Source organism: Equus asinus, chromosome 26 (genome assembly GCF_041296235.1).
Source record: "Equus asinus isolate D_3611 breed Donkey chromosome 26, EquAss-T2T_v2, whole genome shotgun sequence".
NCBI lineage: Eukaryota > Metazoa > Chordata > Mammalia > Perissodactyla > Equidae > Equus > Equus asinus.
In genome coordinates this window covers 42,032,014-42,104,102 of record NC_091815.1, presented here as the reverse complement: position 1 = coordinate 42,104,102, position 72,089 = coordinate 42,032,014, and the positions used below count along the sequence as shown (strand labels likewise).

Here is a 72,089-nt window from a genome sequence, read left to right as displayed (position 1 = left end):
GAGGAACGGGAGCCGCAGGGGGGTGATGGGCTCAGGCCTCCCTGTACCCTTCCCTGGTCCTGGGGCCAGGTGACCTCAGGCTGCCTTGTGTTCTCTGGGCCTCAGTGTCACCCCTTACCAGCTGTGGGACCCTGAACAAAGATTCCACCTCCCAGTGCCCCACTGTCCTCAACACCTCCCTCCACGCTGTCCTTCCTGTGAACAGGCTTTGGGAAAGTGCTGAAACCCTGACGGGGACCGCGTCCCTCTCTGTGCACAGCCCTCCCGGCTCCGGGGCCCTCGGACTGAAGGAGCAGCCCCTCCCCTGCCGGTCCAGGCGGGACCCCTCCTCACACTGTTCCCTCGGATACAACGGCGCCGCCGCCCCCTCCGCCCGGGACCCTCGCCCGCAGCCCGGTCCCCGACCGCAGCCACAGGCCCCACGAGCGCCTCCCCGGCCCGGCCCCGGGGCCTGGGCTGCAGGCCCGGGAGCAGCGCCCGCCCGAGGGCTGGAGCTCGGGCTGCGCTGCGGGCGGGGCGGGCCGGAGCCGAGCGCTCACCTGAGCCGGCTCCCTCCGAGCGGCCGCCGCCATCGGCCTCGGGGGCGGAGCGGAGCCGGGAGCGGCGGGAGACGAGGCGCCGGGCGCGGCGCTCCCTGGCCCGGGCCTGGCGCGGGGCCCCGGGCGGCGTCGCCGAGCCTCAGAGCCGCCTGGGCCGCGGGGACGGCGCCTCCGCCCGCGCCTCCTCGTCGTCCCCTCAGCCCCGACCCGGCGCTCCGAAGCCGGAACAGAACAACCACCACCCGCAGATACAGCCCCTGAAGAGGACCCCGGAAGACCACTCGCAACCCTGGTGTCCAACCGGAAACTCCTTTTGTCCTGAGCCTTCATTGGCTCTGGGAGCCGTCTGTCGTCGTAGAGCATTCAGGGAAATGTAGTTCCAACAATCCAAGGAGGAGATAAGGTTCCAGGAGGACAGGCCTTGGTCCATTGTGAGTGGGCAGTGATGCTTCTCTTAACAGGGCTCCCCTCTTCTTAAAGGGGCCGTATGCGGACTTCTGGGGACTGCTTTCTGCAACTGATCAGTCAGGCATTCAAGCCGTGAATTAGGATGACAAATGTTTCCCAAGAGGCCATTGGCAGCAGTGCAAGTTGGCCCAAATCTGACGTGCCATTTTCTGCCCGAATACTGTTCCCTCAGAGGCACACAAACTTTGGGACTCCACAAAAGTCGTCATGCTTTCAGAGCCCAAATCTGTTGATAAACCACCCCATATACTGAACAGAACCCCCAAGAAAAAGAGGACTGAAAGAGTAAGGCCTTTCTTATCGTACAACCCAAATCAAAGTGTGGCAGGCAGTTCTCGGGTTGGTGACTTGGGAGCTGGAAAAACTCATCACAAGTATCATGTGAACCTAACATGTCCCTGAAAAGGTAGTCCTTCTGGCAAGGTGACAATAGAATTCGTTAGGTATCCTCTAGGTCAGAACTGGGGGAGGTCCATTCCCCAACTACTCAGAGGGAAGGGAATGCGGACCCCCTAAGGCTCAGGCTACTCCTAATTTGTTCTACCACCTGAGAGAACAGGTCGGCTTCCCTGAGCACACGGGGGTGGCGACTGGTGCACGCTGTGTGGACCTGCCAGGTGGCAGGGGTGAAATGGCTTTAACAACGGAGACTGGTAATGAGGGAAATCTGGAAAGGGCCTTGGGCAGGGCAGAAACTGCAACACAGCCACGAGTGCTTCTCACATAAATTAGACTTACGGGGAATCTCCCATGGTTGTTTGGATGTGTGAGAGTCAAATCAGTCTGATGACTAGTCCAGAGGCTTTGCTCCACTTTTGTTATATTGAAGAAAGTAATTGCACATTCCTTGCACAACTAAGGCCTTTCTCCAGTGTGAAGTCACCAGTGATCATGGAGGGTAGGGCTGCAGCTAAAAGATTTCCCATATTCTTTACACTCATAAGACCCTTCTCCAGTGTGGACACCCCGATCCTGAAAAAGTGTATGTTTGCAGCTGATGGCTTTCTGGCATGCTCCTTGTTGTAATACCATTTTAACCAAGCTCATATTCAGTGGTTTTGTTTGGCCTCTCCCCAGTATGTGTGGCCTGCTTATGGTGATAGCCTGGGGTGGCTAGGAAGTCCTTCCCAGCCTCCGCACAGGTAAAGGGCTTCCTGGACAGATGAAATTTGCAGCTCTTCACAAATGAGACTCTGTCCATGTTGTTTCTGAAGTTTTTCACCAATGTGCTGCTCCTGGTGGCATCGAAGGTTTGCACTGAAATAAAATTGTTTGGTACATGTCACTCTCTTATAAACAGTTTCTGCCCACAATGTTTTCCTTAGTGCTCAGACAAGTGTAAAATGTGTTTCAAGATGGGGCACACATCTCAGAGGGGTGGATGTATGGATGAAGGGACCTGCCTTGCGAGTCCTGACCTGAGCCTCTCCTGCAGAAACACCGTTCAGAAGGAAGCTCTTTGTTCTCTGCTCTGCACCAAACCTGAAAGCAAAGAAGTGACAGTGAAGTATATGTTGGTGATGTTGGGAGGAATGAGTCTACAATGACAAATTGAACTACATCCAGCTGAGTTACTCCATTGTATTGCATCCAGGAATGAGTCTTTGGGATGCTTTTCAAGAAGTGGGAGTGGGGTCTTCTTGTGCATTAATGGGCCTATAAGGTCACAGAATGGTAGAGGCTTCACCAGGAAAAGGACACAAGGACAGGGTGTTGCACAGGGAGACAAGTCAGATATAACTCCTTCCTCCACCAAAGGCTTTCACAGGAACTTGTGTGCTGGATACACCTAAGGCTGTGCAGAGGCCTGTCAAAGCCCAGGAAAACCCAATTGCAACAGTAGCAGGAGTTCAAGGTCAATCTAAGGATATGTTCACGGCCCGCTGAACAACATGTGAGGGCCAGTGGTGGAGAGCCCTGCAGAAGGAGTGGTGAGAGAAACGGGTCAGATGCGGAGTCCAGAGAGGTGCAGGTTACCCCTGGGCTGGAAGTCACACAGGAAATGACGAGTAGTAGAATTGACAAGTTGGCAAAGTGTCAATATGGGGAAGGAAAGGTAGAAATGGGGTGTGGCCACTGGCAGTGGCATCAAAACTCTGGTTGAACAGGACAGGCTCCTGGTATGATATGAACATGAGCCTGCTGTCATACCCTCCCCAGCTACCACTCATCAGGGCCAGGTGCCCTCTGAGCCCACCCTGCCATGGCTGGTGTCATGTCTATCCTGTGAAGCACAGAGGACTCTTCCCCTGGGCTCTAGTTTGGCAGCTACATGGGACATGGAGGACACAAGTACTGATTGAAAGACCAAACAAGTGAGTGGGCAGCACTGGCCCAGACCAACTCAGCACATAACAGACCACAGGAAAAAGGTCTACATGCTACAAAGAAAACCACGCAGGAGGTCTTCAAAAACAGCTCATGGTCCAGGAAAGTAGTGACCATGAGAATGTAGGTACTTCCTGGCACAAACCAGCAGGAGAAAATATCAGCTAAAGGAAGGGAGAAACCTGGGGTACAGAGGCGCCATGCATCTGGACACAGTCACTGGCCAGGCAGAGGCAAGCAAACTAGGCTCCATTAAGCTCACTGTAAACTTCTCATCTAGAATCTTTCCCTATGGGGCTTCAGGGCAACAGAGATGGGGCTGCAGGGGAGGGGAGAGGCCAGTGCAAGCAACCCAGCCCTATCAACCCCAGCACCTTCCGAGGGAAATGGGGAAGGAAGCAGTGCCCGTGGTCCTGATGGGAGAAGGACGGAGCACCCCCTGAGGAAAGCACGACTCGGGGAGTGGGGATGCCTAGCCTAGACCAGGTCACTGGGGAGGGTGTGAGTGCCTTGCCCCGGGAGGATACAAGGATATAGGTGACAATTCTTCAGAATCACCTCGTGGTACAAGTGTCTTTGACCCTCATCAAGGAGCCCCAGAAATACACAAGCATATCCTCACGTGTCATAGCATCCTGTCATGATGGGGACAGAGGAGATGAGGATCAGCATCTCTGAGGACCCACGTCCATACTCACCTTCCTCCAGAGCTCAGCATCTCAGAAGAGATGCCAGTCCTTGGTGCCACTGATGCCCACGCTCTCCTCGTGGTCCCATGAACACCCTGCTCAGCCCTCAGCAACAAGAGGCAGGAGGGCAGATAGACTCTGTCTAAGCAGTGGGCCTGGACTGCAGGCCCCAACCCCTCCTGCCAAGCAATAACCCTGGGGCCCCCAAGATCATGACTCCCAGACACAAGGCAACCCGGCTTCTCAGTTCCACCTCAGTCCCCAACAGGAAGGCCCTGGGGCCATCAGCTCACACTTCCTCTCGATGTGCACATCATTCTGTAGACCATCTCTCTCACATGTCCAGACACCAGAGTCACCCTCCAACAGCCACCACCACCTCCCCGCCCCACCCCATAGGCATCTTCATGGACCTGGCACATGGCATCCAGAGAGTGCTTGACAAATTCACACACGATCCAGCACAACCCCCCACCTCTTATGGATCCAAATGCCAGGGAAAGCCCTGAACGCTGCTTTGGAGGCCTCTCCACCTGGCCCTGATCCCTTCTTCAATATGTGCCACTCAGTACCACATGTGAGTTTGAGACCCCATGACCCTCTGCCACTTCTGTGCTAACTTGCTGTCCCCTCAGCAGCCACAACCTGCCACTCTCTACCAAAACTTCATTTAAATCCCAGCCCCACTGGTCCCCATGACAGGTGTAGTGACTCTCACAGATAATGACCCTTGTGCCTGACCTTATCCACCAGCAAGACTGAAACACCTCAGACCCCAACAAAGCTCACTACACAGTTCTGTTGATTCCATACAGAAGTGAATAAGCAACCCAGACTCAGTGTGATCTTGTCTCAATTACTCCTACGACTCTGCATCCATCTCATGTCCACTCATCCTGTGGGAGCATTGGTCACCTGCCAGACCATCCTCCCCACCCACCTACCCTCTTCATGACCACTAATCTCCCTCATCTGTGCTTGTGCCCCCAACCCTCAACTATGTGCCCGAGGAAGAGACCCAGTCCTCAGCACCACCCACTTCTTCTAGACCTGCTAATAGCATTACCACCGTGACATAACTCCCCCCTCCTAAATGTGATCCAGAGTTCCACCGTGGCCCGCATAATAGCCACCACTTGTGGATGTCTCCAGCCTGAATCCCTCCGCAGATTTCCAGACCTGTGTGTCCAGATCCCCACTTTATGACTTCACTCACAATTCTCTAAAACACTTCAGACTCTTCACAGGGCCAAAACAAAACTCATATTCACAGTGAAAATTAGTTTACCACCAGCTTCCCATCCCAGTTTATGCAACTTCCATCCCTTCAGCTGCTAGGACCAAAAACCCTTGGGTCATCCCTGACTCCTCCCTTTTTCTCCCTCACAGAAAACATCCAAGAATCCACTTGGTCCTTCTAAAAACATGGACGCAGAATCCAAACGCATCTCCCTCCTGCACAGCTACCACTCTGATCCATCAACACTCAGCTGGACTATTGCAACGGCCTCCTCCTGGGCTCCCTGCCTCCTCCCACAGCCCCATACAGAATCCGCTCTCCACTGTGCAGGGTGTGACTCAGACCCTGTTACTCTATCAAAGCCAGAACCTTCAACACACGTGAAGAAAAGAAAAGTGACTGTGAGAGTTTCAAAAACCCATTCTCAAAGTGGAACTTGGTTTACACTTAGACAAATTCGAGTGAAGTTTTGTATTCTAACAGACATGGGACACCGTCAGAGGCACAAAAAAATCCTCACATCATATGTGTGCTTTTGAAAAATGCAATACGTGAACAACAGATAATTTTGAGGATCTTGAGTTAGGCCAGATTCCAAAGTCAGTATTTGTGAAAACAATGAAAAGATTCAACATTTCAAAGTAATGGCATCCCATTCAGAGGCCATCTAGGTAAGCCACGGAGCACTTAGTACAGCTCGTGCCTGTAAAAACTACTAAACTATGAGATTAAATCTTCCAGGAAAACACACAGATTCTCAATTCACTATTGGAACATAGACTAATGTTGAAAGAAACAGCCCTCACTATGGGAAATAATGTTGCACTTGAGTTTATTAGAGATAAGAAATGTAACTTACATCAGCATGATTTATCATTTGTATCATCCATGTTACCTAAATATACTGCATTGAAATGCTATTTAGACAATTATGTGCTTCATATTTACTGACATTAACCCGTAATTTACATGAGTAAATATTAAAAATCAAAGAAAATTAATTTTCAAATCAGTTTTGTGTAAAGCAGACATCGCAGGACTACATTTAGCCACACATTGTACATTTAGCCACAGATAAGATGACTTTTCAACAGCCCAGTATGTTCATAAGTTAATCATGATAAAAGACACACAATTATTTAAATATGGATAATAAGGAAGAAACAAAAATTCAGCTATTTGAAAGTTGCCATTATGTGCCAATGACTGTAAAATTTTTCGAAAAATTGTTTTCATTTCATAAAAAAAATCCAAAATATACCTTTAGTACTTGAATCAGAAGTTTAATGGTGGGTTAATATAATGAGCAATAAAGCAAAGTGATTTCAAATAGAATTTTTTAAAAGAAGCCTGATCACATGACCCCCATGAAGAAACACTCAGTGACCCATCCTGCTTCCTGTGGAAAGTTTCTGTTGTTTGGTGAGTCCGTGACGAACTGGTGGAAGAAATGATCATGTCTTCTTGTGCTTTCTTTCAAACGGGCGCGTATACACACACACACACACACACACACACACACACAAACAGACACTATTCTTAAACTCCCTTCAGTTCTTTGAAGTCTTCATAAACCTCCACAATTAGGATATTCCTAGGATTTTTCTCTTCATTTGAAAGGACCTTTACCCGATATGCTTAGAAAATGCAAATAAATCTTTTGGGTGTCAGCTTACAGTTCAGATCAGCAGTGAGTTTTGTAAGGGTAAATACAAATCTGAAAAAGAAAAAAATATCCCTGAGGAAAAAGGGACAGCCACTCCACCCACCCAACACATTTCTTAGAGTATTTGCTTTAGAAAACCTGTAACTGTGAATTCTTCCTCTGCCCCTTGGAGATATATACAAATACTTTTTAAAGCTAATTAAGCCTCATACCAATTTTACAACCCAGGAAACTTTTCCTTGAAGACCTTGGATATCTCTGAAACATAATCACCGGAAAATCGCACGTCACGTCTCCCAGTCTCCATAGGACAGTAGGAGCCTAACTTCAGCAGGAGCCTGGGTCCAACTTACAAAATTCCGTCCTGCCATAAAGACATGAGACGTTTATTTTTCCTTAGGATAAAAGCAATTGGCAAACACCAAGGTCCACTCTAATTACGAGGTGAATTTAAGATGGACTGTGTGTGACAAATGGTGCTGTCAAGTCATCTCACCTGAGGTCTTGTTATTGTTAATCTTAAGAACATGTGATCCTGGGTTGTATCTGCCTGACTATGCACAAGGCTGAGAGTTCTTACTGACCTTGCGGTCTCTTTAGTGGGTTGCCCATGATGCGCATCACATCCTGGTTTCATGCTTATTCAACAAGATAACTGTTTTCTACTTGTGTGGGGCAAGTTTTGTGGGTCATCAGAGATTTTGTTTATAATTACATTTCCCCCCAGTTTCTACCTCAGAACTCCAAATCGCTGAAAATTCTTGACATGGCATTATCATGAAATTCTCAAATTTCAGTAGTGAACACCACTACCGTTTCAGAAAGTCATCTTGTAGTAATCATTATCACTTTTACATTTATTGTGGAGGTAAAATAGACAGACCATAACGTTGGCCATCTTAACCATTTTAGGTATAGAATTCCGAGGCATCAAGTACATTCACGTTGTTGTGCAACGCTCAGCACTATCCATCTCCAGAACTTTTACATCACCCCAAACTGAGCCTCCAAACTCGGGAGACAAACATCCCCATTCCCCTCTCCCCTCAGCCCCTGGCAACTAGTCCTCTACTTTGTGTCTCTACGAGTTTGACTACTCTAGATCCCTCATACAAAGAGAATCATACAATATTTGTCTTTTCTTGTCTAGCTTATTTTACTTAGGATAATAGCTTCAAAGTCCACCCATGTTGTAGCATGTGTCAGAATTTAATTCATTTTTAATGCTTAATAATATCCGACTGTACGTATATTCCATATTTTGTTTATCCATTCATCCATCCGTGGACATTGGGTTGTTTCACATTTGGCTATTGTGAATAAGGCTCCTGTGAACAGTGGGGTACAAATATCTGTTTGAGTCGCTGCTTTCCATTATTTTCGGTATAGTGGAATTGCCGGGTCATATGGTAATTCTCAGTTCAATATTTTCAGGAACTGCCATACATTTGAGTGATTATTTATACCAAGTCCATCTTTTGGCAGTCCACTAAGAATTATGAGGTCATAGTTGTTAGAATTTTTATTCAATAGTGAATCTGAGTCCTGTATATAAGCCCACAAATGTTGAGAAAAGCACTCCAATAAATGGTAGGATGTTCTGGAGGGAACTTATGGCCCAGAGATCAAGCTTGGAGCATTTGTGTTCTTTGTCCAGCAGACAAAGCAAAACTCTGAGATGCTGGTATCACTGAAAAGGAACACAAAGGGGCTGAATGTTGGGAAGCCTAAAGACACCAAGACAGAGGTGTTCATCAGCCAGGGGTGTGGGTTCTCAAGCTGGGTCATCCAAAATGACAGAATACCCACTAAAGAGTGCAAGGAGACAAACATGCTCACCAGAATCAGGATGGTGCGTGTGGCTCTGGCCTCATCGGCGGGTCTGGGGGAAAGTCTGTTGCGGTGAATGTGTTGGATTTGCAGCTTGTGCCTGGGCAGGACAAGGACCATGGAGCCACTGGTCCAGACCATGAGACCCAAACACACACCATCAGTGGAGGTGTAAATGACTGCAGATACACAGAATACCAGTCTCTCAGGAATGCGTGATGAACAGTATCTGTAAATGTTTTCCACACTCGTGTTTTTACTGTTCTTTGGGCCAATTACATTCACAGTAATCACCATATTTAACAAGAGACGTAGGATGCAGCAGATGGAACAGCAGAAGCCAATGAACATTGTGCATCTCACTCTGTGCTCCAACCACCCAGAGAAACTGGGGCAAAGCTTAATGGCCTGGAAGCCACTGAGGAGGCAGGTGGTACTGAGGGAAACGCCTCTGGCCACTCTGTGTAAATAGAAGACAAATTTACATCCAGCATCACTGAGAAAAGATTTCAATCCAAAAGCCACCGCTGTCTGAGGGATCCCTTTAGAGAAAAGAACTAAGTTGTTAGCTAAGATCAGCTGGTTGAGAATCAGCTCTGTGGGTCTCAAGACGTGTGCATTGAGCAAAGTAACATTATAAAGACAAAGGAGTGAACAATTTGCAAGGATTCCAGCACCAGTCTGAGTGAGGAAGGTAAGACCCCAACTTAAGCTAATAGAAACCCATCCGTCCATGTAGAGATGATGCAGTTTGATTTTATTTATATCAGAGGAACCTGGAGACTGAAAGAGAAAATTTGGTTATTCTCATTACACCCAGGAAGTGTCCTTTCTCAAAAAAACCATTATTCCCAGTGAATCTGAACATGAAGGATGACTTCTGGTTTCTGGTTCTGCGTATAAGGAGCTTGGAAGTAGCCACACCGACCTCACAGAAAGTAAAAGCTAACCAGACCAGAAAACCAACAACTCTTCTTGGACCCATAAGAGAGGGTAGGACACACAGCAAAACTCTGCCTCTGAGTTTGAGAGACATATGAATGAACACACAGAATCATGGACCAGTGGAGCAGAGAAACTGAAGAGCAGAAGCTGCTATGGGAACCAGTGCTGGGCTGGGAAACCTGAACTGTAATTGGTGAATTGCTGGAGGCTCAGTGCCGACAACTCTGAGAGTTAGAGACTCCAGGGGCCCAGTCATAAGGGAGCCCCCAATATTGAGAGATTTACTCCAGGCACTCGACCAGATTCACACAGTAAATACTGAAAAAAAAATCCCCTCAGTTAGTAGTCAATGTTGATTGCTAGCTCTAGGGCAACAACTAAAAAAGGTAAGGAAAGAAGTATAACTGAGAGGCCGGCCTGGTGGCGCAGTGGTTAAGTGAGCACGTTCTGCTTTGGTGGCCCAGGGTTCGCCAGTTCGGATCCCAGGTGCAGACATGGCACTGATAAGCAAGCCATGCTGTGGCAGGTGTCCCATATATAAAGTAGAAGATGGGCACACATGTTACCTCAGGGCCAGTCTTCCTCAGCAAAAAGAGGAGGATTGGCAGCAGTTAGCTCAGGGCTAATCTTGCCCCCACCCCCCAAAAAAGACATATAGCTGGAATGCTAAGAAAGGAGAGAAAATGAGATAATAAAGACTGCTCAATTAAAACCACAAAAGGGAGAAAAAGCTAGGAAGACAATAATAGGAACAAAGAATAAGGGCAACAAATGAACATGAAGAACAGGCCTTTCAGAACCACAAATCTGTTTCTTGCAGCATCATTTGTAACAACAAGGACTGGAACCCACCCAGCTTCACTCAGTGCGGGATGGAAGGAATCCCGGCGCCTCCCCCACTGGAACCCAGGCCTCTGTGGACACAGTGAGGACATTCTCTTCACTGTCGCCCTGATGGGACATACTGTGACGTGCAAAGAAACAAAAGAAAGGCTCAGGACATCCTGTGCCATTAGCTTTATTTTACTAAGAACCAGAGAGAAATATACCTTGCTATGTTTTTGTGTGCATGTCTATATTTTTATATCTAAAAAATGGAAGGATAAATTTTAAAATCTCTAAAAATGGGTACCTGGGAGGAAGAGAGGAAACTGCTGAGGAGACAGGACGAAGCCCCACTGCTATGAATCTATCTTCATTTGGTTTAGAAGTTTACACGTATTTTTCTCACATATATAAATTGTCAAAAGTATTTTCAAATATAATTCATAAACCTAAAGAGAAAATCTAAAAAAATAACGAAAAGAACGTAATTGTTCCAAACTAGGGTTTAACCAAGCAAAGAGGACTTATTTCCACTGAATTTTAAGCAGAATTATCTGAGTATATGTTCTGCACTGATAATTGAAGAAAATAAAAGTAAAATGTTTAAGTAATAAAATTGTGATTAGGTATAATGGGTAATTCATTTCCAAATTTTATGCATGCACATATATAGTATATATATATGGTCTTTAAATACCGTCTTGACTGAAAGCAACTCCAGCTTCCTGAAGAAACTGCTGGATCCACATCTAGAGCAGGCAGTGCGGGGGAGGAGCTCAGAAGCTTCCTGCACAAGAAAGCAGAGGGGCCACCAAAGACCACCAGGTTCATGGGAACAGAACAGAAAGGTTGGCATGAAGGAGTCCCACTGGCAAAGGGTGGGACATTTATGGCACCAGGTAATATTTTTAATAATTAAAACAAATGAATATATGTAAACCTATATGTTTGATACTGCTAAAAACACAACAAAATAATCCTCGCAGCTGGGGAATAGTAAAGAACCAAATCGCCACCATGAAAAATTAGAAATAAAGAGGAAGGATCAAGACCTTTCTTTTCTCTCAGAACTATTCCTCAGGAACTCTCTTCTCAGTAGATGGTTTCCACCCATCAGAGGCAAAGGGAGGACTGACCTGGGTCACCCTTACCCTGACCATACAGCCACTGAACCTCAGTGGTTGCCAAACTCCTTAGGAGGCAGTCAGTGGTGAATATCCTACTGGATGGATCTGGCTGATGATACAGGAACCTCCTGATTACACGGATCATAATGTCACAAAAATAGAGACAAGTGTATATTATATTTTCATGTGATGCAAAAAGAAGTAGACAGAAGTAGACATGAACACCTATGAATGAGTCTACTTGAATGTCAAATTAGGGAGAATAACTATCTGCTTATGGAATTATGGGTCAAAAATGTCATGTTAAAAGATACCTCAAAGAGGCAGTAGGCCACATCAGAATAACAAAAGTTCCATATGATTAATGCCCTCTTTCAGGAAACAAAATATTTCAAGATAAAAGAGGGAGGGTATCTGCAAAATATAACAAAATCAAGTTACATAGAAATATGATACAAGGATTAGAAAACTGGTTGGATGCAGATTCAAACAAAAATATTGTGAATATTTACTAAACACTCTGGTGAATTTGAATGATGACTTGATATCTGATGGTATTGAAGAATTAATATGTTTATGGAGGATAAGATCCAGTAATTAAGAAAAAGAAAAGTGTGTTTGTCTTTTAGAGAAATCAATGATGTATTCAGAGATGCAATTATATGGCTGCTAGGATTTGCTTGAACTTAAGTAATTCCTGGAGGAGAACTGGGCGCAATTTGACAGGAAATGAGTTGAGCCCTGGATTGGTCCTGGTGGAGCTGGGTGGTACATCCACATGGTCTATTATTTACCTCCCCATCCTTTGTGGATAGCTGGAAATTTCCATATTAGTGTTTAAAAATTATTATCTCAACATTTAACAAACATGGAGACCTTGTTCTCTATTTGCTGCAACATTTTCTTTCTCCTGGGTGCCACAATTGTTTACTGTGCGTCACTTGGCCTGCAATTTTCAGTGTTATGGTGAATTGAAGTCTCTTTATATTACTATATTCTATCATTTTCAGAAGCCAGGTTGAAAAATTTAAATGCCTTCCTTATTCAAATCAAAGGAAAGAGGCCAGCAACACGGGCAGAACTGTAAAATGCAGGATGCAAGGCCCAAGGAAATGGGTGGTTGTTCCCACTTCTAACTTTTTGTCAACATTTGTGTTACCATGCCATCAAATCTAGATTGTTTTAAAAAATATATCCTTAATTTTTAGATCATCCAGATAAAAAGTCAACAAGGAGATAGTGGAATTAAATGAAATACTAGACCAGATGAACTTAATAGATACATATATAGAGAGAGGACCCCATCCCAAAACAGCAGAGTATACATTCTTCTCAATTCACATGGAACATTCTCACGATAGACCATATATTGGCAAAGAAGGAAAATCTCAGTAAATTTAAAAAGATTGAAATCATATCTACTATCTTCTCTGACCATAATGCTATGAAACTAGACATCAATTACAAGAAAAAAGCTGGGAAAGGAATAAAAATGTGAAGACTAAGCAACCTGTTACTGAAAAACAAATGGGTAGTCGAAGAAATAAAAGGAGAAATCAAAAAATATATGGAGACAAATGAGACTGAAAACACACCATACCAACTCATATGGGATGCAGTAAAAGCAGTCATAAGAGGGAAATTTATAGCAATACAGGCCCACCTTGACAAACAAGAAAAAGCTCCAATAAGCAATCTTAAACTACACCTAACAGAATTAGAAAATGAACAATAAATAAAGGTCAAACTCAGCAGAAAGAAGGACATAATAAAAATTAGAGCAGAAATAAATGAAATTGAAACAAAAAAGACTGTAGAAAGGATCAATGAAACAAGGAGCTGGTTCTTTGAGAAGATAAACAAAATAGACAAACCCTTAGCTAGACTCACTAAGAAAAAAAGAGAGAAGGCTCAAGTAAATAAAATTAGAAATGAAAGAGGAGAAATTACAATGGATACCACAGAAATACAAAAGATTATAAGAGAATATTATGAAAAACTATATGCCAACAAACTGGACAATCTAGAAGAAATGGATGCATTCTTAGACTCTTACAACCTCCCAAAACTGAATGAAGAAGAAATAGAGAATGTGAATAGGCCAATCACATGAGATTGAAACAGTTATTAAAACCCTCCCCAAAAATAAAAGCTCAGGACCAGACAGCTTCTCAGGAGAATTCTACCAAACATTCAAAGAAGATTTATTACCTATTCTTCTCAAACTATTCCAAAAAATTGAGGAAGATGGGAATATTCCTAAGATATTCTACAAGGCCAACATCACCCTGATACCAAAGCCAGATAAGGACAACACAAAGAAGGAAAGTTACAGGCCAATATTGCTGATGAACATAGATGCAAAACTCCTCAACAAAATATTGGCAAACCAAATACAGCAATACCTTAAAAAGATCATACAGCATGATCAGGTGGGATTCGTACCAGGGACACATGGATGCTTCAACATGTGCAAATCAGTCAATGTGATATACCACATTAAGAAAATGAGAAACAAAAACCACATGATAATCTCCACAGATGCAGAGAAAGAATTTGACAAGATCCAACATCTGTTCATGATAAAAACTCTCAATAAAATGGGTATAGAAGGAAAGTACCTCAATATGATAAAGGTCATATATGACAAACCCACAGCCAACATCACACTCAATGGGGAAAAACTGAAAACCATCTCTCTGAGAAGAGGAACAAGACAAGGGTGCCCACTCTCACCACTCTTATTCAATATACTACTAGAGGTTTTGGCCAGAGCAATTAGGCAAGAAAAAGAAACTAAAGGAATCCAAATAGGCACAGAGGAAGTGAAACCCTCACTGTTTGCAGATGACATGATTTTATATATATAGAAATCCTAAAGAATCCATCAGAAAACTATTAGAAATAATCAACAACTAGAGCAAAGTTGCAGTGTACAAAGTCAACTTACAAAAATCAGTAGCATTTCTATACTCTAATAACGAACTAACAGAACAAGAACTCAAGAATACAATCTCATTTACAAACGCAACAAAAAGAAAAATATATAGGAACAAATCTAACCAAGGAGGTGAAAGATCTATACAAAGAAAATTATAAGACATTACTGAAAGAAATTCATAATGACATAAAGAAATGGAAAGATATTCCATGCACATGGATCCAAAGAATAAACATAGTTAAAATATCCATACTACGCAAAGCAATCTACAGATTCAACACAATCAGAATCAGAATCCCAATGACATTCTTCACAGAAATAGAACAAAGAATCTTAAAATTCATATGGAGCAACAAAAGACCCCAAATAGCCAAAGCAATCCTGAGAAACAAGAACAAAGCTGGTGGCATTGCCATCCATGACTTCCAAATATATTAAAAAGCTATAGTAATCAAAACAGCATGGTCCTGGTACAAAAACACACACAGATCAATGGGACAGAATTGAAAGCCCAGAAATAAAACCACACATTTATGGACAGTTAATCTTTGACAAAGGAGCCAAGAACATACAATGGAGAAAGGCAAGCATCTTCAATAAATGGTGCTGGGGGAGCTGGCCTGGTGGCACGTTCTGCTTTGGCGGCCTGGGGTTCGCTGGTTCGGATCCTGGGTGCGGACATGGCACCACTTGGCAAGCCATTCTGTGGTAGGCGTCCCACATATAAAGTAGAAGAAGATAGGCTTGGATGTTAGCTCAGAGCCAGTCTTCCCCAGCAAAAAGAGGAGGACTGGCAGTAGTTAGTTCAGGGCTAATCTTTCTAAAACAAAAACAAAAACAAAATGCCAGAGGCAAAAAGTCCCCCATGGGCACTTTAAAAAAAAAAAAAGTCTACCTATGTGTAAGCGCCCTGATTGAAAGTTCCCACTGAGCCCAGCCTTCCAGCCATCTATAAGAAGGCACAGCAACGTGAGTGAAGTCATCCCAGACACTCTAAACCAACCCACACAGCACCCGAGTATCGCCAAGTGATTGCCATTGATGCCACGGGGAAGAGCAGGCTCACCCAGCTGAGCCCTGTTTGATTTCCTGACCCCAAAATTATGAGAGCTAAGGCATTGTTTGATATTTTAAACCACTAATGTTTGGTGTCATGTTTTTATGCAACAATAGACAACGGCAAAAGTAATGAATTCTTTCACTCGCCTAATTCCTAGCCTCCTCCAAGGACAAGTGGACGTCCCACCCTCTCTTTGTAAGTTCTTTCACAGACTCACTTTTCCCTCTGGGGACCTGTCATGGTCCAATGAGCTCAAGAAAATGAAGAACTTACCTGACAGGTGAGGTTCTCTCCTTGAGAATTCAAGAGAAAAGAAAAATTCTAACTTGGAGAAATCAGGACATCTGAACTCTCCTGACTCTTTTCAGTGCCCCTCAGGCTTCCTTGAAGACACTCAGGGTCTCTGTCTCTCAGCCCCTGCAGAGATCAGCCTTGGGGGGCGACTCTCCTTCCGTCCCCACCGTGGCAGGCCAAGCTTATCCTCGCGATGCAAACTACTGGACAAGTCGACCAGCAGATCAGGCATTACGGTCACCTGGAGGTGAGAGTGAACCGTGCCCTGTGGCCCCTGACCCAGGACTTGTCTTTGGAGGATGTGCCCATGTTCGCTCAGGGAAGGCAGACACGGCCTTCACCTGGGAGGCAGGAGTGTGAGGGAAACCCTGCTTGGGTGTCAGGAGACCTGCATTCCAATTTGTGTGACCTTGGGCAAGTCCCTTCCCCTCTCCCACACAGAGGTAGTCCTCTCTGTGACTGTGTCCCATTTTGGACACTGAGAAGCTTAGGCTGTTGGTTCTGGTGACCATTTAAACAAGCTAAGAGTTTTCTCCCACTTCATTGAAGCACGACTTAAAAACAATAAAGTGCACCCATTTGAAGTATAGAATTCATTGAGTTTTGACAAATGTTTGCACTCGAGTAGCCACCACCGTAATCAAAACATAGAACCTTCCCGTCTCCCTCGACATTCCTCGTATCCCACTGTCAATGTCCCCCAGCCCCAGATGGCCACTGATTTGATTTCTGTCATTAGTTTCTGTTACCTTTTCAAAAATGTTATACAAATGGAATATATACCCTGTGTTTGGCTTATTTTATTTAGCATGATGTTCTTGAGACTCCTTCATCCTGTGGCATTTAGCAATAGTTAACTCCTTATTGTTGCTGAGTAGTATCTCATTCTATGGACATAACACATTTTGTTTATCCATTTATTTCAGAAGATCTGGTGTGTTTCCATATTCAACTAGTATAGAATAAAGCTGCCAGGCTTTTTCACATTTATTCAAGAAATGAATGAATGAATGATTAAACACCATGTGTTGGCCAGTTCCTAGTCATATATATCGAGGCACTAGACAACAACAGTGAGCTCTGTATACATCAGGACACAGAGCTAGTGATTGCTAATCCTGGACAGGAGTCCCCAACCCCTTGGTTCAGTGACAATTTTCACTGGCTCTGTGTTTACCAATAATGAGGATTTCCTGTGTTTTGCAGATGTTGCCTTGGGGTGACTCTGGCCAGTCCAAGTGGCATGAGCTGGGAAAGACTGATGGCTGATAAAGAATTCACTTTCAAGAGAGGGCACTGGCTTGACGGGCATTTTGGTGCCGCTGCACGGCTGGACTCTGGGGCAGTGTACTGGGCAGCGTGTCAGATGGCTCTCAGCTGAGAGCATGGGGGAGGCCAGGCCAACACCCTGAGATCCAGGGATGGGTACTGCCACGTTTCCTTTGATCCTACTGCACCCACAACAGAAATCTCACGACCCATCCAGAAGGAAAGACAGGAATGTGAGTGGGCAGGCTCAGGCCCAGGAAGGGGAGAAGCAATGTTAGCAGAAAATTTGCAGTCTCCACCACACAAATATTTTGTGATTTTATCCTGAGTATTGTGTTTGGCTAAAAGGCAAATAACATTGTTTAAAAATTTCCCTTTTGGCCTTATGATTCTCATTTGTGGAAGTGTAATTTATTTTTTGAAATAGTTGAGAAGGATGGGTAATAAATCTTCTTTGAATGGTTGGTAGAATTCTCCAGAGAAGCTGTCTGGTCCTGGAGTCTTATTTTTTGGGAAGTTTTTGATTACTGTTTCAATCTCTTTACTTGTGATCTGTCTATTCAGAGTCTCTATTTCTTCTTTTTTTTTTTTTTTTAAAGAGTTTATTTTTCCTTTTTCTCCCCAAAGCCCCCTGGTACATAGTTGTGTATTTTTCCTTTTAGTTGTGGGTCCTTCTAGTTGTGGCATGTGGGATACTACTTCAGCATGGCTTGATGAGCGGTGCCATGTCTGTGCCCAGGATCCAAACCGGCGAAACCCTGGGCCACCAAAGTGGAGTGCGTGAACTTAACCACTCGGCCATGGGGCTGGCCCCTCTACCTCTTCTTGATTCAGTTTTGGGAGGTTGTAAGAGTTTAAGAATGCATCCATTTCTTCTAGATTGTCCAGTTTGTTGGAATATAGTTTTTCATAATATCCTCTTATAGTCTTTTGTATTTTTGTGGTATCCTTTGTAATTTCTCCTTTTTCAGTTCTAATTTTATTTATTTGAGCCTTCTCTCTTTTTTTCTTAGTAAGTCTTGGTAAAGGTTTTTCAGTTTTGTTCATTTTTTCAGTGAACCAGCTCTTTGTTTCATTGATCCTTTCTACGGTCTTTTTATGTTTCAATTTTATTTATTTCTGCTCTGATTTTTATTATTTCCCTCCTTCTGCTGAGTTTGAGCTTTGTTTGTTCTTCATTTTCTAATTCTTTAGGTGTAGTTTAAGATTGCTTATTGGAGCTTTTTCTTGTTTGTTAAGGTGGGCCTGTATTGCTATAAATTTCCGTCTTAGGACTGCTTTTGCTATATCCCATATGAGTTGGTATGGTGTGTTTTCATTCACATTTGTCTCCAAATATTTTCTGATTTTCCATTTATTTCTTCGATGATCCACTCGTTGTTCAGTAGCATGTTGTTTAGTCTCCACATTTTTGTTCCTTTCCCAGCATTTTTCTTGTAGTTTATTTCTAGTTTCATAGCATTATGGTCAGAAATGATACTAGATATGATTTCAATCTTCTTAAATTTATTGAGGCTTGCCTTGTTTACCATTATATGGTCTATCCTTTGAATGTTCCATGTGCACTTGAGAAGAATATATATTCTGCTGTTTTTGGATGGAGTGTTCCAAATACATCTATTAAGTCCATCTGGTCTAGTTTTTTGTTTAATTCCACTATTTCCTTGTTGATTTTTGTCTGGATGATCTATCCATTGATGTAAAGGGGGTGTTGAGGTCCCCTACTATTATTGTGTTGTCATTAACATCTCCTTTTAGGTTTGTTAATAGTTGCTTTATGTATTTTGGTACTCCTATGTTGGGTGCATATATAAGTGTTATGTCTTCTTGGTGGAGTGTCCCTTATATACTGCCCCTCTTAGTCTCTCTTTATCTGTTTTATCTTGAAGTCTACTCTGTCTAATATAAGTATGACAACACCTGCTTACTTTTCTTTGCCATTAGCATGGAGTACTGTCTTCCATCTTTTCACTCTAAGCCTGTGTTTGTCTTTGGATCTGAGATGTGTTTCCTGGAAGCAGTATACTGTTGGGTCTTGTTCTTTAATCCATCCTGCCACTCTGTGTCTTTTGATTGGAGAATTCAATCCATTTACATTTAGAGTGATTACTGATATATGAGGGCTTAATAGTGCCATCTTATAACTCATTGTCCGGTTCTTCTGCATTTCCTTTGTTTCTTGTCCTATGTATTTCAGACTACCAATTTGGTTAGGTAGTTTTCCATGATGGTTTTCTTCATTTTCTCCTTGTTTATCATATATTTCTCTGTTCTAATTATTTTTTTAGTGATTACCATTAGGTTTGTATTAAAAAATCTTGTAAATGAGATAGTCCATTTTCTGATAGCCTCTTATTTCCTTAGACTGTGCCAATTCCATCCCTTTCCTCTTCCCCTTCTAAGTTATTTTTGTCATATCTTATTCTATCTCGCGCTGTGAGTTTGTGGTTAAAATAATGAGATTATTTTTATTTTGGCGTTTTCCTTCTCTTTATCCTTAATGTTAAAGTTAAATGTTTAATAACCTGATCTGATAGAGAGCTTTCATTTCCTGATTATTGCCTACCTATTCATCTCCTTGCTCAGGACTTTGTAGCCCCTTTCCTATTTTTTTTCCCCCAGGTAAGGGGGCCTTCTTGAGGATTTCTTGTAAGTCAGGTCTTGCGATGATGAACTCCCTTAGCTTTTGTTCATCTGGGAAAGTTTCTATGTCTCTGTCACATCTGAAGGATATTTTTGCTGGATAGAGTACTCTTGGCTGATAAAGTCTTTGCCTTTCAGAATTTGGAATATATCATTCCACTCTCTCCTAGCCTAGTAAGGGTTCTGCTCAGAAATCAGTTGAAAGCCTGATAGGTGTTCCTTTGTAAGTTATTTTCTTCTGCCTTGCTGCCCTTAGTGTTGACTTTTGCCAGCATTACAACTATATGCCTTGCAGTAGGTCTTTTTACATTGATGTAATGAGAACATCTATTGCTTTTGTTCACTTGTATTTCCAGCTCTTTCCTCAGGTTTGGGAAGTTCTCCATTATTATTTCTTTGCACAAGCTTTCTGCCCCATTCTCCTTCTCTTCACCCTCTTGAATATCTATAATCCCTATGTTGCATTTCCTAATTGAGTCAGATATTTCTCTGAGAGTTTCTTCATTTCGTTTAGGTCTTAGTTCTCTCTTCTCCATCTGAAGCATTTCTATATTTCTGTCCTCTAAGTTGCTAACTCGGTCCTCCATAATGTCAGCTCTGTTGTTTAGAGAATCCAGATTTTCCTTAATCTCATCCATTGTGCTTTTCATCTCCAACAATTCTGATTGGTTCTCCTTTATAGTTTCAATCTCTTTGTGAAGAAGTTCTTGAATTCGTTGATTTGTCTTTCTGTGCTTTCTTGTAACTTGTTGAGTATTTTTATGATAGCTACTTTGAATTCTTTGTCATTTAAGTTATGAATTTCTGTGTCTGCAGGGTTGTTTTCTGGGTAATTATCAGTTTCCTCCTGGTCTGGAGAATTAATATACATTTTTCATACTGCTTGATGGCATGGATTGTTGCCTCTGTATAGTGTTATTATCTGGTCACAGTTTCCACCTGCCACCACTGGGTGGGGATCAAGCACTGTGTATTCTGGGCCCAGCATGATCCATGGCTCCCCAGCTCCAGCCGCTGATTCCTTTTCTCTCTGTGTGATGCTCTGACAGATGACAGACCTAGAGAGTCTGGCGGGGGATGGGTGCTTTCTTTCACCTGAGCTTCCCCCAACCATTCCTTTTCTCTCTGTGCAGAGCTCTGGCTGTTCACAGGGCTGGAGTGCCTGGCTGGGGAAGGAGTGCTTTCTCTCACCACACCTCCCCCAGCTGCCGCCTCTCTCTCTGCACAGCACTCTGGGTGATGAAAAAGATGGAGTGCTGAGTGGGGAAGGGGTGCTTTCTTTCATGTGCGTGCATCCCCCAGCTGCTACTTTTCTCTCTGTGCAGTGCTCTGGGCAATAATGGAGCTGGAGTACCGGGCAGGGGAAGGGGCACTTTCTTAAATCTGTGCACCTCGTGCAGCTGCTGCTTTTCTCTCTGTGTGGTGCTCTGGGTGATCACATGGCTAAAGTGCTGGGTGGCACCTCACCTGCATGCCTCCCCCAGCCACCACCACTCTCTGTGAAGAGCTCCCACTGATCTGCCTGGCAGAGGGAGAGGCGCTCCCTTTCTCCTGTGCAATCCCAGGGTCTTCTCCCTGGGCCTTCACCAACTGCTCTCCTGGGATGCTAGTTTGATGGAGACACACCCACAACAGCTCAGTCTCCTCTATCTGTGGGGCTTTCCCGCAGGCTGTGAGGGAACTCAGAGAGCAATGGTGTTCTTGTGGAGGGCCACCCCTCCCCCCATTCCTCTCAGAGCCATCCACTGTCCCAAGGTTGCTGGCTGCCATTGGGAAGAAAAAAGTCCCCCTGACTAGCTTCCACTTCCTCTGGAGGGCCCAGCCCCACCCCTTCAGATGTATGGTTGCGTGGTTCTCTCAGATGTCTTTTGTGCTGTATGAATGTCCTCTGTCGGTGTATGAATGTCCTTTTGGTTGTATTTTAGAGGAGAGAGTTCAAGAGGAGAGCTCACTCTGCCATGATGCTGATGTCACTCCACTTGGAAGTGTAATTTATTTTTTGATACTTATTTTGTATGTGGCAAACTTGATTAACTGTCATAAATACTGCAGATACTCACGATGTTAGTTTTTGAAAGATTTCTATGTAGATAACCACACAATTTGAGAGAAATTACAGTATATAAATGGTATTCCAATTATTTTAATTCTTTTTCATCTGTGTTATAGCCCTAGCTAGAATGTCTGGTACAATATTTGATTTAAGTACAGATAATTACAGCCTTGTTTGTTTGCTAATTTAAAAGCCAAAATTTCTATTTTCTTACTAAAATTCAGGTTTATTGTAGGGTTTTCATTGATAAATGTCAACTAGTTAAAGGTGTATATTTCTATGCATGGCCTGGTGTTTTTTTCCTAACATGAATTGACTTGTATTTTACTGTATCTGCACTTATTAAGACAGTGACACGATGTTTATAATCCATTAATATGTTGAATGCTATCAATGCATTTCCCAATAATAAACCATTCTAGAACTCCTAAGACACTTTCACCTTCTATGACATTCCATAAGCATAGCTGAATTTAACTAACAAGTTTTACAACCATTTATTCTAGTACCATAAATTGAGATGGGGAACAGGAATCTCTGAAAGATTTGAGTAAGTTTGGATACATCCTTTCATTGAATGATTCATGGAACTCTCTTCCTGTAAGTCTCTCAGGGTGTAGGATTTTACTCTTGCAGATTATTTAAAAATAGAAAGTATCAAACAGATTTGATATTTGTTAGTTTGATCAAGAAAAACATGTCTGGGTTTATGACTTTATTTACATTAAAATTTTTATTTCATTTTTTAATCTAAGCTTCAAATTAAAATTGACATTTTAAGATAGTAGAGTGTACATGGTATGTTGGTGATTTTATACATGTGTATATCATGAAAGGATTCCTCTGACAAGGTAATTAACACATCCATCACCTATTTATCATTTGTGTGTGTGATAACATTTCAGTTCCATTCCCTTAGCAAATTTCCATTACGCAATATAGTGTTATCAACTATACTCACTGCATCTTACATTGGATCCTCCAACCTTGGTCCTGTTATAGCTGAAAGTTTGTGTCCTTTCACCCACTTCCCCTATTTCCCCCATCTCTCAGCCCCAGGAACCACTCTTCTACTCTCTGTTTCTATGAGTATGACTTTGACTTTTTTTTTTTTTTAAAAAAAGAATCACCATGTAAGTGATACCATGCAGTATTTTTCTTTCTCTGTGTGGCTTATTTCACTTATCACAATGTCCTCAAGATCCATCTATGTTGTAACAAATGGCAAGATTTCCTTCTTTCTCATGGCTGCATAATACTGCATTGTACACATATATACCAAATCTTTATTCATCATCCATTGATGCACACTTAGGTACTTTCCATATCTCGGATATTGCGAACAATGCTGAAATGAGCATGGGAGTGCAGACACTGCTTTGATGTCCTGTGTTCATTTCCTTTGGAATTACACCCATAATTGGAATTGCTGAGTAGTATGGAATTCTATTTTTAATTGTTTGAGGAACCTCCCTTCTCTTTTCTGTGGGCTGCACCAATTTACATTCTCACAAGCAGTGCACAGGGATTCCCTTTTCTCCACAGCCTTGCTAACACTTGCTATCTCTTGTCTTTTTGCCACCCCCCATGACCCCCCTGCGCCCGCCTGGCTCGCCCATCCCCCTATCACCTCCAGAGGCGACCTCGGGTCCCACGTGGCCTGGGTCTCGAAGCAGTGGCGCCACAGAGGAAAGGTCTGTCCAGGGTCCCGGGGGCGTGGGAGCTGCTGCCCCAGTGGGAAGGCACGAGTCCTCCCTGAGTCGGGGTGCCTGGAGAAGCGGCCCACAGCGCGGGGAACGCCTGGCAGGGGACCCCACTGGGAGGACAGAGGGAAGAAGGCCAATGGCGAGATGGACAGCAGTCCAAGGGGACCCGCTCACAAGGTCCCAGGTGGGGTTGGAGGAGCCACTGGAACCGCAGGTGTCAGCTCTGAGCCCTCGTCGCTAAGGCAAGGCCACTCAGGTCTCCGAGACCCCCAACGTTCGGGGAGGACCCTCCCCGCTGACCTGCGTGTGAGGCCTCTGCAGCCTCCCGCCTTCCCGCAGCTGCTGCCCGGCCTGGGGGAGTGTCCCGCACACGCCAAGGCTGGTTTCCCGCCAAAGCCCACAGACCCGAGTGGAATCTTCCACTCCTTCTCTGAGCACATCCTGCTTCCACGGTGGGAGCACTTACACTTGGGAAATTGGCAAACACTACGAACCAGGGCTAGATTTACTGTATTACTGAATGCCGGGATTCAAGTGATGGACAATAAGGTCATAATGCAGATGAAACTTAACCATGTAGGGTGTTTCTGGCCATGACATTATGTGTGACACAAAGTCTGAGGAAAAACAATGAGGAGACCTTCTTCCAGTATTTAGAAATGCTGACTCCATACAGAAAAATGTCACTCACGACATTTAACAGAGTAAAACTCCTTCATTTGTGTTTGTTGTTTCAGTGTCTTACTTGAAAATCAAAAGGGAAATAGCCATAACTCCTATGAAAGAAAACAGGCAAATGGGATGAACATAAATTGTACAAAAAATAAACAATTGGAAAATAAAGACACGAAAAATGCTCAAAATCATGAATCCTTTGGGCAATGCAATTAAGACACTGAGATAGCACCACACAATGGCTGAAATTAAAGGACCACATCAAGTATCAATCGGCAGGGACTTGGAGGAAATGGAACTCTCACACACTGTGGGAGGGAGAGCAAAAAGAAGAAATCATGTTAGATCATGGTCTGACAGTTTCTTCAAGAGTTAAACATCCATCTAACCACTGACTCAGACACTGTCCTCTACGTTACTGACAAAAGGTAAAAAAAAAAAACTTACACAAATGTCTGTAACACCTTTATTTTCATTAGTCAAAATCTAGAAATAACCAAAAAGCCCGCTGAATGGATAAACAGGGGTCTACGAAAATATAAGAATATTACTCAGCAAAAGAAAAGATGAGCTACTCATATAGTATCATTGGTGAATCTCTAATTATGAAACAAACGAAATCAGAAAAAACAATAGAATAAACAGTTTATGATTCTAATCATAAATTCAAGGAAATGCAAAGGTATCTACTGTAAGGAAAGTAAGTGAATGGGTAGGTGGAGAGCTGGGAAGGTCGAGGAGAGATTATGATAGGATGTGAGGTAAATATACCGAGACAAAAAAAGTCATCCTCAGGACTATGACGATGGTTTCAGAGGTTCACACCTATGTCAAAACTTAGCAAACTGTACACTTTAAATATAAGCAGTCCATGTAAGTTACACAATAATCTTAAAAATTGGCTCAAGAGAAATCCCTATGTCCCACACTTTTTGGAAAGTAAGTTTACAACCCTACATCGTGGTGGTCTAGCAGTTAAGAGTCAGAGCTCTCACTGCTGGGCTTGGTTCGTACCACGTCAGGGAACCCCACCAGTCTGTCAGACTGGAAGACTGACCCCCAGAGGGTACAAGGAAAGAGTGGGTGGAGTCACTATTGTGTTGCTAGTGCAGTTGAGTTAATTTTGACTCCTAGAAACCCTGTGTATAGCAGAGCAGAATCCGGCCCAGTGTTTTTACCCATCCTCTCACTTTTCTGCAGTATAGCAGCTCTCACTGCTGGGCTGGGTTCGTACCACGTCAGGGAACCCCACCAGTCTGTCAGTTGTCATACTTTGGTGGCTGTATGTTGCTGTGATGCAGAAAGCTATGCCACCAGTATTTCACATACCAGCAGAGTCACCCAAGGTGGTACAGGGTTCAGCGGAGCTTCCAGATAGACTAGAAAGAAGGACCTGGTCACCCACTTCCAAAAAAATTGGCCACAAAAACCTGATGAATAGCAGAGAAGTCCTGTTTGATATACTGCAGAAAAGTGAGAGGATGGGTAAAAACACTGGGCCGGATTCTGCTCTGCTATACACAGGGTTTCTAGGAGTCAAAATTAACTCAACTGCACTAGCAACACAATAGTGACTCCACCCACTCTTTCCTTGTACCCTCTGGGGGTCAGTCTTCCTTCAGTGGCAGCAAATGTGGGCAACAATTAAGGATACTGCCACCCAAGTCAACAGGAGCACTGCCTGGGTCACAAGAGCCACATCACTCAACCTCAGATCCCCTTTTTCTCTTTTCCTTGCCTATGCAGTAATGGCCTTCAAGTGAACATCACTGAGAGGCTACAGAAATCCACAAAACTTTTCAATTATTTTTATTACATTCTCAGGCAGTGACTTCAGCTACACAAGATAAACTTGCCTAGAGATCCTGAGATTTGTGTACAAACTCATGCTGCACAGTCACTGTCACAGAACCACTTCTGGATGCACTTTCAGAAGAGGCATATTCCATCTAGCTGGCTGCAGTTTCCTCCACTCCTTGCTAAGCCAGTGTTTCTCTACCAATTACAGTTCCCCTGGACCCAATGGTCTTACAACCAATGACCCTCACCCAATGAACTGTGGACACCAGGCCAAATGGCCCTTTGTAGATCTGGGGAAGATATCCCCTCCACAGTGCTGACGTCCCCTGTGAGACCTCCTATGAGGAAGCAAAAAAATTCACGTTGCCCTCAGATGCACTTGAGGTTCTCACACCAACCCTCTCATCAGGGTGATCACTGAGACTCCTGAATCACAGCATTCAGGCCTCAAATGAGGACCAGAAAGCCCTGCAGTCTTCCCTAGGAGGCTGTGGGAGCAACGGAAATTTACTCAAAAGTGGCACGTTATTTTCTGCCATCATACGGTCTCTCCTCAAAGTTTGAGACCCCTTAAAACTTGTTCACCCCTTCATGCTTGTAGAGTCTGAATTTGTTTATGAACTACCCCACAGAGTAAATAGAACACCTAAGATTAAAGAGAATTTAAACTAAAAGGCTTCAATATTGTACAAGACAAAGCAATGTGCAGCAGGCAGCTGGAGTTTGTGACTTGGAAGCTGAAACAATTCATCCCAAGTATCACATGCAACTACACGTCCTGAAAAAGTCAGTCATTCTCTGCAAGTTGCCAGCCCAACTCATGGTATTCTTTGGGCCAACAGTGACCCAGGTCCATGAGCAAGGTAGTCAAGGCAGAGGGAAAGCTGACCCCTGAGGGCTCAGGTGACTCCTAACTTGCTCTAATACATGGGAGAACAGACGTCAGCTCCCCTGAGCACACTGGGGTGGTGGCTGACGCACACTGTGTGGACCTGCCGGGAGGTACAGGTGAAATGCTGTGGCCACAGAAACTAGGAGTGACATAAATCTAGAAAGAGCCTTGGATAAGTTAGAAAGGGCAACATACTTACATAAGCTTCCCACGTAACCGAAATTTATGGGAAGTCTCCCCACTGTGCCTGTTTAGATGTATGAGAATAAATTTGAAGAGATGGCTCCTCACCGAGTTTCCACTGGTGTCATTCCACTGAAAAAGAAACTGCACATTCCCTGCCCATCTAAGGCATTTGTCTATGGTGAACTCTCCGATGTTGAGAGAGGGTAAATTTTTGCATGAAATACTTCCCACATTCAGTGCACTCATAAGGTCTTTCTCCAGTGTGAACTCTCTGATGATAACGGAGGTTGGAGCTACAGGTAAAAGATTTCCCACATTCACTGCACTCATAAGGCCTTTCTCCTCTGTGAACTCTCTGATGATAACGGAGAGCTGAACTAGAAGTAAAAGATTTCTCACACTCACTGCATTCATAAGGCCTTTCTCCTGTGTGAACTCTTAGATGATAAGAAAGGTTGGCACTACTCATAAAAGATTTCCCACATTCACTGCATACATAAGGCCTTTCTCCTGTATGAACTCTCTGGTGGTAACGGAGTTTGGAGCTAAAGATAAAAGATTTCCCACATTCACTGCACTTATAAGGCCTTTCTCCTGAGTGAACTCTCTGATGATAACCAAGCCCAGAGGAAGACGTAAAAGATTTCCCACATTCACTGCACTCATAAGACCTTTCTCTATTATGAATTTTCTGGTGCATTGAGAAGGAAGATCTTTGGCTAAAGGACTTCCCACATTCATTGCACTCATAAGGCCTTTCTCCCGTGTGAGCTCTCTGGTGGTTACTAAATTGTGATCTATCCTGAAAGGATTTCCCACATTCACTGCACTCAAAAGGTCTTTCTCCAGTGTGAACTCTGCGATGATAACGGAGGCCGGAGCTAAAGGCAAAAGATTTCCCACATTCACTGCACTCATAAGGCCTTTCTCCTGTGTGAACTCTCTGATGACAACGAAGAGCAGAGCTAATGGTAAAAGATTTCCCACATTCATTGCACTCATAAGGCCTTCCTCCAGTGTGCGCTCTCTGGTGTTTATTGAATTGTGATCTATCCTGAAAGGATTTCCCACATTCACTGCACTCAAAATTTCTTTCTCCAGTATGAACTCTACAATGATAATGGAGGCCCGAACTAAAGGCAAAAGACTTCCCACATTCACTGCACACATAAGGCCTTTCTCCAGTGTGAACTCTCTGATGCGAACGGAGGGCAGAGCTAATGGTAAAAGATTTCCCACATTCACTGCACACGTAAGGCCTTTCTCCTGTGTGAACTCTCTGATGATACTGGAGGGTGGAGCTAAACGTAAAAGATTTTCCACATTCACTGCACACATAAGGCTTTTCTCCTGTGTGAATTCTCTGGTGTTGAATGAGTGTCCACCTATTTTTAAAATATTTCCCACATTCATTACACTCGTGAGGCCTTTCTCCAGTATGAACTCTTTGATGATAACGGAGAACAGACCTGGAGATAAAAGATTTTCCACAATCATTGCACTCATAAGGCCTTTCGCCTGTGTGAGATCTCTGATGATAACTGAGGGCAGAGCTGGAGGTAAAAGATTTCGCACAGTCGCTACATTTATAAGGCCTCTCTCCAACTTCAACTCTCCTGTGTTGAATGAACACAGAGCTATGGCTAACAGATTTTGCACAATCACTGCACACATAGCTGTTTTCTCCACTGCGCCCTCTCTGCGAATGAAGGAGGACAGACTGGTCACTTAAGGATTTCCCACATTTGCTGCACTTGCACGGCGTTGTCTCAGTATGAGTTCTTTGATGTTGACTGAGGGCTGAACTTTGCATAAAAGATCTGCCACATTCTCCACACACATGAAACGTTCCTCCAGGGTGGACTCTCTGGTGCACAACAAACGAGGATTTGTACCTGAATGCTTTCCCACATTCATGGCAGACAAAACGCTGTCTTCCAGTGTGGACACCCTGGTCCTGAACAAGCGTGCATTTGGGGCTGAAGGCTTTCTTGCATTCTCTCCAGGTGTAATGACTGTTTCTGCCTGGTAAAGTGGCCCTGCATTGGGTGATTTTCTTTGGCTTTTCCCCGGTATGAGTGGTCTGTTGCTGCTGATGTCCCAAGCTAGCCAGGAAGTCCTTCTCAACCTCCCCCCAGGGAAAGGGCTTCCCTGACACGTGGAGTTTGCAGCTCTTCACAAATGAGGCCATGTCTACACTGCTCCTGAAGGGTTTCTCTCCCATGTGCCGCTGCTGGTGCTGTTGAAACTTTGCACTAAAATAAAATTGTTTTGCACAAGCCCCACACCTCAACAGTTTCAGGTTGTGTTGTGTTCCCTGCTTCTCAGTCAAGTAGAAAATGTCTCTCAAGACCAGACCACACATCTCACAGGGGTGAGTCTTCTGGGAAGATGGAGCTGCTGTGGGAGTCCTGGCAGGTGGAACTTCTACAGAAACACTCTGTTCAAAGGGAGCCTCCAGATCCTCTGCTCCACAGCAACAACCTGAAGGCAAAGAAACCCTGGTGAAGTACATGTTGACCACAGGGAGGGGCAACCCCAGCACAAATGAGCATGTGTCTCATCTCACAGTGAATCTCTGAGATGCTTTTCCAGACAAGTGAGTTGGAATCCAGCTGGAGGGGCAGTTGGCTGCTGTGCATTACTGGGCCCCTAAGGTCACAGATTGGTAGAGACCTCACCAGGGGAAGGATACAAATACAGGGTGTGACACAAGGAAGAGAAGTAGCGTCTACACCTTGTTCTCTGCCCACAGGTTCCTGCAGGACCTTTTCTGCTGCTGATGTGAGGCTCAATAGCCGGTGCAGCCAAGCCCATGAAAATCTAATCACATCAGATTAGCTGCTGCTCAAGGTCAACTTAAGGATATGTTCACACTTCACAGTCCAACACATGAGGGCCACTGGTGGAGAGAACTGCAGGAGTGGTAAGAAAAATGAGTCATATGAGGAATCCAGAGAGGTGTAGAGTATCCCTGGGCTGGAACACACAGGAAATGACATGTAGTAAAATTGACAACTTGCCAAAGTGTCAATATGGAGAAGGCAAGGTAGAAATGGAAGGTGGCCACAGGGAATGGAACCAAACTTGGATGAACAAGGAAGGCACCTGCTATGATGTGAACACGGGCCTGAAGCACATTGTCCCCAGGTGCCACTCAGCAGACCCAGGCCCCCTGAGCCCAGCCCGCCGTGGCCAGAGTCATGTCCATCCTGCAAACCACAAAGAAATCCTCCTCCTAAGCCTTAGCTGGGCAGCTATATGGGACACAGAGGATACAAGTCCTAAGGGAATGAGAGGAGATGAGAATGGCTTGCACTGTCCCAAAGCAACTCAGCCCACAACAGACCACAGAAAAGAGATCCAGGTGAGTGATTTCAGTGGGCTGGAGGAAGAAATCAGCCTTTGCCACCAACAAGAAACACTTAGACAGCTATCTATGATCAAAATTGGCCCTTGGAGGGCTCAACAGCCCATTGAAGATACCACAGAAACACAGTGGAACATAAAAAGGAGAATAACCACATAAAAGGATCACTGCGGACATAGACTTAGTGAAGACGCCTAGAAATGATCAGGAAATAAGAACAAGGGCAGGGACTGTGTGCATCAGCCAAAAGGTAGATGTCATCATGGTCCTTAATGGCCTGCTCTGCAGAGGACCCCAGCAGCCTCTGCTGCAGAGAACCTCCACAGCCCCCATTACAGCTGCTGAACCCATAGTGTACACAACAGAGGAGGCCAAGTGTTTACAAGCATGGATCCCAGCTGCCTGCTCTGCAGAGGATACTGGCAGCTTTCACACTAAAGTAACCAATAGCTATTGCCCCAACACACCTGCCAGAGGGTAATATGCTGAGTTGCCCCCCTACAAAAGAAGGAAGTATTGTTCCATTCCAAGACCAGGACTGCCACCCGTCTCAATGCCGCACGCATCCCAGACACTGGAGCCACAACTGTTCAGGGTTGCCCATAATCCATAACCTGGCTGCATGGGTGTCACCCAAGCACCTGTACCTCAGGCACCAGAGCCATGGCTGCTGTGGGCTAGCCAGCTACTCAGACCCTAGAGACACTGTCTCTCTCTGTTTACCCATGTTCTGGTCACAGGGGCCATCACTGCTCAGTGTGTGGCTGCATCTTACACAGTGAAGTCAATGCCGCTGCAGGCTATTTAGCATCTAGGACCCTAGAACTGCTATTGCTCTGCATGTATATGCACCCTAGGACCCAGATCCACCACCTGGACCACAGGTGCCTGCACAACAGACACCAATGCCACCACCACCATGAAGCCGGATTTGGCACGAGGAGGGAACCTCTCAGTCAAAATATTTCCCAAGAGAGAAAGAGATCAGGAGGTCCCCAGAAGCATTCTCCACTGCTGTGGACACCCACAGCCCGAGCTGTTGAGGACACTTGCAATCTTCACTGATGCTGACCTCAGGTGACAGAGCTGTACAGACACTAAGCTGCTGGGCCTTCTTGTAGGAAGAACCACCACACCCCACCATGACGGCACACTCACACCCACACACAGGTGAAGAGCTTCCCCACCAAAACTTTTCAGTAAAGTGTGGAAGAAGTAACTACTCCACATATTGTATAGACACCAACATAAGGGTACAAAAATCCAGAAACCATAACACCTCCAAAGGAATACAATAAGCTATCAGTCACACCGAAGAATTGTACATCTATGAACCATCAGACAAAGAATTCAAAATAATTGTTTTAAAGAAGCTCCATGAGCTATAAGAAAACAGAGATAGACAATTCAACATGGAAACAAAACACGATTTTCAACAGAAAGATAGAAGATATAAAAAAGAACCAAACAGAAATGATGGTGCTGAAGACTATAATGAATGAGAAAATGCAACAGAGAGCATCAATATCCAACTTGACCAATCAAAAGAATTAATCTGAAAGTGAAGGTAGGTCTTTTGAAATTACCCACTCAGAGAAGGAAAAACACCAAGGAACTAAAGAGTGAAGAAAGCCTACATGAATTTTGGGACATCATGAAACAAAACAACATTTGCATTATGGGAGCCTGAGAAGGAGAAGAGAGGGGAAAGGGACAGAAAGCTTACTGAAAGAAATAATGGATGAAAACTTCTCAAATCTGGGGAGAGACGTGCACATCCAGGTACAGAATGCTCATAAGTCCCCAAACAAATTCAATCCAAACAGGATTTCACTGAGGCATATAATAAAATCAAGAAGTAATGACAAAGAGAATGCTGAAAACTGCAGGAAAAAAGAAACTCATCTTATACAAGGGAACCCTCATGAGGATATGAGTGGTTTTCTTTGCTGAAACACTGTATATCAGGAGAGAGTATGATAACGTTCTAAATGCTGAAACACAAAAACTGCAAACCAATACTTTACCAGCAAAGCTGCCCTTCAGAAATGCAGGAGAGAAAAAGACTTTCCCAGACCAATAGAAGCTAGGAGTTGGTTCATCACCACTTGACCTACCCTGCAAGAAATGCTAAAAGGAGTTCTTCCAGCTGAACTGAAAGTACACTAATTAGTAACACAAAAATATAAAACACACTGGTAAAGGTAAGTATATAGGCAGGTTCAGAATAATCTAAAATTGTAATAGTGTATTAAACACTCAACACTAGTACAAAGGTTAGAACATAAAAAGTATGAAAAATAAGTATACCTACAATAATTTGTTAATGGTTACACAATAGAAAAGTTGTAAATGGTGACATGAAAAACATAAAATGTATACGGGGGGAGTAAAAGAGTGGAGTTTTTTATTTTTTGTTTTGTTTTTGTTGAGAAAAATTTGCCCTGAGCTAACATCCACTGCCAATCTTCCTTCTTTTTAGCTTGAAGAAGAGTAGCCCTGAGCTAACATCTGTACCAATCTTCCTCCATTTTTGCATATGGGATGCCTCCACAACATGGCTGACAGAGTGCAGTAGGTCCATACAGGATCTGAACCTGCAAAACCGGGCCACCAAAGCAGAATGCGTGGAACTTTAACCACTCTGGCACGAGGCCAGCCCCAAGAGTAGAGTAGAGTTTCTGTATGTGATCAAAGTTAACTTGTTACAAGCTTAAAACAGAATGCTGTAAATATAAAATGTTTTATATAAGCCTCATGGTAACCACAAAGCAAAAACCTATAGTAGATACACAAAAGAGAAAGAGAAAGGAATGAAAGCATACCATCATGGAAAATCACAGAGGAAGACAGCAAGCAAGCAAGAAAGGAACAAAGGAACTACAAAACACCAGACAATATTTAACAAAAATGGCAATAGTAGGTCCTAATAAAATTTTCCAGCCAAAAAGTATACAGTGGCTGAATGGAAAAAAAAGAACCAAGATCTAACTATATGCTGCCTACAATAGAGTAACTTCAGCTTTCAGGACACATACAGGCTGAAAGTGAAGGGATTAAAAGAGAGATTCCATGCAAATGAAAACCAGAGAGTGCAGGGGTAGATATACTTACATGAGATAAAACAGACTTTATGTCAAAAACTATCATGAGAGACAAAGAAGGTCAGTATATAATTACAAAGGAGTCAATTAACCTGGAAAATGTAACAACTGTATGTATATATGCACTACACACCAGAGCATCTAAATTAAGTATTAAGCAAATACAAACAGATCTGAAGACAGAAAAGACAGTAATGGAACATTAAGAGGGAACTTCAGTGTCCCCCTTTCAACAATGTGTGGATATCCAGATGGAAAATTAACAAGGATATATTTGAATGGAATGACGCTTTAGTCCAAATGGATCTAAGAGACATACAAGGAACATTCCATCCTACTATAGCAGACTACATTTCCTCTCAAGTCTACAAAGAATATTCTCTAGGACAGATCACGTGTTATGTCAAAGAAGTCTTAACAAACGTCAGAACACTGAAATCATATCAAGTACCATTTCCTAACACAATGGATAAAACTAGAAATCAGTAAGAGAATGAAAGCTGAAAAATTCACAAATATGTGGACATGGCACATCACACCCCTGACCAATCAATTGGTCAATGAAAAAATCAAAAGGAAACCCAAAAAATATCTTGAGACAAATTAAAATGAAAATAAAACACATAGAATGGGCAAAAGCAGTTCTAAGAGAAAAGTTTACAGTGATAAATACCGACATTAAGAAAAAAGAAAGATCACAAATAAACATAAAAAACCTAAGTTCACACTTCAAGGAACTAGAAAAAGAACAAACTAAGGCCAAAGTTAGCTGAACGAAGAACAAAACAAAGATCAGAGGAGCAATAAATAAAAAAGATACTATAAAAACAATAAAAAGATCCATAATACTAACAGCTAGTTTTTTGAAAAGATAAAAACTGACGAACCTGTAGCCAGACTAACTTATAACAGAGAGAAGACTCAAATAAATCAACTTAGAAATAAAGCAGGAGGAATTATAACTGACAGCACGGAAACACAAACGATCATAAGACAACTATGAACTATTACACACCAACATATTAGATAACCTAGAAGAAAGAGCTAAATTCCTAGTAACATACAACCTACCCACACTGAATCATGAAGAAATAGAAAACCTGAATAGGTGGATAACAAACAAGGAAATTAAATCAGTAATCAAAAGTCTGCCAACAGGGGCCAGCATGGTGGCGCAGCGGTAAGTGTGCACATTCTGCTTCGGCGGCCCAGGGTTCACCAGTTCGGATCCCGGGTGCGGACATGGCACTGCTTGGCAAGTCATGCTGTGGTAGGCGTCCCACATATAAGGCAGAGGAAGATGGGCACAGACGTTAGTTCAGGGTAAGTCTTCCTCAGCAAAAAGGGGGAGATTGGCAGCAGTTAGCTCAGGACTAATCTTCCTAAAAAAAAAAAGTCTCCCAACAAAGAAAAGGCCACAGATAGATTCACTGATGAATTCTATCAACATCTTAAGAAGGCTTAACGTCAATTTTTCTCAAACTCTTCCAAAACTTTGAAGATGAAGGAACATTTCTAAAGCATCAACCTGATACCAAAGCCAGACAAGGACACTAGAAGAAAATTATAGATCAATGTCCCTGATGAACAAATATGTAAAAAAAAAAACAAAAAACAAAAAACAAAATACTAGGAAACCCAATTTAACAGCACATGAAAAGAATCATAAACTGTGACCGAGTGGGATTTATCCTTGGGGTGCAAGGATGTTCATCATAAGGCAATCAGTAAATGTGGTATACCATATGAACAAAATGAGACAAAACATCATATAATCATCTCAATAGATGCAGAAAAGCATTTGACAAAATTCAGAATCCTTTCACGATAAAAATCTCTCAAAAGATTAGGCATAGAAGGAATGTGCTTCAATATCAAAAAGGCCACATATGATAAGCCCACAGCTACCAGCATAATCAACAATGAAAAGATAAAAGCTCTTCCCCTAAGATTAGGAACAAGACAAGGATACTCACCTTCACCAGTGCTATTTAAAATAGTACTACAAGTCCTAGCTAGTGCAATAAGGCAAGGAAAACTAATGAAAGGTATCCAAACAAAAATAAAAACAAAGAAGTAACACTGTGTTTGCAGATGACGTGATCCTATATAAAGAAAACCACAAAACCTCCACTAAGAAACTGTCAGAATGGGTGATGTCAGCAATGTGGTGTTCCCTTTGTCTCTCCTCCTATGAACTACAACTAAATGGACATTCATTGATCAGCAGAGGATACCTAGACAGCACATCAGGATGCCTGAGAGACCCACACAGTTATACATCTGATAAGTGGATAGACTACCGGTGGGGAGCTGGTGGAGATCTGTGAGCACTCTCCAGGGCCCTGGCGGCCCTGTATATGTTTATGATTGCTCTCCTGGCTGGAGCACCCACAGCACCGCTGTGACTGCGAGGGTGGGAGCATGCCCTGGCGCAACTGCAGGAACAGGGGACAGCAGCCCTGAACCCCTGCGTGATCACTTTCCCATCTGGTGGGAAAGCCAACAGTGTTACCACAGTCACCAGGGAGTGGTGCCAGCTTGCACAGGGATCGCAGGGAGCTCAGAATACACAGCTCCTGCCCCACTCCCCAGTGGTGACAGGTGGAGCCTGTGACCAGAGACTATCACTATGTGAAGGCACAAACCCACCCCATCAAATACTATGCAGGAAAATATGAATACTCCAGACCAGAAGAAAAAAGACAAACACCCAGAAATAAATCTGGAAGGTACAGAAATCTACAATCTAAATGACAGAGAATTCAAATAGCTATCATAAAAAAACTGCAGTTACAAAAGAACTCAGAAACACAGTTTAATGAAATCAGGAACAAAATTAATGATCAGAGAAAATTCTTCACAAAAGAGATTGAAACTAAAAAGAAAAACCAATCAGAAATTTGAGACATAAAAATCACAATGAATGAGATAAAGAAAAATCTAGAATCCTTAAATAACAGCTGATATTACGGAGGACAGAATTAGCAATCTAGAGGATAGGAAGATAGACATGCTTCAGATGGAGGAGACAGAACAAACACTAAAGAAATAAAGAAATTCTCCAAGAAATATTGAACTCAATTTGAAATGCAACATAAGGATTATAGGTATTACAGAGGGAGAAGAAAAGGAGAAAGAAGAAGAGCTTATTCAAAGAATGAATAGCTTTGAACTTCCCAAACTTGGGGAAGGAGCTGGAATTACAAGTAAAAGAAGCTAACAGAACTCCTATTTACATCAACGTAAAAAGACCTTCTCCAAGGCATATACTAGTAAAACTGGGAAAAGTCAACAACAAAGAAATAACATTAAGAGCAGCAAGGCAGAAGCAAATAACCTACAAAGGAACCCCTGTCAGCCTGTCAGCGAATTTCTCAGCATAAACCTTAGAGGCAAGGAGAGAGTGGAATGATATATTCAAAATTCTGAAAGACAAAAACTTTCAGCCAAGAGTACTCCAACCAGTGAAAAAATCCTTCAGATACAGTGGAGAAGTAAAAACTTTACCAGATAAACAAAGGCTGAGGGAATACATCACAACAAGACCCCATCCATACAAGATATGATCAAGAAGGCCCTCATAACTGAAAAAAAAAGGAAAGAGGTTTACAAAGCCTTGAGCAAGGAGATAAACAGGCATACAGAATACAGCAGCACCAAAGTACATAAAGTAACTATTAAGTGACCTAACAGGATATATTGACAGGAACACAATAATAGTAGGTAACCGTAACACCCTACTTTCATCAATGGATTTATCCAGACAGAAAGTCAATAAGGAAACAGTAGAACTAAACAAAACTCTAGACTAGATGGACTTAGCAGGCATATAGAGACTACTCCACCCAAAATCAGCAGAATACACATTCTTCTCAAGTGCACATGGAACATTCTCAAAGATATACCATATGTTGGGAACCAAGGCAAGCCTCAACAAATATAAGACTGAAACCATATCAAGCATATTCTCTGACCATAATGCTATGAAACTAGAAATCAACAACAAGAAAAAAGCTGGGAAAGTGACAAACATGTGGAGACTAAGCAACATTCTACTGAACAACCAGTGGATCATTAAAGAGATTACAGGAGAAATAAAAAATTATCTTGAGACAAATGAAAATATGCCACCCTAACTTACATGGGATGCACCAAAAACGGTCCTAAGAAGAAAATTGACAGCCATACAGACCCATCTTAAGAAACAAGAAAAATCTCAAATAAGTAATCTTAAACTACACCTAATAGAAGTAGAAAAAGAACAACAAACAAAGCCCAAAGTCAGCAGAGGGAGGGAAATAAATAGAGCAGAAATAAATGAAATTGAAACCAAAAACAGTACAAAGGATCAACAAAACAAGGAGCTGGTTCTTTAAGATAAACAAAATCAACAAACCCTTAGCCACATCACTAAGAAAAAGAGAAGGCTCAAATAAAGAAAATTAGAAATGAAAGAGGAGAAACTACAAGGATACCACAGAAATACAAAGGATTATAAGAGAATGCTATGAAAAACCATATGCCAATAAATTGGACAACCTAAAAGAAAGGGATAAATTCTTAGATTCACACAACCTTCCAAAACTGAACCAAGAAGAGAGAATCTAAATAGACCAATCACAAGTAAACAGATTGAAACAGTAATCAAAACCTACCCAAAAAATAAAAGTACAGGACCAGATGGCTTCTCTGGAGAATTCTACCAAACATTCAGGGAATATTTAGTACCTATCCTTCTCAAACTATTGCAAAAAACTGAAGAAAACAGAACACTTCCTAATACATTTTACAAAGCCAACATCACCCCGATCCCAAAGCCAGACAAGGATAACACAAAAACAGGAAAATTACAGGCCAACATCGCTGATGAAAATAGACGCAAAAATCCTCCTCAAAATATTGGCAAACCGAATACAGCAATACGTCAAAGGGATCATACACCATGATTATGTGGTATTTATACCAGGGACACAGGGACAGTTCAACATCCACAAATCAATGTGATACACCACATTAACAAAATAAGGAATAAAAACCACATGATCATCTTTTTTTTTAAAATTTTTATTCAGTAAATGATAGGTTACAATCTTGTGAAATTTCAGCTGTACATTATTGTTTGTCAGTCATGTTGTAAGTGCACCCCTTCACCCTTTGTGCCCACCCCCCACCCCTCCTTTCCCCTGGTAGCCACTGATCTGTTTTGTCTACATTTTTAAATTCCTCATATGAGTGTAGTCATACAGAGATTGTCCTCCTCTATCTTACTTATTTCACTTATCATAATTCCCTCAAGGTCCATCAATGTTGTTGCAAATGGGACGATTTTGTTCTTTTTTACAGCTGAGTAGTATTCCATTGTATATATACATACCACATCTTCTTTATCATGTGTTCATGGGCACGTAGGTTGCTTCCACGTCTTGGCTATTGTAAATAATGCTGCAATGAACACTGGGGTGCATGGGACTTTTGGAACTGCTGACTTCAAGCTCTTTGGATAGATACCCAGTAGTGGGATGGCTGGGTCATATGGTTGTTCTATTTTTAATTTTTTGAGGAATCTCCATGCTATTTTCCATAGTGGCTGCAACAGTTTGCATTCCCACCAGCAGTGTATGAGGAAAACCACATGATCATCTTAATAGACACTGAGAATGCATTTGACAAGATCCAACATCCATTTATGATAAAAACTCTCAATAAAATGGGTATAGAAGGAAAGTACCTCAATATAATAGAGGCCATATAGGATAAACCTACAGCCAACATCATACTCAACAGGAAAAACTGAAAGCCATCCCTCAGAGAACTGGAACAAGAAAAGGGTGCCCATTCTTGCTACTCTTACTCAACATAGTACTGGAGGTTTTGGCCAGAACAATTAGGCAAGAAATAGAAATAAAAGGAATCCAAATTGGCAAGGAAGAAGTGAAACTCTCACTGTTTGCAGACATGATTTTATACATAGAAAACCCTAAAGAATTCTTTGGAAAACTCTTAGGAATAATCAACAACTACAGCGAAGTTGTAGAGTACTAAATCAACTTACAAAAATCAGTTGCATTTCTATACTCTAATAATGAAGTAACACAGAAACAACTCGAGAATACAATCTTGTTTACAAGTGGAACAAATGGAATAAAATATCTAGGAATAAATTTAACTAAGGAGGTGAAAAACCTATACAATGAAAACTATAAGACATTACTGAAAGATATCAAGGACAACATAAAGAAACAGGAAGATATTCCATGCACCTGGATCTGAAGAATAAACATAGTTAAAATGTCAATATTACCTAAAGCAATCTACAGATTCAATGCAATCCCAATCAGAATCTCAATGACATTCTTCACAGAAATAGAACAAAGAGTCCTAAAATTCATATGAGGCAACAAAAGACCTTGAATAGCCACAGCAATACTGAGAAGAAAGAACAAAGCTGGAGGCATCACAATCCCTGACTTCAAAATATACTACAAAGCTAGAGTAATCAAAAGAGCATGGTACTGGTACAAAAACAGACACACAGATCAATGGAACAGAACAAAAACCCAGAAATAAAACCACACACCTACAGACAGCTAATCTTCAACAAGGGAGCTAAAAACATAGAATGGAGAAAGGAAAGTCTCCTCAATAAATGGTGTTGGGAAAAGTGGACAGCCACACAAAAGAACGAAAGTAGAGGTCAGAAAGGGGGTGGAGCAAAATGGCGGGGTGAGCTGACCCGGGATTCTCTCCCCTCCAAAATACAACAAAGGATTGTAACAACTGAATTTCAGAGAATAAACATAACGCCAACACGTTAGAGACCTACAATACCAAGAAGGCGGAGATCATAAACCTTGCAGACGGCCTCGGAGGCGCTGGAACAGTAGGAGAGACCATCGCTCCCTCCCCTAGAGTCTGCGATCGCTGCTGCGCGGGTTGGGAAGGAGCGGGGGAGGAGCCGCGCGACCGGGGATCATCCAGGACTCCTACCGCTGATTCAGTGGAGACCCGCTGACAGGGGAAAGCTTCCGTGCACGGGGACCCCATAAATCAAGGGCCTCGGGTGACCAGAGAACAGAACTGATCTGAACCCAGACGGGCGCGTGAGAGTAACAGCCCCTCCCCCTGGCAAAGCCAGTGGGCGCAGCCATCTTGCCCCAAGGCGGAGAGCTCATAACATGTGACTCTCAACCCCCATCTAGTGGCGACAGGCTGTAACTGCAACCGAATTCTAACACCATGAGAAAAAGCCCCTCCTCTACCATCCAGCAATTTATAAAAGCCCCAGACCAGAAGGAAAACAATAAAAACACAGAATTAAGTCCTGAGGACTTGGAATTAGGTAAACTAAGTGATAATGAGTTCAGAGCAGCTATAATAAAAAAACTCAATGAGGTAGAGAGAAAGAGAAACAAGCCGAGTTCTGGAGTTACTTCACAAAAGAGACTGAAATCATAAAGAAGAATCAAACAATTACTAGAGATGAAAAACACAATGGACCAGATAGAATATGGATTCCCTGAATGCCCATGTAGACACCATAGAAGAGAAAATTAACATAATTGAAGATAGAGAGTCTGAATGGCTCCAGACAGAGGAAGAAAGAGAACTAAGAATTAAAAAAAATTGAGGAAAATCTCCAAGAGATAATGGATTCAATGAGGAGTAAGAACATAAGGATCATAGGAATTCCTGAGAATGTGGAAAAGGAAAATGGAGCAGAAAGTGTGCTTAACGAAATTATTGAAGAGAACTTCCCAAATCTAGGGATTGACGGAGAAATGTGTTTAGACGAGGGTTTTAGATCTCGTAGATTTGTCAATGTAAAAAGACCTACTGCAAGGCACATAGTAGTAAAATTGGCAAAAAGGAAAGATAAAGAAAGAATACTCAGGGAATTAAGATAAAAAAGGAGAATAACCTATAAAGGAGCCCCTATCAGACTGTCAGCAGATTTCTCTACAGAAACCTTCCAAGCTAGGTGAGAATGGAGTGACATATTCAAAGCTTTAAAAGATAAAAATCTTCAGCCAAGAATACTCTATCCGGCAAGAATTTCCTTCAGATATGAGGGAGAAATTAAATCTTTTCCAGACAAACAAAAGTTAAGGGAATTTGTAACTAAAAGCCCTCCATTACAAGAAATCCTTAAGAAGGCTCTCATACCTGAAAAAAGAAAAAAGGGAGAAAGGGGACACAATCCACAGACTAGGGAGACCAATGGATAGGACCAGAACAGGATAGCAAATATTCAACTATAGCATTAGGGTAAAGGTAAGGAAACTACCAAAGCAAGGATGATCTTATCACTCTAACTACAAATTCATAAGACGAGTTGGAATAAAAAATGAAAATAATTATTTAGGAGGGGAAGAGCAAAGGGTCTAAATCAGTATTGGTCGAGTAAGAGACCACCAGAGAATAGACTATATTATGCACAAGATTCTAAATACAAACTTCAAGGTAGACACTAAAATAAAGTACAGAACAGAGTCGCAAATCATAAATAAGGAAAAATCTAAGAAACCCAGCATAAGAAATTGCAGTATTAAATGGGTAGTCTAAAGCAAACAGGAAAAGAAACGCAGGAAAACAAGATGATGAGCGACAGATTCACAGCATTAAGTCCACATGCATCAATAATCACTCTCAATGTAAACGGATTGAACTCTCCAATAAAGAGAGACAGAGTGGCAAAATGGATTAAAGAACAAGATCCAACAATTTGTTGCCTCCAGGAAACACACCTCAGCCCCAAGGACAAACACAGACTCAGGGTGAAGGGGTGGAGGACAATACTTCATGCTAATAGCAAGGAAAAAAAGGCAGGTGTTGCAATTCTTATATCAGACCAAGTGCATTTCAAAATAAGACAGGTAAAGAGAGACACAGAGGGACAATATATAATGATCAAAGGGACACTTCATCAAGAGGAAATAACGCTTATAAATATCTATGCACCCAGCACAGTAGCACCAAGATTCATAAGGCAACTATTAACAGACCTAAAGGAAGATGTTAAAAACAACACAATAATAGTAGGGGACCTCAACACCCCACTCACATCAATTGACAGATCATCCAGACAGAAAATCAACAAGGAAATAGTGGAGCTAAATGAAAAACTAAAACAATTGGACTTAATAGACATGTATAGATCACTTCACCCTGAAAGAGCTGAATACACATTCTTCTCAAGTGCACATGGAACATTCTCAAGGATAGACCATATGTTGGGAAACAAGGCAAGCCTCTACAAATTTTAAAAAATTGAAATAATAACAAGCATCTTCTCCGACCATAGTGCTATAAGGCTAAAAATTAATTACAAGAAAAAAGCTGAGAAAGGCACAAAGATGTGGAGACTAAACAACACACTACTGAACAAGCAATGGATCACTGAAGAAATTAAGGAAGAAATAAAAAAATACCTGGAAACAAATGAAAATGATAGCATGCCATACCAACTCATATGGGATACAGCAAAAGCTGTATTAAGAGGAAAATTCATCACAATACAAACACACCTTAACAAACAAGAAAAATCCCAAATAAGCAACCTTAAAGTACACCTAACTGAACTAGAGAAAAAAGAACAAATGAAGCCCAAAGTCAGCAGAAGGAGAGAAATAATAAAAATCAGAGCAGAAATAAATACTATTGAAACGAAAAAGGCAGTAGAAAGGATCAATGAAATAAAGAGCTGGTTTTTCGAGAAGATAAATAAAATTGACAAACCACTAGCCAGACTTACAAAGAAAAAAAGGGAGAAAGCTCAAATAAACAAAATCAGAAATGAGTGAGGAGAAATAACAACAGACTCTGCAGAAATACAACGGATTATAAGAGAATACTACGAAAAACTATATGCAAACAGAATGGATAACCTAGAGGAAACGGATAAATTCTTGGACTCTTACAATCTCCCAAAGCTCACTCAAGAAGAGGCAGACAATTTGAACAGACCAATCACAAGGAAAGAGATTGAAACAGCAATCAAAAACATCCCAAAGAATAAAACCCCAGGACCAGATGGCGTTCCTGGGGAATTCTACCAAACTTTCAGAGAGGATTTAATACCTATCCTTTTCAAGCTATTCCAAAAAATTAGGGAAGATGGAACACTTCCTAACACATTCTATGAGGCCAACATCACGCTGATACCAAAACCTGAGAAGGACACCACGAAAAAAGAGAACTACAGGCCAATATCACTGATGAACATAGATGCAAAAATTCTAAACAAAATTTTGGCAACCAGAATTCAGCAATTCATCAAAAGGATCATACATCATGATCAGGTGGGATTCATACCAGGGACACAGGGATGGTTCAACATCTGCAAATCAATCAACATGATACACCACATCAACAAACTGAGGAATAAAAACCACATGATCATCTCAATAGATGCAGAGAAGGCATTTGACAAGATCCAACAGCCATTTATGATAAAAACTCCGAACAAAATGGGCATAGAAGGAAACTACCTCAACATAATAAAGGCCATATATGACAAACCCATAGCCAACATCATACTCGATGGCCAAAAACTGAACGCCATCCCCCTGAGAACAGGAACGAGACAAGGATGCCCTCTATCACCACTCTTATTTAACATAGTACTGGAGGTCCTGGCCAGAGCAATTAGGCAAGAAAAAGGAATAAAAGGAATCCAAATAGGGAGGGAAGAAGTGAAACTCTCGCTGTTTGCAGACGACATGATCTTATATATAGAAAACCCCAATAATCCATTGGAAAACTCTTAGAAGTAATCAACAACTACAGCAAAGTTGCAGGGTATAAAATCAACTTGCATAAATCAGTAGCATTTCAATACTCCAGTAATGAACCAACAGAAAAAGAACTCAAGAACACAATACCATTCACAATCACAACAAAAAGAATAAAATACCTTGGGGTAAATTTAACTAAGGAAGTGAAGGATCTATATAATGAAAATTACAAGGCCTTTCTGAGAGAATTGGATGACAACATAAGGAGATGGAAAGACATTCCATGCACATGGATTGGAAGAATAAACATAGTTAAAATGTCCATTCTACCTAAAGCAATCTACAGATTCAACGCCATCCCAATCAGAATCACAATGACATTCTTTACAGAATTAGAACAAAGAATCCTAAAATTCACATGGGGCAACAAAAGACCCCGAATTTCTAAAGCAATCCTGAGAAAAAAGAACAAAACGGGAGGCATCACAATCCCTGACTTCAAAACATACTACAAAGCTACAGTAATCAAAACAGCATGGTACTGGTACAAAAACACGTGCACAGATCAATGGAACAGAATTGAAAGCCCAGAAATAAAACCACACATCTATGGACAGCTTATCTTTGACAATGGAGCTGAGGGCCTACAATGGAGAAAAGAAAGTCTTTTCAACAAATGGTGCTGGGAAAACTGGAAGGCCACATGTAAATGAATGAAAATTGACCATTCTTTTTCACCATTCACCAAAATAAACTCAAAATGGATCAAAGACCTAAAGCTGAGACCTGAAACCATAAGGCTTCTGGAAGAAAACGTAGGCAGTCCACTCTTTGACATCAGTATTAAAAGGATCTTTTCGGACACCATGCCTTCTCAGAGAAGGGAAACAATTGAAAGAATAAACAAATGGGACTTCATCAGACTAAAGAGCTTCTTCAAGGCAAATGAAAACAGGGTTGAAACAAAAAAACAACCCACTAACTGGGAAAAAATATTTGCAAGTCATATATCTGACAAAGGCTTAATATCCATAATATATAAAGAACTCTCGCAACTCAACAACAAAACATCAAACAACCCAATCAAAAAATGGGCTGGAGACATGAACAGACATTTCTCCAAAGAAGATATACTGATGGCCAATAGGTACATGAAAAGATGCTCATCATCACTGATCATCAGGGAAATGCAAATCAAAACTACACTAAGATATCACCTTACACCCGTTAGAATGACAAAAATATCTAAAACTAATAGTAACAAATGTTCGAGAGGTTGTGGAGAAAAAGGAACCCTCATACACTGCTGGTGGGAATGCAAACTGGTGCAGCCACTATAGAAAACAGTATGGAGATTCCTCAAAAAATTAAAAATAGAACTACCATACGATCCAGCCATCCCACTACTGGGTATTTATCCAAAGAGCTTGAAGTCAGCAATCCCAAAAGTCCTATGCACCTCAATGTTCATTGCAGCATTATTTACAATAGCCAAGACATGGAAGCCACCTAAGTGCCCAGCAACAGACGAATGGATAAAGAAGATGTGGTACATATATACAATGGAATACTACTCAGCTGCAAAACAGGACAAAATCATTCCATTTGCAATAACATGGATGGACCTTGAGGGAATTATGTTAAGTGAAATAAGCCAGCAAGAGAAGGATAATCTGTGTATGACTGCACTCATATGAGGAATTTAAAATTATGGACTAAGAACAGTTTAGTGGATACCAGGGGAAAGGTGGGGTGGGGAGTGGGCACAAAGGGTGAAGTGGTGCACCTACAACATGACTGACAAACATTAATGTACAACTGAAATTTCACAAGATTGTAACGTATCATTAACTCAAAAAACAAAAAAAAAAGATAAAATGAGGTCATTGGGGTGGGCCCTAATCCTACATAACTGGTGTCCCAACAAGAAGAGGAGATTAGGACGCAGACACACAGAGGGAGGACCATGTGAGGACACAGGGAGAAGATGGCCATCTACAAGCCAAGGAGAGAGGCCTGAGAAGAAACCAAACTTGCTGACACCTTGATCTTGGACTTCTAGCTTGCAGAACTATGAGAAAATAAATTTCTGTTGTTTGAAAAAAAAAAAAAAAACGAAAGTAGACCATTATCTTATGCCATACACAAAAATTAACTCAAAATGGATTAAAGACTTGAAAGTAAGACATGAAACCATAAAACTCCTTGAAGAAAATATAGGCAGTACACTCTCTCTGACATCAGTCTTAGAAGGATCTTTTCGAATACCATGTCCACTCAGGCAAGGGAAACAAAAGGAAAATAAACAAATGGGACTTCTTCAGACTAAAGAGCTTCTGCAAGGGAAAGGAAACCAGGAACAAAACAAAAGACAACCCCAACTGGGAAAAAATATTTATAAATCATATATCTGACAAGGGGTTAATCTCCAAAATATATAAAGAACTCATACAACTCAACAAGAAAAAACAAACAACCCAATCCAAAAATGGGCAGAGGCTAGGAAAAGACAATTTTCCAAAGAAGATATACAGATGGCCAACTGACACATGAAAAAATGTTCAACATCATAATCATCAGGGATACGCAAATCAAAACTACAATGAGATATCACCTTACAACTGTTAGAATGGCTATAATCACCAAGACAAAAAACAACAAATGCTGGAGAGGATGTGGAGAAAAGGGAATCCTCAAACACTGCTGATAGGAATGCAAACTGGTGCAGCCACTATGGAAAATAGCACAAAGATTTCTCAAAATATTAAAAATAGGATTACCATAGGATCCAGCTATCCCACTACTGGGTATTTATCCAAAGAACTTGAAGTAAACAATTCAAAGAGACTTATGCACCCCTATGTTCATTGCAGCATTATTCACAAAAGCCAAGACGTTGAGGCAACCAAAGTGCCCACTGACTAATCAATGGATTAAAAAAAGATGTGGTATATATATATACAGGTATATACATAAAGTAATGGAATACTATTCAGCCACAAAAAAGGACAAAATTGTCCCATTTGCAACAACATGGATGGAACTTGAGGGTATTATGTTAAGAGAAATAAGCCAGACAGAGAAAGACAAACATCATATGACTTCACTCACATGTGCAAGATAAACAAATACATGGACAGAGAACAGATTAGTGTTTATCAGAGGGGAAGGGGGTTTGGGTTTAGTATAAGGGATAAAGGGGCACATATATATGGTGACTGACAAATAATAATGTACAACTGAAATTTCACAATGTTATAAACTATGAAGACCTCAATAAAAAAACTGTCAGAACGAATAAATGAACTAGAAAATTTGCAGAACATAAAGTCAATACACAAAAATCAGTAGTGTCTACACACGAACAATAAAATACTTCACTAAGAAATTAAGAAATCAGGGACTGGCCTCATGGCCTAGTGGTTAAGTTTGGCACACTGCTTCAGCGGCCCAGGTTTGGTTTCTGGGCATGGACCTACACCACTCATTGGCGGCCATGCTATGGTGGTGACCCACATGCAAAATGCAGGAAGACTGGCACAGATGTTAGCTCAGGGTGAATCTTCCTCAGCGAAAAAAAAGGAAATTAACAAATCCCATTTACAACAGCATTAAAAACAATAAAATACCTAGGAATGAATTTAACCAAGCAGAGAAAAGATGTCTACACTGAAAACTATAAGATACCAATGAAAGAAACTGAAGACATAAATAAATGGAAAGACATTGCACATTCTGGATTGGAAGAACTACCATTGATACCTCTATTACCCAAAAAACCTATAGATTCAATGCAATCTCTACCAAAATTCTAATGGTATTTTTTATCTAAAATATAAAAAGAATCCTAAAAGTTAAACAACAAATCACCTCAAATAGCCAAAGTAATCTTCATGAAGAAGATCAAAGTTAGAGGCATCACACTTCATGATTTCAAACCGTATTATAAAACGACAATAGTAATCAAAACAGTATGGCACTGAAAAAACAGACACATAGACCTATGAAATGTAACTCAGAAATCAACCCGCATTTATGCGTCTTAATAAGGCATTTTTACTTTACTGAGAGCAGATGTTAAGCATTCTTTTTTTAAAGATTGGCATCTGAGCTAAAAGCTGTTGCCAATCTTCTTCTTTCTTTTTTTTCTTCTTTTCGCTTTTTCTCCCCAAATCCCCCCAGGTACATAGTTGTATATTTTAGTTGTGGGTCCTTCTAGTTGTGGCATGTGGGACGCCGCCTGAATGTGGCCTGATGAGTGGTGCCGTGTCCGCGCCCAGGATCCGAACCGGTGAAACCCAGGGCCGCAGCAGTGGAGCACAAGAACCTAACCTCTCCGCCACGGGGCCGGCCCCCAAGCATTCTTAACAAGGGTGCCAAGAATACACAATGGGGAAAGGACTGTCTCTTCAATAAACGGTGCTGGGAAAACAGGATATGCACAGGAAAGAAAATGAAACTGGGACTCTATCTTACACGACTCAAAAAAATTAACTAGAACTGGATTAAAGACTTAAAAATAAAACTCTGGAAAAAAACAGAAAAAGCTCCTTGATATTGATTTTGGCAACGATTTTTTTGGATGTGATACCAAAAGCACTGGCAACAAATGCAAAAATAAATAAGTCGGGCTACGTCAAATGAAAAACCTTCTGCATAGCAAAAGAAGCTATCAACAAAATGAAAAGGGAGAAAATATTCACAAATGTTGCATCTCATAAAGGATCAATATCTAAAATATATAAAGTACTCACACAACTCAGCAACAGAACGATCCAGTTAAAAATGGGCAAAGGACATGAACAGATGTTCTATGAAAGAAGATCTACAAACGGCCAACAGGTATATGAAAAAATGCTCCTCTTCACTAACCATCAGGAGAATACAAATCAAAAGCACAGAGAGATATCACCTCACACCTGATAAAATGGCTACCATCAGAAAGAGCAGAGATAACAAGTCTGGGGGAGGGTGCAGATGTAAGGGAACTCTGGTTCACTGCGGTTGGCGTGTAAAAAATAAATAAATAAAAATCACAGAAACAGTAGAATGCCAGGAGCTGGGGCATGGGGGAAACAGGGTGACGTTCGTCAAAAGGTACAAACGTGCAGTTATGAGTAAGTTTTGAGAATGTAACATACAGCATGGTGACTGTAGTTCATACTCTACTGTACACCTGAAATGTACCAAGAATAGATGTAAAGCATTCTTAACAACAACAAAATAATAATAAGGTAACTTTACGAGGTGATGGATGTTTAGTTAACTTCATTGTGGTAATTATTTCACAATGCATATATATATATCAAATCATCACGTTATACATTTTACTGTACAGTTGACGTCCATATCCATGGGTTCCACATCCGTAGATTCAATGAACCATGGATGAAAAATATGTGAAAAAAGAAAATTCCAGAAAAGTTTCAAAAAGCAAACCTTAAATTTGCCAGGCACTGAGAACGATAGTGAATACACGTGAATGAAGACAAGTGTAGTCAACTATTTACATGGCATTTACATTGTATTAGGTATTCTGACTAATCTAGAGATGATTTAAAGTATACAGAAGGATGTACGTAGGTTATATGCAAAGAGTATGCCATTTTATATAATGCACTTGAGAGTTCCTGGATTTTAGTATCCACGGGGGAGGTTCTGGAACCAACACCCTGTGAACACCAAGGGATGAATGTACATAATTTTATATCTAGACAAGACTGAAAAAAAAAATCTAACCACTACAGACCAGATCTAAACACTACAAACCATGGAGGAGGACACTGAAAAGCATCCCATGGTTCAGGTAAGTAGTGACTGTGACAATGCCTACATGCCTGGCACAAGCAGCCATGAGGAAATGAAAGGGAAAAGAAGGACAAAGCCTGGGATACAGAAGTGATATGGATCTGGACACAATGACCCAGAGAGGGCAAGCTCGGTGGAATCCGCGAAGCTCACTGCAATACCCCCAGCCTGGATGCCTTTCCTAAGAGGGCTCCGTACAGCAGGTACTGGGGCTGCAGGGGAGAGAACAGGGCGGTGCACATACCCAGCCCTAGCAACACGGCACCACCCAGAAAGCTGGGGGAGCAAGTGGTGTCCACGGTCCATGAGAAAAACGACTGAGAAGCACTGTGGGGAGGGAATACAGCCTAGTCCAGCTCACTGGCGAGGCCGTGAGAGTCTTACCCAGAGAGGATACGAGCGCAAAGTTCTCCAGCATCACATCCAGGTACAGGCGTCTCTGAGCCTCATCCAGGAGCCTCCATTCCCCCCAGGAGAAGTACACAGCCACATCGTGAAAGGTCACACTGTCCTGTAATGACGGGGACAGATGAAACCATCAACACTCTCTCTGAGATCCCACAATCCATCTCACCACACATCTACCACACATTCATCCTCCCCCAGAGCGCCCCACCTCAGAGGAATTCCAGGCCAGGTGTCACTATCTTCAGGGTCCCTTTATTCACTGTGCTCAGCCCTCAGAAACATCAGGCAGGGGGGCACGGAGACCTCATCCAAGTTCCGGTCCTGGCCTGTAGGGTCCCATCCACTCTGTCAGTCCATTCCCCTGGAGACTCTAGACTTGGACTCCAAGACGCAGCCAAACGTGGGCTCGTGCTTCGCCCTTCAGTCTCCAATACCAGGGCCCGAGGGCCATCGGCTCACGCTTCCTGTCGATGTGCATGTCATTCCGTAGATTGTACCTCTCACGTCTTCAGTGCCCACAATTGCACTCCCAGCTCTGCATTTAAGGAAATCCCCAAGTGCTGCCCTGAAGGCCTCCTCTACACCTTTGATCCTTCTCAACATCAGCCCCTCAGGAGCACCAGCTCTGCGCCCTCGGACCAGGACTTCGCTCCCTGCGCCTCCCCGGCTTCCTCCCCCTTCCCGTCTGTTCTCTCCGAGCAGCTCCTGGAGAACTTTTGAAACCCCAACACGCACCGCGTCCCTCTCTGGTCACAGCCCTCCCGTCTCCGGGACCCTCGGACTGAAGGAGCAGCCCCTCCCCTGCCGGTCCAGGGGGGACCCCTCCTCACACTGTTCCCTGCGGACACAACGCCGACCCAGGGCCCCGCCGCACCCTCCGCCCGGCCCCCTCGCCCGCAGCCCGGTCCCCGTCCGCAGCCACAGGCCCCACGAGCGCCTCCCCGGCCTGGCCCCAGGGCCTGGGCTGCAGGCCCGGGAGCAGCGCCCGCCCGAGGGCTGGAGCTCGGGCTGCGCTGCGGGCGGGGCGGCCCGGAGCCGAGCGCTCACCTGAGCCGGCTCCCTCCGCGCGGCCGCCGCCATCGGCCTCGGGGGCGGAGCGGGGCCGGGAGCGACGGGAGACGAGGCGCCGGGCGCGAGGCCCCGGGCGGCGTCGCCGAGCCTCAGAGCCGCCAGCACCGCGCGGACAGCGCCTCCTCCCGCGCCTCTACGCGCGTTTCCCCAGTCCCGGCCCGGGACTCCGACGCTGGAAGAACAACCAGCTGCCGAAGGTACAGCCCCTGAAGAGGACCCCGGAAGTCCCCTCTCCACCCTTCTGCCCAAACGGAAACGCCTTTTGTCCTGAGCCTTCATTGGCTCTGGGAGCCGTCTGTCGTCGTAGAGCATTCAGGGAAATGTAGTTCCAACAATCCAAGGAGGAGATAAGGTTCCAGGAGGACAGGCCTTGGTCCATTGTGAGTGGGCAGTGATGCTTCTCTTAACAGGGCTCCCCTCTTCTTAAAGGGGCCGTATGCGGACTTCTGGGGACTGCTTTCTGCAACTGATCAGCCAGGCATTCAGGCCGTGAGTTAGGATGACAAATGTTTCCCAAGAGGCCATTGGCAGCAGTGCAAGTTGGCCCAAATCTGACGTGCCATTTTCTGCCCGAATACTGTTCCCTCAGAGGCACACAAACTTTGGGACTCCACAAAAGTCGTCATGCTTTCAGAGCCCAAATCTGTTGATAAACCACCCCATATACTGAACAGAACCCCCAAGAAAAAGAGGACTGAAAGAGTAAGGCCTTTCTTATCGTACAACCCAAATCAAAGTGTGGCAGGCAGTTCTCGGGTTGGTGACTTGGGAGCTGGAAAAACTCATCACAAGTATCATGTGAACCTAACATGTCCCTGAAAAGGTAGTCCTTCTGGCAAGGTGACAATAGAATTCGTTAGGTATCCTCTAGGTCAGAACTGGGGGAGGTCCATGCCCCAACTACTCAGAGGGAAGGGAATGCGGACCCCCTAAGGGTCAGGCTACTCCTAATTTGTTCTCCCACCTGAGAGAACAGAGGTCGGCTTCCCTAAGCACACGGGGGTGGCGACTGGTGCACGCTGTGTGGACCTGCCAGGTGGCAGGGGTGAAATGGCTTTAACAATGGAGACTGGTAATGAGGGAAATCTGGGAAGGGCCTTGGGCAGGGCAGAAACTGCAACACAGCCACACATGCTTCTCACATAAATTAGACTTACGGGGAATCTCCCGTGGATGTTGGGATGTGTGAGAGTCAAATAAGTCTGATGACTAGTCCAGAGGCTTTGCTCCACTTTTGTTATATTGAAGAAAGTAATTGCACATTCCTTGCCCCACGAGGATACTAGGATATGGGTGACAAGTTCTTCAGAATCACCTCGTGGTACAAGTGTCTTTGACCCTCATCAAGGTACCCCACTCCTCCCAGAAATACACAAGCATGTCCTCACATGTCATAGCACCCTGACATGATCGGGACAGATGAGATGAGGATCAGCATCTCTGAGGACCCACGTCCATACTCACCTTCCTCCAGAGCTCAGCATCTCAGAAGAGATGCCAGTCCTTGGTGCCACTGATGCCCACGCTCTCCTCGTGGTCCCATGAACACCCTGCTCAGCCCTCAGCAACAAGAGGCAGGAGGGCAGATAGACTCTGTCTAAGCAGTGGGCCTGGACTGCAGGCCCCAACCCCTCCTGCCAAGCAATAACCCTGGGGCCCCCAAGATCATGACTCCCAGACACAAGGCAACCCGGCTTCTCAGTTCCACCTCAGTCCCCAACAGGAAGGCCCTGGGGCCATCAGCTCACACTTCCTCTCGATGTGCACATCATTCTGTAGACCATCTCTCTCACATGTCCAGACACCAGAGTCACCCTCCAACAGCCACCACCACCTCCCCGCCCCACCCCATAGGCATCTTCATGGACCTGGCACATGGCATCCAGAGAGTGCTTGACAAATTCACACACGATCCAGCACAACCCCCCACCTCTTATGGATCCAAATGCCAGGGAAAGCCCTGAACGCTGCTTTGGAGGCCTCTCCACCTGGCCCTGATCCCTTCTTCAATATGTGCCACTCAGTACCACATGTGAGTTTGAGACCCCATGACCCTCTGCCACTTCTGTGCTAACTTGCTGTCCCCTCAGCAGCCACAACCTGCCACTCTCTACCAAAACTTCATTTAAATCCCAGCCCCACTGGTCCCCATGACAGGTGTAGTGACTCTCACAGATAATGACCCTTGTGCCTGACCTTATCCACCAGCAAGACTGAAACACCTCAGACCCCAACATAGCTCACTACACAGTTCTGTTGATTCCATACAGAAGTGAATAAGCAACCCAGACTCAGTGTCATCCTGTCTCAATTACTCCTACGACTCTGCATCCATCTCATGTCCACTCATCCTGTGGGAGCATTGGTCACCTGCCAGACCATCCTCCCCACCCACCTACCCTCTTCATGACCACTAATCTCCCTCATCTGTGTTTGTGCCCCCAACCCTCAACCATGTGCCCGAGCAAGGGAAGCAGTCCTTACCACCACCCGCTTCTTCTGGACGTCCTAATAGCATTACCACTGTGACATAAATTCCCCTCCTAAATGTGATCCACAGCTCCAACCTGGCCCATACAATAATTACCACTTGTGGATGTCTCCATCCTGAACCCCTCCCAAGATTTCCAGACCTGTGTGTCTAGCTGCCCACTTCATGACTTCACTCACAGTTCTCTAAAATATCTCAGGCTCTTCAAGAGGCCGAAACAAAACTCCCCATATTCCCAGTGAACACTTCTCATCTCAGTTGATGGAGCTTCCGTCTCTTCAGCTACTAGGATCAAAAACCCTTGGGTCATCCCTGACTCCTGCCTTTGTCTCCCTCACCGAAAACATCCAAGAATCCACTTGGTCCTTCTAAGAACGTGGACGCAGAATCCAAATATTTCTGCCTCCTGCACGGCTACCACTCTGATCCATCAACACTCAGCTGGACTATTGCAACGGCCTCCTTCTGGGCTCCCTGCCTCCTCCCTCAGCCCCATACAGAATCCGCTCTCCACTATGCAGGGTGTGACTCAGACCCTGTTACTCTATCAAAGCCAGAACCTTCAACACACGTGAAGAAAAGAAAAGTGACTGTGAGAGTTTCAAAAACCCATTCTCAAAGTGAAACTTGGTTTACACTTAGATAAATTCGAGCGACGTTTTGGATTCTAACAGACATGGGACACCGTCAGAGGCACAAAAAAATCCTCACAACATATGTGCACTTTTGAAAAATGCAATAAGTGAACAACAGATAATTTTGAGGATCTAGTTAGGCCCGATTTCAAAGTCAGTATCTGTGAAAACAATGAAAAGATTCAACATTTCAAAGTAATGGCATCCCATTCAGAGGCCATCTAGGTAAGCCGTGGGGCAGTTAGTACATCTTGTAGCCTGTGAAAACTACTAGACCATCAAATTAAATCTTCAAGGAAAACTTGCAGATTCTCAATTTACTATTGGAATATAGATTAATGTTGAAAGAAACAGCCCTCACTATGGGAAATAATGTTGCTCTTGAGTTTATTAGAGATAAGAAATGTAACTTATGTCAGCATGATTTATCGTTCACAACGTCCATGTTACCTAAATATACTGCATTGAAATGCTATTTAGACAATTATGTGCTTCATATTTACTGACATTAACCCGTAATTTACATGAGTAAATATTAAAAGTAAAACAAAACTAATTTTCAAATCAATTTTGCACAAAGCAGACGTCACAGAACCACATTTAGCCACACATTGTACATTTAGTGACAGATAAGATGACTTTTCAACAACCCAGTATTATGTTCATAAGTTCATCATGATAAAAGACACACAATTATTTAAATATGGATAATAAAGAAGAAAAAAAATTCAGTTATTTGAAAGTTGCCATTATGTACCAAGACTGTCAAATTTTTCTAAAAATTGTTTTCATTTCATAAAAAAATTCCAAAATATACCTTTAGTACTTGAATCAGAAGTTTAATGGTGGGTTAATATAATGAGCAATAAAGTAAATTGATTTCAAATGAATTTTTTAAAAGAAAGCTGATCACATCACCCTCGTGAAGAAACAATCAGTGGCCCATCCTGCCTCCTCTGGAAAGTTTCTGTTGTTTGGTGAGTCCGTGATGAAGTGGTGGAAGAAATGATCATGGCTTCCTGTGTTTTCTTTCAAACGGGCGCGTACAAACACACACACACACACACACACACTATTCTTAAACTCCCTTCAGTTCTTTGAAGTCTTCATGAACCTCCACAATCAGGATATTCCTAGGATTTTTCTCTCCATTTGAAAGGACCTTCACCCGATATGCTTAGAAAATGCAAATAAATCCTTTGGGTGTCAGCTTACAGTTCAGATCAGCAGTGAGTTTTGTAAGGGTAAATACAAATCTGAAAAAGAAAAAAATATCCCTGAGGAAAAAGGGACAGCCACTCCACCCACCCAACACATTTCTTAGAGTATTTGCTTTAGAAAACCTGTAACTGTGAATTCTTCCTCTGCCCCTTGGAGATATATACAAATACTTTTTAAAGCTAATTAAGCCTCATACCAATTTTACAACCCAGGAAACTTTTCCTTGAAGACCTTGGATATCTCTGAAATGTAATCACCGGAAAATCGCACGTCACGTCTCCCAGTCTCCATAGGACAGTAGGAGCCTAACTTCAGCAGGAGCCTGGGTCCAACTTACAAAATTCCGTCCTGCCATAAAGACATGAGACGTTTATTTTTCCTTAGGATAAAAGCAATTGGCAAACACCAAGGTCCACTCTAATTACGAGGTGAATTTAAGATGGACTGTGTGTGACAAATGGTGCTGTCAAGTCATCTCACCTGAGGTCTTGTTATTGTTAATCTTAAGAACATGTGATCCTGGGTTGTATCTGCCTGACTATGCACAAGGCTGAGAGTTCTTACTGACCTTGCGGTCTCTTTAGTGGGTTGCCCATGATGCGCATCACATCCTGGTTTCATGCTTATTCAACAAGATAACTGTTTTCTACTTGTGTGGGGCAAGTTTTGTGGGTCATCAGAGATTTTGTTTATAATTACATTTCCCCAACAGTTATCTACCTCAGAACTCCAAATCACTGAAAATTCTTGACATGGCATTATCATGAAATTCTCAAATTTCAGTAGTGAACACCACTACCGTTTCAGAAAGTCATCTTGTAGTAATCATTATCACTTTTACATTTATTGTGGAGGTAAAATAGACAGACCATAACGTTGGCCATCTTAACCATTTTAGGTATAGAATTCCGAGGCATCAAGTACATTCACGTTGTTGTGCAACACTCAGCACTATCCATCTCCAGAACTTTTACATCACCCCAAACTGAGCCTCCAAACTCGGGAGACAAACATCCCCATTCCCCTCTCCCCTCAGCCCCTGGCAACTAGTCCTCTACTTTGTGTCTCTACGAGTTTGACTACTCTAGATCCCTCATACAAAGAGAATCATACAATATTTGTCTTTTCTTGTCTAGCTTATTTTACTTAGGATAATAGCTTCAAAGTCCACCCATGTTGTAGCATGTGTCAGAATTTAATTCATTTTTAATGCTTAATAATATCCGACTGTACGTATATTCCATATTTTGTTTATCCATTCATCCATCCGTGGACATTGGGTTGTTTCACATTTGGCTGTTGTGAATAAGGCTCCTGTGAACACAGGGGTACAAATATCTGTTTGAGTCGCTGCTTTCCATTATTTTCGGTATAGTAGAATTGCTGGGTCATATGGTAATTCTCAGTTCAATATTTTCAGGAACTGCCATACATTTGAGTGATTATTTATACCATGTCCATCTTTTGGCAGTCCACTAAGAATTATGAGGTCATAGTTGTTAGAATTTTTATTCAATAGTGAATCTGAGTCCTTGTATATAAGCCCACAAATGTTGAGAAAAGCACTCCAATAAATGGTAGGATGTTATGGAGGGAACTTATGACCCAGAGACCATGATTGGAGCATTTGTGTTCTTTGTCCAGCAGACAAAGCAAAACTCTGAGATGCTGGTATCACTGAAAATGAACACAAAGGGGCTGAATGTTGGGAAGCCTAAAGACACCAAGACAGAGGTGTTCATCAGACAGGGGTGTGGGTTCTCAAGCTGGGTCATCCAAAATGATAGAATACCTGCTAGAGAGTGCAAGGAGACAAACATGCTCACCAGGATCAGGATGGTGCGTGTGGCTCTGGCCTCATGGGCGGGTCTGGGGGAAAGTCTGTTGCGGTGAATGTGTTGGACTCGCTGCTTGTGCCTGGGCAGGACAAGGTCCATGGAGCCGCTGGTCCAGACCATGAGACCCAAACACACACCATCAGTGGAGGCGTAAATGACTGCAGATACGCAGAATACCAGTCTCTCAGGAATGCGTGATGAACAGTTCCTGTAAATGTTTTCCACACTCGTGTTTTTGCTGTTTTTTGGACCAGTTACATTCATAGTAACCACCATATTTAACAAGAGATGTAGGATGCAGCAGATGGAACAGCAGAAGCCAATGAACATTGTGCATCTCACTCTGTGCTCCAACCACCCAGAGAAACTGGGGCAAAGCTTAATGGCCTGGAAGCCACTGAGGAGGCAGGTGGTACTGAGGGAAACGCCTCTGGCCACTCTGTGTAAATAGAAGACAAATTTACATCCAGCATCACTGAGAAAAGATTTCAATCCAAAAGCCACCGCTGTCTGAGGGATCCCTTTAGAGAAAAGAACTAAGTTGTTAGCTAAGATCAGCTGGTTGAGAATCAGCTCTGTGGGTCTCAAGACGTGTGCATTGAGCAAAGTAACATTATAAAGACAAAGGAGTGAACAATTTGCAAGGATTCCAGCACCAGTCTGAGTGAGGAAGGTAAGACCCCAACTTAAGCTAATAGAAACCCATCCGTCCATGTAGAGATGATGCAGTTTGATTTTATTTATATCAGAGGAACCTGGAGACTGAAAGAGAAAATTTGGTTATTCTCATTACACCCAGGAAGTGTCCTTTCTCAAAAAAACCATTATTCCCAGTGAATCTGAACATGAAGGATGACTTCTGGTTTCTGGTTCTGCGTATAAGGAGCTTGGAAGTAGCCACACCGACCTCACAGAAAGTAAAAAGCTAGACAGACTGGAAAACCAACAACTCTTCTTGGGCCCATAAGAGAGGGTAGGACACACAGCAAAACTCTGCCTCTGAGTTTGAGAGACATATGAATGAACACACAGAGTCATGGACCAGTGGAGCAGAGAAACTGAAGAGCAGAAGCTGCTATGGGAACCAGTGCTGGGCTGGGAAACCTGAACTGTAATTGGTGAATTGCTGGAGGCTCAGTGCCGACAACTCTGAGAGTTAGAGACTCCAGGGGCCCAGTCATAAGGGAGCCCCCCAATACTGAGAGATTTACTCCAGGCGCTCGACCAGATTCACACAGTAAATATTGAAAAAAAATCCCGTCAGTTAGTTATCAATGTTGATTGCTAGCTCTAGGGCAACAACTTAAAAAAAAGTACGAAAAGAAGTACAACCGAGGGGCCGGCTGGCGGCCCAGAGGTTAAGTGCGCACCTACTGCTTTGGCGGCCCAGGGTTCGCCAGTTCGGATCCCAGATGCGGACATGGCACCGATCAGCAAGCCATGCTGTGGCAGGTGTCCCACATATAAAGTAGAGGAAGATGGGCACACATGTTAGCTCAGGGCCAGTCTTTCTCAGCAAAAAGAGAAGGATTGGCAGCAGTTAGCTCAGGCCTAATCTTCCTCAGAAAAAAAGACGTATAACTGAAATGCTAAGAAAATGAGATCATAAAACATGCTCAATTAAAACCACAAAAGGCAGAAAAAACTAGGAAGACAATAATAGGAACAAAGAATAAGGGCAACAAGGGGCCGGCCCAGTGGTGCAGCAGTTAAGTTCGCCCGTTCTGCTTCTCGGCGGCCCGGGGTTCGCCAGTTAGATCCTGGGTGTGGACATGGCACCGCTTGGCACACCATGCTGTGGTAGGCATCCCACATACAAACTAGAGGAAGATGGGCACGATGTTAGCTCAGGGCCAGGCTTCCTCAGCAAAAAAGAGGAGGACTGGCAGTAGTTAGCTCAGGGCTGATCTTCCTCAAAAAAAACCAAAAAGAATAAGGGCAACAAATGAACATGAAGAACAGGCCTTTCAGAACCACAAATCTGTTTCTTGCAGCATCATTTGTAACAACAAGGACTGGAACCCACCCAGTTTCACTCAGTGCGGGATGGAAGGAATCCCGGCGCCTCCCCCACTGGAACCCAGGCCTCTGTGGACACAGTGAGGACATTCTCTTCACTGTCGCCCTGATGGGACATACTGTGACGTGCAAAGAAACAAAAGAAAGGCTCAGGACATCCTGTGCCATTAGCTTTATTTTACTAAGAACCAGAGAGAAATATACCTTGCTATGTTTTTGTGTGCATGTCTATATTTTTATATCTAAAAAATGGAAGGATAAATTTTAAAATCTCTAAAAATGGGTACCTGGGAGGAAGAGAGGAAACTGCTGAGGAGACAGGACGAAGCCCCACTGCTATGAATCTATCTTCATTTGGTTTAGAAGTTTACACGTATTTTTCTCACATATATAAATTGTCAAAAGTATTTTCAAATATAATTCATAAACCTAAAGAGAAAATCTAAAAAAATAACGAAAAGAACGTAATTGTTCCAAACTAGGGTTTAACCAAGCAAAGAGGACTTATTTCCACTGAATTTTAAGCAGAATTATGTGAGTATATGTTCTGCACTGATAATTGAACAAAATAAAAGTAAAATGTTTAAGTAATAAAATTGTGATTAGGTATAATGGGTAATTCATTTCCAAATTTTATGCATGCACATATATAGTATATATATATGGTCTTTAAATACCGTCTTGACTGAAAGCAACTCCAGCTTCCTGAAGAAACTGCTGGATCCACATCTAGAGCAGGCAGTGCGGGGGAGGAGCTCAGAAGCTTCCTGCACAAGAAAGCAGAGGGGCCACCAAAGACCACCAGGTTCATGGGAACAGAACAGAAAGGTTGGCATGAAGGAGTCCCACTGGCAAAGGGTGGGACATTTATGGCACCAGGTAATATTTTTAATAATTAAAACAAATGAATATATGTAAACCTATATGTTTGATACTGCTAAAAACACAACAAAATAATCCTCGCAGCTGGGGAATAGTAAAGAACCAAATCGCCACCATGAAAAATTAGAAATAAAGAGGAAGGATCAAGACCTTTCTTTTCTCTCAGAACTATTCGTCAGGAACTCTCTTCTCAGTAGATGGTTTCCACCCATCAGAGGCAAAGGGAGGACTGACCTGGGTCACCCTTACCCTGACCATACAGCCACTGAACCTCAGTGGTTGCCGAACTCCTTAGGAGGCAGTCAGTGGTGAATATCCTACTGGATGGATCTGGCTGATGATACAGGAACCTCCTGATTACACGGATCATAATGTCACAAAAATAGAGACAAGTGTATATTATATTTTCATGTGATGCAAAAAGAAGTAGACAGAAGTAGACATGAACACCTATGAATGAGTCTACTTGAATGTCAAATTAGGGAGAATAACTATCTGCTTATGGAATTATGGGTCAAAAATGTCATGTTAAAAGATACCTCAAAGAGGCAGTAGGTCACATCAGAATAACAAAAGTTCCATATGATTAATGCCCTCTTTCAGGAAACAAAATATTTCAAGATAAAAGAGGGAGGGTATCTGCAAAATATAACAAAATCAAGGTACATAGAAATATGATACAAGTGTTAGAAAACTGGGTGGATGCTGATTCAAATAAAATATTCTGAAAATTTAATAAACATTCTGTGAATTTGAACAATGACTTGATATTTGATGGTATTGGGTTAATATGCTTATGGAGAATAAGATCCAGTAAATAAGAAAAAGAAAAGTGTGTTTGTCTTTTAGAGAAATCAATGATGTATTTAGAGATGCAATTATATGGCTGCTAGGATTTGCTTGAACTTAAGTAATTCCTGGAGGAGAACTGGATGCAATCAGACAGGAAATGAGTTGAGCCCTGGATTGTCCTGGTGGAGCTGGGTGATACATCCACATGGCCTATTATTCACCTCCCCATCCTTTGTGGATAGCTGGAAGTTTCCATATTAATGTTTAAAAATTATTATCTCAACACTTAACAACATGGAGAACTTGTTCTCTATTTGCTGCAACATTTTCTTTCTCCTGGGTGCCACAATTGTTTACTGTGCGTCACTTGGCCTGCAATTTTCAGATAGTGTTATGGTGAATTGAAGTCTCTTTATATTACTATATTCTATCATTTTCAGAAGCCAGGTTGAAAAATTTAAATGCCTTCATTATTCAGAGAGTCAAATCAAAGGAAAGAGGCCAGCCACGCAGGCAGAACTGGAAAATGCAGAATGCAAGGCCCAAGGAAATGGGTGGTTGTTCCCACTTCTAACTTCTTGTCAATATTTGTGTTACCACGCCATCAAATCTAGATTGCTTTTAAAAATACATCTTTGGGGCCAGCCCAGTGGCCTAGTGGTTAAGTTTGCGGGCTCTGCTTCAGCGACCCAGCGTTTCGCCGGTTCAGATCCTATGCGCAGACATGGCACCATTCATCAGGCCATGCTGAGGTGGCTTCCCACATGCCACAACTACAAGGACCCACAAATACAAACACACAACTATGTACCAGGGGACTTGGGAGAAAAAGGAAAAATAAAAATCTTAAAAAAAATTTTTTTAATTAAAAAAAATATATATCCTTAATTGTTACAAATAACAAATTTCCAACTGAAACCCAAAGCAGACAAAAATCCATCTGCTCTAGCTGAGACTTATTGATTCCCAGTTCCAGACTCCAGTAACGGATAAAGCTGTGGTTTCTTAAAGGAGCACTACCTCTGGTACAGTTTTTACTTTTTCCAACGCTAAAGAGTACCCTTACAAGTATTAGAGTGGTTATCATTGGCAGCACATGAAAATGTTCACAAATAAGACCACAATGTTGAAATCCATCATTTTTTAAATCCAATATCCAGTATCTCTAGAAGGGACAGTTAAGAAGCAAAAGTACAACCACGTTGAATTCTGTGCCAGTCACACACTCACCTTTTAACCTGTAGATATGACTCCGTTGAATAATTGCTAAATCAATTCCTAATTAATAAATGGAATAAAATGAATTATTAGCAATTATAAGAGCTTAGGAAATGCACAAATGCTAGGTAAAATGAATAAATTACAGATTTTTCTGTGTAGAGATAGTGTTATATTTGAAAATATGATGAAAAAAGTGCTGTGAGAAAATGTGTGCAAATATAAAGAACAACCACAGAATTAAATAAATATGGAAAAAAGTATTTCAAGAAAATGAAGGACATAAAATAAGATCTAAAGCAGTTCAGAGAGGGGCTGGTCCCATGGAGTAATGGTTAAGTTTGGCACATTCTGATTGGGCAGCCCAGGATCATGGGTTCGGATCCCAGCCACAGACCTACACCACTTGTCAGCCATGCTGTGGTGGCAACCCACCTACACAATAGAGGAAGATTGGCACAGATCTTAGCTCAGGGCTAATTTTCCTCAAGCAAAAGAAGAGGAAGATTGGCAACAGCTCAGGGCGAATCTTCCTCACTGAAAAAAAAAAAGAAGTGCAGGAGAAACAATTATCTTTCTTGGAGTGCTTTGATATTTTAAATAATTTGATCAACTAAATGTAAGTGTGCATAAACCATGTAATTTATAACTAAATGAAACATTGCCAAGTACCCTGTAATAATAATAACAAGAGGAAAAAGAAGAAAGGAAAGGAAATTGAAGGTAATGGAATAGCTCTGACAAATACTTTTTAAAATTACAAACACAGCTTGTTTACAGTAAACCAAAGATATAAAACAGAGAGTCCAAAAAATAATTTTAAGTATTTGATAGGTAGGTAGATAGGAAAATAGATACAGAAATAGGAAAGTCATTAGATCTGTTAATTTTTTAAAAAACAGAGAGCTAAGACTTAAGGTATAGAAAATATTAGGAACTTAGTGTATACCTAAAAATGAGAGAAAAATTAGTTACAAAAAGGTTATGAAGTAAATGGTATAAAAATATTTGAAGGGCCAGCCCCATGGCACAGTAGTTAAGTGCAAACGTTCCGCTTCAGTGGCCCGGGGTTCACCGTTTGGTTCAGATCCCGGGTGTGGACATGTCACCACTTGGCAAAAGCCATGCTGTGGTAGGCGTCCCACATATAAAGTAGAGGAAGATGGACATGGATGTTAGTTCAGAGCCAATCTTCCTCAGCAAAAAGAGGAGGATTGGCAGTAGTTAGCTCAGGGCTAATCTTCCTCAAAAAAAAAAAAAAATTGGACACTTATTTGGAAAAACAACAAATTTCTAGCACATCCCATTGAGATAAATAAACATATTTGTGTACTGGCATATGGACACACAAATTAAAACACTGTAGATTAATCATATAGGAATGTGTGTACTTTTTTAAAACATGAGTTGAGGACAATATGTATTAAGCAATAGGAAAAAAGAGGGGGCCATACAATAATCTACGAATATTAGAATACTAGTGAACTGACACAAAATGAAAGACACAAAAATATAAAGATGAAACAGAATATTAGAAAAAATTTTATATAACAAAAGATAAAAGGGAAGCTGTCGATAAGAGTTTAAGTGTTCAAGCTAAAAAATTAGAGAAAAGGTCATATGTGTTCTAAGCAGAGAAATTATATAAAGAAGCCTTTCTCAGGATAAAAAATACTATCAAATATAAAACGTGTTTCTCTCAAAATGATCAGGCACATGAGAAATAAATTGTAAATGAGATATAATTTTTCAATTAAAAATACATTTCTTTGCCAAATGTTTTAAGTTAGGGTCACAGCTTCACTTTGTATAAGGAGTCTTCTTCTCAGAGTTTTGCATGATCACATCTAAACAAAATTCAATGAATTAATTATGGTTTGTCATTGGCATTACTTAACTCAGAAAGAGAATAGAATCCTTCTGCGTTACATGATATTATTTAGTAAAATATAAATTTTTCTGTCACATTCAATTGGACAGAAAATTTTATAATCACCTAAAATTTAGATGTTTTTCAAAGAATTCAAATTAGGATTATCAAAACAAGAACTGTCTTTATTTTTGGAATACTATTTTACTTGCTTACTTTAGTAATTAACAAGTTATTAAATGACAAGAAGTGATTTACCTGGCATTAAAATTTGGGAAATAGTAGAATCCAGATGAAGTGTGGGTTAGTTAAAAGAAACAGGTGCTAAAAAAATCAACTGTTTCTGGAACGATACACAGTAATCAATAACAAGTTAACCTCGGTGTGAGTTATAGAAGATGGAGAGAAAAGTGGATGAGAAAAGAACACGCATTTCACGTATATGCACAAAAATCTGTTCAAATTTTTCATAGAAATAAGGTATAAGATTTGTAACAACAAATTGAAAGCGTAGTAGAAATTGATAAATCCAAATAAGAGACACGGGAGAATGCCCCATAAAATACTAATGGAGTCCTAAACATAAATGTGAATTATACACAGGCCAGACAATTGAGTAAGAAAGAGAACCACAGGGGGTCCCGCCGTGTGGCCAAGCGGTTAAGCGCGCACGTTCGCTTCCGTGGCCCCGGGTTCGCCTGTCAGGATCTCAGGTGCGGACATGGCACCACTTGGCAAGCCGTGCTGTGGCAGGCCTCCCACATATAAAGTAGAGGAAGATGGGCACGGATGTCAGCTCAGGGTCAGTCTTCCTCAGTAGCAAAAAAAAAAAAAAAAAAAAAAGAAAAAGAAAAAAGAAAGAAAAGAAAAGAAAAAGAAAAAAAGAAAGAGAACAACAGAATTTTGGTAAATATTTTCAAACAAGAAACTATCCGAATCCTGGACCAGCTGTGGTCGAGGACCCTGGTGCCCTTTAAGAACGGCGCTCATTTAGGGAAAAACAAAGGCCTTTCTCCTTCCCTCCTCAAAGCGTCCTGCGGAGGCCCAGTTCGGGACCACCGGGCACATCCTGCTGCCCGCGCGGTGACAGGCGCGCGCCCGCCCCGCAGCTCTTCCCGTTTGGAGCAGGCGGAGCTTTCGCCGCTGGAAGACCGAGCCGGCTGACAGCTTCGGACACGCGGCGGATCTGGGGCAGACGCAGAGGATCGCAGGCTGTCACCGCACTTCTAATCTGGTTACAGGGCGGAGTCGCGGGAAGACGTTCACACGTTTGTAATCCCCGATCATTCCTGCTCCCTAAGCCTGGCAGTCTCTCTCACTTTAAACAAAAATGAGATTTCTATTTCACTGCATGGGAGACACAGTTCACCTTCCTCACACCCATCCCAGAAGTGTTCTCAGAAATTACTGGTGCCAGAAAGCGCGTGCTGCTCCGCAGAACCCAGAGTCAAGGAGATGGAGGTGACCGGTTTTGCACTGATCACAGAAAGTTCTCACAGACACCATCACAGCCAAGCAAGAGGACATGCCAGCACAGATGTCCCGAAAGTCCTCTGTCGCAGGTGCCATCAGACACCAGGTGTGTAAGCAGAAGCCAAGTGCTGAGCACACTGGCAGCATCTTGTGAGCAGGAGCAGGGGCTGAGAGGGAGGGGTCTGCGCTCAGGGAGAGGATTCCAGATGGGCGCTCACAGACAAGGTGCAGGGAGACGTCAGGCCCCCTGGGACAGGAGGTGAGAGTGACTGCGTCTCATGAACCCTCAGAAAATGTCGCTCCTGCATGTCTTTTTCTGTGTTCAGCTTCAACCAAGGGGGTGGGGAGAGAAGTCATGTCCACACCGTATTTCTCAGGAGGTTTCTAGAGAAACATTCTGCTTTCCTGGGAATCCTGCTCTCTGTCTAAAAAGATGGCCCACTTACCAAATGCCGTTGCTTGCTGGGACAGTAGCCACCATGGTCAGGGCCTGAGCACAAGTGCAAAGGGGGCATCTTATCCCCGAGATGAGGCTGGGAAACAATGAGGTCACCTCCCTGCTGGGGACTCATTACCCTTTCCCCTGGAAGTGCAGGGACAGTGTCTGCATGGGGAGTGGGAATTTTCCCAGAAAAACAACTGTGACATGCGCAAATTACTAAAAGCTATTAGGAACCATTTGTCATGATTAAGCAATTAGAGAGACAGAGAGAGACTGACAACCGGGCAGGGAAAACACCTCTCAGGGGCCTGGACAAGACCAGGTGACAGTGACAGACAGGGAGACTGAGGTCTGCGAAGGGAGAGAAGGAAGCTGAGAGCAAGGCTGCCCGTTGTTTCTAGCCAACCTGAGGGGCTTTGCCTCTAAAATATGATTATTTTTCAATTCTGATAACTTTGTACCGTGGCAGCCTGGAAGGGAGAAGCAAACAATCAGTTAGGACAAAATGGCTGAGGGTTAGAAATGACTTTGGAGAAAGTGCAGACACCTTTCCTCACAGCTTCAGTAGGCACCGGTCAAGCATCACTGTCTGTCACACATTGTTTTTGGTATCTGAAAGGGATCAGGGAAAATGAATTGCAAAGATCTGCCTCTACTGAGCCAATATTATAGTCAAGAAAGATGGACAATAACAAATAATAAATAAAATCTTTGATGTGTTACATGATGGTAAGTGCCATGGAAGAAAAAAAAGAGCTGGGTTAGCGGATGAGCAGGACCGAGGGGAGGATGCACCATCTCCTGGGAGTAATGGGTGCCCTCATGCACAAGTGACTGTTTCAGGCAGTGCTTGAGAAAAGATGGAGGAGTAAGCCAGGCAGATGTCTTGTGTATATCACCCCAACCCAGGAAGCAGCAGTGTCATGTCCCAGGCAAAGCCAAGGGCCAGTGCACATGGAACCAGGTGTGAGACAGAGTGTAAGGAGGAGGTCGAGAAAAACACGGGAGAAAGACCTGTAAGGGTGTCTAGGTTTCTAGAAGAATTTTGAACAATTCTAAGTAAAATGGGAGTCATCACACGGTTTGACCAAAATACAGACAATATGTGACTCATCTACTGAAAGCTTCATGCTGACTGGTGAGTGAAGAATACGCTGCCAAGAAGAGGAAGAGGGATAACCGTCAGACAACCTATGAGCAAACCCACAGAAGACAAGATGGTGGCTCTGTCCAGGCTGGTTGCAGAGACACTGATGGAAAGTGGCCCCACTGGGATACACTGTAGGGACAGAGCCAGCAGGACGTCTGTAGGACTGGATGTGGGGAGTGAGAGCAATAATGAATCAAGGATGGTCCCTGGTTTGTGGGCTCAGCAACTGGAAGGGTGAAGTTGGCCTCAACTGAGGGTGGGAAGGCTGTGGCCAGGGCAGCTCACATTCCTGTGAAAATCACACAAGCAAGTGAAAAATACTCCTCAGGTTGAATGCACATTTTACTCCTTACTAAACCATAGTAGGTAGATGTATAGTGTCCTATTTAACTGTCATATCGTACTATGAACATCTTACCTTCAATTGAAAGTGTTATGAATGAGTTATTCTATTCATTTTTAAATGGTGAGACATGGTGTTAGGCTTCCGTCTGCAGCCTCACCTCTTACCACCCTCTCCATGCACAGAAACCTTCAGCCTCCTGTCTCTGCTCGCCTTCCCTGAATAGTCTCTGTGTCTGCACTTGCGTGCATTTTCATATCTGCTCATCCCTTCCCACTAACGCTTCGTGAACAAATGACACCCTTGTGAAGTTCCGTGGCTGCAGCTGTGGAGAGAACAGACACAGAGCCTCTGCTCCCATGGACCTCACATGCTGGAGAAAGGCAAGTGTGATGAAATAGGGCCTGCCCTCGACTCTTCCCTGAGGACCTCTCACCTCTCCTCCAGGTTACCGCTGAGAACCCTTCTCTATCACCCATGGCTTCACTAACCCTTGCTCTGCCCTCGTTGTTCCCATAACATTCACATCTCCCTCACTTATTGCAGCACCATGTTACGATTGTTTGTCTTCCTACCCAACTGGTCCCTGGGCCGTGCATCATAGCGTCCCCATGGCCACAGAGCTCCCAGGAGGTGTTTGTGGTATATGAAGGAAGACAGCAAATTCTTTGCTGTTCCTCCCACTGAAAAGTGAGTCTATTTCATCTCAGCCTGAAAGTGGATGACTTGCTTGACCAAAAGAATTGGTGGATGGATTTTTTCTTATTTTCTGAGAACCAGACAGAGAGTATTCAGTTTCTGTGTCGGTCTCTTGAAACACCCTGGGCTGCCGTGTAAGAAGTCTACCCATGTGTAAGCACCCTGGTTGAAAGTTCCCACTGAGCCCAGCCTTCCAGCCATCTATGAGAAGGCACAGCAACGTGAGTGAAGTCATCCCAGACACTCTAAACCAACCCACACAGCACCCGAGTATCGCCAAGTGATTGCCATTGATGCCACGGGGAAGAGCAGGCTCACCCAGCTGAGCCCTGTTTGATTTCCTGACCCCAAAATTATGAGAGCTAAGGCATTGTTTGATATTTTAAACCACTAATGTTTGGTGTCATGTTTTTTTGCAACAATAGACAACGGCAAAAGTAATGAATTCTTTCACTCGCCTAATTCCTAGCCTCCTCCAAGGACAAGTGGACGTCCCACCCTCTCTTTGTAAGTTCTTTCACAGACTCACTTTTCCCTCTGGGGACCTGTCATGGTCCAATGAGCTCAAGAAAATGAAGAACTTACCTGACAGGTGAGGTTCTCTCCTTGAGAATTCAAGAGAAAAGAAAAATTCTAACTTGGAGAAATCAGGACATCTGAACTCTCCTGACTCTTTTCAGTGCCCCTCAGGCTTCCTTGAAGACACTCAGGGTCTCTGTCTCTCAGCCCCTGCAGAGATCAGCCTTGGGGGGCGACTCTCCTTCCGTCCCCACCGTGGCAGGCCAAGCTTATCCTCGCGATGCAAACTACTGGACAAGTCGACCAGCAGATCAGGCATTATGGTCACCTGGAGGTGAGAGTGAACCGTGCCCTGTGGCCCCTGACCCAGGACTTGTCTTTGGAGGATGTGCCCATGTTCGCTCAGGGAAGGCAGACACGGCCTTCACCTGGGAGGCAGGAGTGTGAGGGAAACCCTGCTTGGGTGTCAGGAGACCTGCATTCCAATTTGTGTGACCTTGGGCAAGTCCCTTCCCCTCTCCCACACAGAGGTAGTCCTCTCTGTGACTGTGTCCCATTTTGGACACTGAGAAGCTTAGGCTGTTGGTTCTGGTGACCATTTAAACAAGCTAAGAGTTTTCTCCCACTTCATTGAAGCACGACTTAAAAACAATAAAGTGCACCCATTTGAAGTATAGAATTCATTGAGTTTTGACAAATGTTTGCACTTGAGTAGCCACCACTGTAATCAAAACATAGAACCTTCCCGTCTCCCTCGACATTCCTCGTATCCCACTGTCAATGTCCCCCAGCCCCAGATGGCCACTGATTTGATTTCTGTCATTAGGTTTCTGTTACCTTTTCAAAAATGTTATACAAATGGAATATATACCCTGTGTTTGGCTTGTTTTACTTAGCATGATGCTCCTGAGATGCCTCCCTTCTGTGGCATTTAGAAACAGCTAACTCTGGCGCCGGCCCTGTGGCCGAGTGATTAAGTTCCCGTGCTCCGCTGCGGGCGGCCTGGGGTTTCACCAGTTCGAATGCTGGGCGTGGACATGACACCACTCATCAAGCCACGCTGAGGTGGCATCCCACATCCCACATGCCACAACTAGAAGGACCCACAACTAAAAAAATACACAATGATGTACCAGGGGGTTTTGGGGCAAAAAAGGAAAAATAAAATCTTAAAAAAAAAAAAGAAATAGCTAACTCCTTATTGTTGCTGAGTAGTATCTTATTCTATGCACATAACACATTTTGTTTATATATTTACCTATTTCAGGAGATCTGGTGTGTGTCCAGATTTGTCTAGTATAGAGCAAAGCTGTCAGGCAGCGATCACATTAATTCACATGTATTCAAGAAATGAATGAATGATTAAACACTATGTGTTGGCCAGTTCCTAGTCACATCTATCGAGACCCCAGATGACAAGAGTGAGCTCTGTGCACATCAGGACGCAGAGCTAGTGATTACTAATCCTGGACAGGAGTCCCCAAACCCTTGGTTCAGTGACATTTTCACTGGCTCTGTGTTTACCAATAATGAGGATTTCCTGTGTTTTGCAGATGTTGCCTTGAGGTGACTTTGGCCAGTCCAAGTGGCCTGAGCTGGGAAAGACTGATGGCTGATAAGAATACACTTTCAAGAGAGGGCATGGGCAGGGGCCGGCCCCGCTGGCGCAGCAGTTAACTTCACACGTTCCGATTCTTGGCAGCACGGGGTTTGCCAGTTCGGATCCCGGGTGTGGACATGGCACCGCTTGGCAAGAGCCATGCTGTAGTAGGTGTCCCACGTATAAGGTGGAGGAAGATGGGCATGGATGTTGGCTCAGGGCCAGTCTTCTTCAGCAGGGAGAGGAGGATTGGCAGTAGTTGGCTCAGGACTAATCTTCCTCAAATAAATAAATAAATGAATAATAAAACCCATTCTACCGTTTAAAAAAAAAACGAGAAGAGAGAGGGCACTGGCTTGATGGGCATTTTGGTGCCGAGGCACTGCGATACTCTGAGCCAGTGTGCTGGGCAGCGTGTCAGATGGCTCTCAGCTGAGAGCGTGGAGGAGGCCAGGCCATCACCCTGAGATCCAGCGATGGGTACAGGCACGTTCCCTTTTTTTTTTTTTTTTTTTTTTTAAGATTTTACTTTTCCTTGTTCTTCCCAAAGCCCCCCAGTACACAGTTGTATATTTTTAGTTGTGGGTCCTTCTACTTGTGGCATGTGGAATGCCGCCTCAGCATGGCTTGATGAGTGGTGCCATGTCTGCGCCCACGATCCGAACAGGTGAAACCCTGGGGGGCGGAAGCGGAGCGAGTGAACTTAACCACTCCGCCACGGGGCGGCCCCAGGCACATTCCCTTTGATCCTATTTCACCCACTATGGAAATCTCACGACCCAGCTAGAAGGAAAAAGGAAACGTGAGTGGGCAGGCTCAGGCCCAGGAAGGGGAGAAGCAATGTTAGTAGAAAATTTGCAGTCCCCACCACACAAACATTTTTTAAATTTTATCCTGAGTATCAGTAACTGGTTTTGGTTATAAGGAAAATAATGTTTTTTAAAAATTTCTTTTTGGTCTTATGATTCTTATTTGTGGAAGTGTAACTTATTTTTTGATACTTATTTCGTATATGACAAACGATGAGCTGTCATAAATATTGCAGATATTCATGACGTTAGTTTTTGAAAAATTTTTGTGTAGATAATCACACAATTTGAGAGAAATTACAGTGTGTAAATGGTATTCCAATTATTTTAATTCTTTTTCACCTGTGTCATAGCCCCAGCTAGAATGTCTGGTGTGATATATAATTTAAGCACTAATAATGACAGCCTTGTTTGG

At 42.9% G+C, this 72,089-nt stretch overlaps 2 protein-coding genes across 3 annotated transcripts in view; both read right to left on the bottom strand.

Annotated features, from left to right (window-relative positions):
• Nucleotides 1-671, bottom strand: part of LOC106846652 (zinc finger protein 256-like) — an 8,188-nt gene extending 7,517 nt beyond the window's left edge. Inside the window, exon 1 of the mRNA XM_070499329.1 lies at nucleotides 540-671. Coding sequence (XP_070355430.1) covers nucleotides 540-572 — 33 coding nt within the window. The 5' untranslated portion in view covers nucleotides 573-671. The remainder of the gene's footprint in view (nucleotides 1-539) is intronic.
• A 24,079-nt stretch (nucleotides 672-24,750) lies between these two features.
• On the bottom strand, nucleotides 24,751-51,907 carry LOC106828123 (zinc finger protein 256-like). Of its 2 annotated transcripts, XM_044759061.2 has the most exons (4): nucleotides 51,650-51,907; nucleotides 50,811-51,137; nucleotides 50,579-50,705; nucleotides 24,751-29,660 (listed from the first exon to the last, which is right to left on the bottom strand). In XM_044759061.2, exons 3-4 carry the CDS (start codon nucleotides 50,610-50,612, stop codon nucleotides 27,337-27,339), a joined length of 2,358 nt encoding a protein of 785 aa, XP_044614996.1. In that variant the 5' UTR covers nucleotides 50,613-50,705; nucleotides 50,811-51,137; nucleotides 51,650-51,907; the 3' UTR covers nucleotides 24,751-27,336. The 2 variants fall into 2 exon arrangements, with proteins under 2 accessions (XP_044614996.1, XP_044614995.2); XM_044759060.2 differs by lacking the exon at nucleotides 50,811-51,137.
• Nucleotides 51,908-72,089: the final 20,182 nt, after the last annotated feature.

Bases quoted from the DNA above. Each gene is read 5' to 3' on its own strand.
- LOC106828123 (XM_044759060.2), bottom strand. From the start codon at position 51,682: ATGGCGGCGGCCGCGCGGAGGGAGCCGGCTCAG. The intron at 50,706-51,649 runs GTGAGCGCTCGG...CCGTCATTACAG, and splicing joins CGCGGAGGGAGCCGGCTCAG to GACAGTGTGACCTTTCACGA. The intron at 29,661-50,578 runs GTAAGACTCTCA...CTTTGCCTTCAG, and splicing joins TGCGCTCGTATCCTCTCTGG to GTTGTTGCTGTGGAGCAGAG.